Source organism: Lissotriton helveticus, chromosome 11 (genome assembly GCF_964261635.1).
Source record: "Lissotriton helveticus chromosome 11, aLisHel1.1, whole genome shotgun sequence".
Taxonomy (NCBI): domain Eukaryota; kingdom Metazoa; phylum Chordata; class Amphibia; order Caudata; family Salamandridae; genus Lissotriton; species Lissotriton helveticus.
In genome coordinates, this window is record NC_136072.1 from 848,691,114 (window position 1) to 848,763,202 (window position 72,089).

A 72,089-nucleotide genomic window follows, 5' to 3' on the forward strand; every position below is an offset into this window, starting at 1 on the left:
CGCTGCTCTCATGCTGCTAACCAGCATGAGAGAAGCACCAGGATTGGAGGGAAGCGGCCTCTCTTAAGCTCTCAAGAACACTGGAGGCCTGAGCATTCTCTAACCCACCTGTCTGACTGATAGGTTTATAATGCGCACGTCTGGCTGGCCGTCGCAAGACGGCTGGCCAAAGAGACATGCACACTTTAAACCAAAGTGCACATCCAGCCCACTAATCCTCCCTGCTGCATCAATGGCCTCACTCCGTCTTGACCCACAGTGCGAGACGGATTGATGAAAAATCGAATGGTAATAAATAACCTTTATTACCATTTAATTTTCATCTCCGGGGCTTTTCTGAGGGCGATTTGTGTAAGTGGGGTGACGCTCCTCCACTCTAATGGATGAGCCACTCCTTTTTTATCAGATATCCGCCAGGGGAGAAAAGGTGCAATATGCGAAAGAGCACCCTCTACTAGGCTTCCACACTAAGCTCTCTGACTGAGTGTGACTGATTCAGCAAGCTGGCACAATCTTTGGCAATAATTTTAGTGTGAAGATCTCTCTTAATCAGTGGTCAAATACGAGACTTTATGTAGGGTTTGACCAATGATTTTGTTGCATTTAAAATATAAAATGGACCTCGGAGCCATGAGATTCTTGACAGACTAAGCTATCAGGACTCAAAATGGGTCAGCTCTATACACATGTTGATTTTAATCTGCCGTTACTAAAACCTTGACATCTATACAGTAAGCTGTCATATAAGAATTGGGGCACCTGTCTTTGAAGATAACACACAAGAATTGAGGAGCCGAGGACATGAACTTAATCTAAGATGGAGAAATAGGCTAACATATCCTAAAAGGTGTTCACAACACTATATTTTAGCATTAGGGCTGCTAAGTGGACACCTCTCACTGGGCTCCCTATTATGGAATTAACATGTTGCAAACTCTGATACCCAACAAAATAAATACTAATTATTTTGTCAGAATTATGAAATACAGTTAGAATATAGATTTTGAAAAGTGAATACGAGCCATGATCTTGGAATGTACATGATTTGATGTCTTTTTACAAATGTAGTAACTCATTGCAATACCGGAGCATGAGAACTGGTTTCTAGACATTTAATGTCTGGCATTGCAGGATTTCCACATATGGAAAGGTATGCCAACACAATTTTTCAGTAATATAATAAGAGATTACTTAATATTTTGAACACCATGAAGTGTACAGTAACTCTTGTTGATGCTATGTTGCTTATGGTCCTTGCATATTACTTGCTTTCTGTTCATCAGTACAATGGTTATATATGTTTCAAATACAATCCAATGCTATACTTAGTATGGTAATTGTTACATGTTTTTAAATTAGTTGTTTTTTTAAACGATGTGGTAATATTATGGTTAACAACATTAAAGATCTTTCCATAAAGGAGCGAAACACATTGACTGTATTTATGGATATACTTTGTAGAACTCAATAAAGAATTGTTTTAAGAAAAGCTGAAATGTATGGAATGATTTCTGTCATCTAAAACGAGTCATTTTAATTGAAAATATGATTGCCAGGACTTTACTTCAAGAATTGATGTAGGTATATTGTTATGCTTATGTTACTGTGTGGGCTGAAAGAAGTGGCTCTCAGTAAATAAAATAAAATTACATCTTAGCTAATTTTTGCATTATAACTACTTATTCATCAAAGAAATCACATTATGTTAGAAACAGTGGTCTCTAGTTGGTAATGGTTTGCACCTTTGTCCAAGTAGGGACCCTTGCTTCTAGTCAGGGTAAGGGAGTTACGCCAGTGTACGTCATCAGGGAGGTGATGCTTCGCTGGCACCAGGCGGCGTCGGTTCCTAGTGACCACAGGGGAGGCGAGGCGTCGGTTCCCTACTGCAATTCAGGGGAGGTGACACGTCAGTTCCCTACTGATTCTGGGGAGGTGACGTCGCGGTTGCATTGAGGTGCCGGTTGCTTATAACGATGCATGGTCGGTGGATTTGGGAGTTCACCCACTTCAGGTTTTGGCTCTGCTATGATGAAGCACCGGCATTGGTGAAGTCGGGGCTGCTGTGCGAGTCGGGTGGTGCATCGTGAGTGTCATGAGCAGGGCCCTAAGCTCCGATGCAGGCAGGGGCCTCGGTGATGGCTTTGGAGTCCATATGATGCGGCGTTGGCTGGTGTCGGGCTGCGGTGTTCATTGGGGCAGTGTGTCGTTCACTTCACGAGTGGTGCCCATGGCCTCGGTGCAGGTCTTGGCGTTGCTTGCTGGTGTCGGTGTTGCTATTACCCTCTGTGGCAGCTAAAACTCCAGTTCCAGGTGTAGGAACACAGGAGGGATGAAGTCTTCGTGTCCCTGAGAATTCAGAACAAGAGGCAAGCTCTACACCAAGCCCTTGGAGATCTTCTTAAAGCAGGATTCACAGCACACGGCAAAGTCTTGTCCCTCTCCTTTCCAAAAAACCCATTGCAGGATAACTCCACACAGCAAAAGGGAAGTTCTTCTTCAGTTTTCTCAGCTGTTCTCCTTGGCAGAGGCTCCTCCTGAGTCCGGAAGTATTATACAGTTTTTCCTCTCTGGTCCAGCTTCCTGGCAGGAGGTAGATACAGCATTGTGTACGGCAGACCAGGCCTATTCAGGTGAAAGGAAATCTCCTCCCCCTACTCTAAATACAGCCCAGGTCCTATCAGCCCAGCCCTGACTCATCCAGGAAAGGCAAGACACACCTCAACCTCCCCAGTGGCTGTCTGAAGAGAATGTACATCCCCAGCCCCTGCCACTCCAAAGCCAGACAATCAATCCACAAACCAGCAGAGGCAACAGGGGGGATGAGCAAGATAATACCCTCTTTCTAAATATAAAAATCATCTTTACTAAAAGATGCATTGTAATATACCAAGTTCAAGCATACTAAATTCCATCCTTCCACCATGTTCAATGGGAAGTTATACTTATAAGATGTTATAAATTAACTCCCATTCGATCCTATGAGACAGATAGCCTTTCCATAGTGAAAAATGAATTACACTAAAGTTCACTACCAGACCATGTCACACACACCAGGACATGTTCTACCTTTCACATACACTGCACCCTGTCCACAGGGATGCCTTGGGCCTATCTTAAGGGTGACTCTCAAGTAATAAAAGGCGAAGGATAGGGCCTGACATATGGGTTCACTGGCTAGGTCGACATGGCAGTAAAAACTATGAGCAGATACTGCAGTGGCAGGTCTGAGAACCCTTTGAAAGGCTGCTTGTGTGGGTGTCACAATCAGTGGTGCAGCCCACTAGCAGCATTTGACTTACAGAGCCTGGGCACACACAGTGCACTGTACTAGGGACTGAGTAGTAAGTAGAAGAAAGACAATCATGGAAAAACCAATTCATATGCACACATTACATAGGGGAGTATATATGTGGGGGTTTACCCAAACATAGTCACTGGGACCTGGGTTCAATTAGTACTAAGAGGAAGGGGTCCCAGTGTGAACCACAAGGAATAAACACAAATCAAAAAATATAATTCACAAAACAATTAATATCCACACTGTTTTAATTCACAACGGGATAGAGTGTATTCAATACACATGCAAATTATCATGAAATATACGGCGGTTGCAAGGTGCCCAGGAGGGGAAGGGGGAGGAAGTGGAGTGATAGTCAAGTGAGATAGTAAGGATGGAAGGATTGAGTGACAATAAAATCAATCAATTGGCAATATTATATTAACAAATTAAATGCAAGGCAAAAAATGACCAAAAGGTTCAAGCATTTAAATAGACTGGCATACTTCACAAAGTACAGCTACTAATACAATGATGGAGTGAAGTTGACACAAGAAAAAGTGGTTGTCGACGTTTTGACCCTCTGATATATGCAGGGATAAGTTGTGCCCTTGCTGTGGGGTCTTCTTCAGGACCAAAGGGGGAGCGGGGCAGGCAACCTAATAAAGATGTGTAACGGAAAACTATGTTATTCAACAAGGTATGAATCTCAGCAAACTAAAATCAGGGTGAGCACACAATGGACAGTTGGGAAAATGACGTTAACAGCATATTAATTGTTCTACACTAGTGGGCACATGGTGCCAAAGTGGTACCGGCACATCTATCTCCTGTCTGACCATGACCATGCTATTGTAAACAAAATCGTTATAGTCAGGCAGCTGGTGTTGAGATAATGGGGACATCTAATAGCCCTGAGCGTGGGATAATGAATAAAATATATAAATAATAATAATACCTGCGAGTCAAGAATCTCACGGTGGTAAGTGGTGACATCACATAGGGTTCAATTGGTTGATACGTGTCTGCAAAAGGAACACGTGACAATTGAATTGGAACAATAGGTTTGAATACATTGTGCACTGAGACGTATAGAAAGTTTGACCGATATGCGGTTAAACAAGCTTACCGACTGCCTCGATATAGTGGAGGAAGCAAATTGTTGGAAAAACGATCGCACCTGAAATAAAGAAGAATGCGCACTGATCACTAAAGAGCCAGTGGGCCATTGCAGCGTCTGTGCAATAATCACCGAGTGACTAATATGTAAGGGTACAGCGGACTCACCGTCACAGTTGCGGTTTGGGGGCGGAGCCGCCTTAGACCTGCGGGTTGTGAAACTCCGTAGTGTCTGTTAAGAAAGTTAAACTGAGATTAAACGATGTCCAACCATAACATACACTAGTAACAATCTAGGAGGAGTAGATGGCGAAAAGAGCCACGGAGGGGTACTTACAAACGCCGAGTGAATCGGGACTGGAACCGCCACACGAACTAGCCGTGGCGGGGCTGGGTTCCTGTTAGTTAAATCACCATGACAACTGAGCCACGTGATGCTCGTGTGGAGCTAAAGAAAAGACTATCGTCCTTTAAGAGATATCGGGAACTTGAACATGTATTTATTGGAATGATGATTATTTCCAAAATTGCCGCCTAGCGTGGTGTACACTTAAAAGGTTATAGTGATACCGGGGAAGTTTAAAATGAAACCCCTATGTGCTACATTAACATTGCTTCCTCCACTATATCGAGGCAGTCGGTAAGTTTGTTTAACCGCATATCGGTCAAACTTTCTATACGTCTCAGTGCACAATGTATTCAAACCTATTGTTCCAATTCAATTGTCACGTGTTCCTTTTGCAGACACGTATCAACCAATTGAACCCTATGTGATGTCACCACTTACCACCGTGAGATTCTTGACTCGCAGGTATTATTATTATTTATATATTTTATTCATTATCCCACACTCAGGGCTATTAGATGTCCCCATTATCTCAACACCAGCTGCCTGACTACAACGATTTTGTTTACAATAGCATGGTCATGGTCAGACAGGAGATAGATGTGCCGGTACCACTTTGGCACCATGTGCCCACTAGTGTAGAACAATTAATATGCTGTTAACGTCATTTTCCCAACTGTCCATTGTGTGCTCACCCTGATTTTAGTTTGCTGAGATTCATACCTTGTTGAATACATAGTTTTCTGTTACACATCTTTATTAGGTTGCCTGCCCCGCTCCCCCTTTGGTCCTGAAGAAGACCCCACAGCAAGGGCACAACTTATCCCTGCATATATCAGAGGGTCAAAACGTCGACAACCACTTTTTCTTGTGTCAACTTCACGCCATCATTGTATTAGTAGTTGTACTTTGTGAAGTATGCCAGTCTATTTAAATGCTTGAACCTTTTGGTCATTTTTTGCCTTGCATTTAATTCGTTATTATAATATTGCCAATTGATTGATTTTATTGTCACTCAATCCTTCCATCCTCACTATCTCACTTGACTATCACTCCACTTCCTCCCCCTCCCCCTCCTGGGCACCTTGCAACCGCCGTATATTTCATGATAATTTGCATGTGTATTGAATACACTCTATCCCGATTTGTGTTTATTCCTTGTGGTTCACACAGGGACCCCTTCCTCTTAGTACACATTACATAGGGAGCACTTGCACTTTCTCACTGATCAGCAGTGGCAGAGTGCCCAAAGCATCTAGACCAGCAAAAACGACATCCAGCACACAGCTTAAATACAGGAGGGAGAGGCAAAAAGACGGGAGAAACCACACCAAGGATGCCAGGTTGAACACATTACATTTTTTGTATTCGTAGGTGGAAACAATTTAATTACATTCCTTCTTTTGCATACTGCTTTGCCTCTCATGCATGAAACACTGCTTGACATAAAATGTTGCCAACTAGACACATCATCTTTGTTTACCGAATCTGGCTTAATTTCTCTATCCTATGGAGTTTAGTAACTCTTATCTATGTAAAGAGCAATTTGTGAGTTTGATTTTAGTAAACTTCTATAGTGAGGGCCCAGCTGAATGCTGGAGTCTTTGGCTTGATTCAGACCTCAGTTACCTCTGTCATACAATTGCCCTTCTTCCTTAATCCCACAGTCTGCCTTTTAATGTGAACAAACTTCCGCTGCGAGAATACATGTTGACAAACAAGGTGCAACTAGACTCTGATTACAACTCATGCTCTACTACCACATCTTCTCTGTATACAAATGTAATCAGGTAAAATGTGGTAACATTTGTGCACAAACATATAACACATTTCATAAGTTACATGGGAAACAGCATTTGCAATGTGGTCTTTATCATGCATGCCATTACAATGCAGGTGTTACAACTGAAGCATCTTTACCAAGCATGCCTTTACCCAACATATATTTACGATGACTTGCCTTTACAATGCATACCTTTACCATAAAAATATAAGTATTTTACAGGTAAGTGTATAATGTATATGTACATTACCTAGGTAGTTATTTAGAACCATATTTTTGACTTGCCTATATCTTTGGCGCCGCTTGATGAATCTTCACACCATTTTCCCCCAAAAAGTGTCATAGTGAGTCTTGTTGTGCATTGAAAGCTTCAGTGTGATCAGTCAAGCGGGATCCAAGAAAAAGGGGGGTCAAAAAAGTGTTTTCCAATGTTAATTCCCAAAGGGATTTTGAACACGACTACAGCCTAAATCGCTGGACGGAATTGCACCAAACTTGGCAGAAAGATAGCTCTTGGTCCAGAAAGCGTGTAAATCTGTTCAGTAGTTTTGGAGTAATAAAAAGCAAATGTATATATAGGGACACAGATCCTCCAAGGATCTAACTGTCCTACTCTCAAATCTGATTTGCTTCAACCAGAAGTGTTCGGAGCCATCTTGGGACTCAGCTAAGCCTGCAAGGTAAAAAAAAGCATTTTTCTACTTTTTGCGGGAGCCAACTTGAATCTACGGCTCCCACTGAAAAATAAAAATGAAAAGAAAGCAGACTCCCGAGCTTCTGTAATGTTTAGCACCCGGGGGCATGAGTGATTAAAACAAGGCTCCGTGGCTATTTTGAGCCCCGGGGAGCACCACCTCCTTGGGCTTATGTTTTAATAAGGGGGAGCTGCTCGGACCGCCCAGCCTCAGGGACCCTCACCATCTCCTCGGGGGCTACATGTTAAACATTGGGGGGCCACGCAGACCTCCCCAGGACCACCACCACCTCCCTGGGACTGTGCCAAAAATGAGACCGAGGGCAGCCCAGACCCCCCGGGAACCACCACCTCCTTAGAACTTTCAATTATTTAAAAGGAGGAGGGTGGCAGGGCCCCCCTCCTGGGTCTTTCTCAGCCCCGGAGACCACCACACCCTGGGATGGCCAATTCTGAAGAAAGCGGGCACGCAACCCCCGCCCCCCCTTCCAGGAGCCATATATGGCCCTGGGAACTGCCACTTTCTGGGTGCCCACCCGGGACATAGCTGTTTGCTGTGGCTTGGTAGGAGCTTTAATCGCTCCCTCCAAGTCACGGCAAACACGTTTGCTGGAACTGAGCTTTCGTCTGTTTTACTGCCCTCTGTCAAGTGAGCAGGGAAACAGACAAAATTCTTTTGCACGCTGGAGAGCTGCACGTTTAGGAGCTCCCTGTGTGTGAAAGCAATGCAGGCTTCCACAGCAGTCGGAATCCAGCTGTAACTGCGGGGTCTTGAGGCTCCCCCGCAGTCTGGGGAAAGAGAAGAAAGAGGCAAAATAAAGGTCAGAAAGAAGCAGAAAGAGGCACACTAAAAATAAGAAATTAGCAGAAAAAGGAAAAATAGAGGTCAGAAACGAGCAGAAAGAGGCAAAATAAAGGTCAGAAATGAGGAGAAAGACAAACTAAAGGTCTGCAGTGAGCAGTAAAAGGCAAGCTAAAGGTCATAAACTAGCAGAAAGAGGCACCATACAGGTCAGAAATGAGCAGAAAGGTGCTAAATAAAACTCAGAAATGCGAAGAGCGGCAAACTAAAGGCAGCACTGAGCAGAAAGAGGCAAAATAGAGGACAGAAAACAAGAGGAAAGACAAAATAAAGGTCAGCAATAAGCAGAAAGGCAAGATAAAGGTCGGAAATGAGCAGAAAGAGGCAAAATAAAGGTCTGTAGTGAGCAGAGAGGCAAAATAAATGCCAGCAGCTAGCAGAAAGAGGCAAAATAAAGGTCTGAAAGAATCAAAGTAAAGGTCAGCAAATAGCATAAAGAGGCAAAATAAAAGTCAGAAGTGAGCAGAAAGAGGCAGAGAATGAGCAGACCCCATTCAGGTGCTCATGCACCCACTCACTGAACAATTCAGACACTCTCACACCCACTAACAGGCCCAGTCAGAGACCCACTCACCGATCTACTCAGAGACTCATGCCTGACTCACAATCCCACTCTCAGACTCATGCACTCACTCACAGACCCACTCAGACACTTAGTGACACACTCATGAAGGCACTAGCAAACTCAGTCAGACATTCTCACACCCACTCACAGACCCATTCAGATACTCACCCAGACACTAATGCACCCACTCAGACCGCTCATGCTCCCACGCACACACCTAGTGAGACGCTTATGCAGCCATTCCGAGGCCCACTCAGGGACTCACACATCCACTCACACACATTGAGACACTCACAAACCCACTGCGACAATCATGCACTCATTCACCCACACACTCTAAAAGGTTACAGGAAATAGAATTAAAAAGCCTTAGACATTCACTTAAAAAAAACAAAGGTTACAGAGATGTTATGGTTATGCTCAGAATTCAGTTGTACAAAACCAATAAAATTCAGCAGTTATAGTTACCTGAGCTAACTATAATTTATTCCCCCACAATGCACTGCTTATGACCTCGGTCATGACATGGTCAATGACATCACTAATGACATCTCAATTACATCACTGATAACATCTACAACATAACCACTCAGACACCCACTCACACCTCTGCCGAACCTCTCATACACCCACTCCCACTGCCACACAACCCTTCACATACCCATTTACAGACCCATATCAGTAACCACACAACCAATCATTCATCTGTAAAGCTACTCACACATCCACTCACTCATACACCCACTCACACATCTACTAAATCACCCATACAGCCACTCATGCATCCAGGATTACAGACACTTACACACCCAGGCATACACCCTTACAGCCACACACACACACTCAATCGCCCATACAGAAACTCACACAGCCACTAGCTCAACCATACAGGTACTTGCATACCCATACACTTGCCCATACAGTCAATCATACTGCCACTCACTCACAAATACAACTACTCACTCACCCACTGACACAGCCACTCACCCATACTGCCACTGACACACCCATTCACTCACCCATACAATCACTCACAACCCCATAGATCCACTTAGATACCCATTCATACATCCATACAACCACTCACACCTTATCCAGTCATACAGACATTCACTCTCCAATACAGCCACTCACACCTACGCACTTACCTATACACACACTCGAACAGCTACTCACTAACCCATAAGCCACTCACACACCTACTCCCTCACCCATACATCTACTCACACAGCCACTAACTAACCCATACAGCCACTCAAACACTCGCTCTCTCTCCAATACAGTCACTCACAGACCCATACAGCGACTCACATACCCACTAACATGGCCATATAACCACTCACATACCCATTGTTGGACTTGGCCCTTCTGGCAGGTTCACCCCTGAACTTTTTGCCTTGTATTATAATGATTAATAGTCTTGGCGCACTTTAGCACTGTGGCGCAGTGTAAAGTGCGTGCACTCTCTGAGTGTGTGTGTGAGATTGGCCTGCCCTCCCATAGGAATGCATGGCGAATGTGTGTGTCCATGGTAATTCCTGATGCGTGGGGAGTGCAGGTGCGAGTTTGGTGTGTGTTCGGACTCGTGTGATTAAATGCTGCGCGATGATGTGTGCGGCGTTATTGTGTCTAGTGTGGAAGTGCCACTTCTAGAAGTTGGTGTGCCTGTGCAGTGAATGTGCTGGCTTGGGATTTGCTGGTGAGCCTGGCTCCATGAGTCAGGATGGATCTGCCCCGGTGGTGAATGGGAGATCTGCATGAGTGATGTGAGGGAGGGGGCGTGGCTAGGCACGCAATGGCATCGGAAGCAGAGGGGTAGGGCTCCGATCCGAGCTCCCCTACACCGGGCCAGTTCTCCGTCTAACTTATCCTTAACGGGCCAAAACTGCAGGCGGAGCGACAGCACACCCTCCTCTACCGCTAGACCAAATTTGGGGCTGGTCATGACTTCAGGACCGCTCCGGCGGGAATCGGCGAACTGCAGCCGAGTCGCACGCTGCGAACCTGGCAGGAGGACTTACGCGAGGCCGTGGTCCGCACACGCCCGCTAGGCCTCACCACGAGGCCTACACTGCGATCCACGGGCCAGCCTGAAGATCGGCGCCAACAACTGGCTGACGACCACTACACCCTTGCAGCTCTGGGGCACAGCGATCTTGCGACTCGCGACTCCCCCTTACGCCCACCCCAGAGCGGGACCCCACCGGAGGCTGGGGACCAGCGGCACTTCGACCATCTGGCGGCGAGACGAGACGGAGCTGAGGAGCTGCGCCTGGCCGGAGGACGAGGGTAGCCAGGCCGCGCTGACGGCCAGACACGGTGAGCGAAAGCAGGGCCTCCCTGACCACAGCCGGGGGGAGTACACAGCAGGTGAAACCATCAACGGGAGCCCACAGTGAGGAGGGCGCTGACTTGCTTGGGGATCCCAGGGCTGAGACGCGAGAAGGTACCGCACTCGGCAGAGAGGCACCAGACCCGCCATGAGCAAGGTGCACCACTGCCCTCCCGTCCCAGACACCCTTCGCCACTCAGGAGGGAGATCCCTTTGAACGGACGGCCGCGGCGGCCCCGACGTGGCAGATACCGCATTGAGGGCGACGAGGAAATTGGGAGAACGTTGCCCCCCCTCGGAGGGGGTGAGAAGGGACTGGAGAATAGCACCAACCACACCTGCATTGCCCAGTGAGGGCCTTACAACAATGGCCACACGCCCCACCCAGCCATCCCTGGCGGCGAACCTTAGTGATATTGGGGGTGAAGTGAGCGAGTGCCACCCGCGGAGGAGGCACCGGCCATCCTTGCAGTGACTCACGGACCACGGACCCTGCCTACACCCTGAGACGCTCCAGGGCGGTCCACGCCGGCTAGACTACGCCAACCGCAGCTGTCTGCCAACTTGCCCATGTCTGGGGACGTGAAGACACGCACTGGCACTGGGAGTGCGCCAGCCAAAGGGAAATTGGACAAAACAACTGCTAAAATGAACACTGACCAAGTGGTGTCAAAACTGGACAATGTACTAGCTGTTGTGGAATGCCTGGAAGAATCCCTCCAACAGACTCGTACATCGCTAGAGACTAAAATAGACAGTGTGGCGATTGATCTCAACCACCTCAGAGCTGATCACAAAAAACTGGCGGACCGCACCAAATCATTGGAGGGAACGGTGGCTGACATGGGACCCCAAGTACAACAGGCGGACAAGCACATCAAAGACCTCCTGAACAGAGTCGAGTTCCTGGAAGATCGTGCTGAGGACGCAGAGGGACGGGCACGAAGAAACAACGTCAGAATCGTGGGTGTGCCGGAAAAATGGGAAGGGTCAAGCCCCAGGCACCATGTAGAAGAGTTGCTGAAGACTATTCTCCCGAAAATACGCTGTCGCCGCATTTTGTGGTGGAACGAGCACATCGAGTACCTACGAGACCACTCCCGACAGGATCCAATCCCAGGCCACTGCTCCTCCGCGTCCTTAATTATAGAGACAGAGACGCAATATTACGGGAAACGAGGAAGCTCGGAGAAATCCAAATTGAAAACGCCAAAATAATGCTTTTCCCCGACTATACAGTTCAGGTGCAGCGTCAAAGACACTCCTTTCTTGAAGTAAAACGACGGCTGTGGCAAGCGGACCTCAAGTACTCCTTACTCTTACCCGCCACACTGAGAGTGGTAGCACACGACAAGACTCACTTCTTCACGTGTCCAGAGTAAGTCGAAGCCTGGCTGGATGGAGGGGTGAGTGAGGCGCCCAGGTGAACACAAGGGACAGTCACTACACCTCGCTCCCGTGGATCAAGGCGACGCCGCAGGCGCAAAGCGCCCACGCCCCGTCACACACAGGAGGTGATGACTCACTCCCCGCCCACAGATATGGTACTACAAGAGCAGCAAGATGCACTTCGCAGAGTCACAGAAATCAGCAGCTCCCCGACTCCATCCTTTGCCCTCCACACCAGCCCACGAGCGTTCCCGAGCGACGATGAGGCTATATATGGAATATCGGACTCCCAACTATCCACGGACCCGCCAGATGTCACACCGCAAACTGCGGATCTACTCAACTGACGACAATGACAAGCTACCCCCCAACAGATGAGGGACCGACTCTGCCTACCCTACAGCTACAAGACCTGCACAAGTATGGGTGAGATGGGTCGATGGAGATCGCAAACCCTCCCTAGTCAGGGGGAGGCGGTGATGACATGACGCAGTGAGTAACAACCTCGAACATTGAACTCTGTCGATACCACACACTCCTGCCACCCTCCCCCCATCCACCCCAACGGACTCTCGATAGGCGAAGGGCTGGCTCAGCTGGAAACATTTGCCCTGGCACAACCCCCTCCTCTTGTGATGCCGTGCTCAATGGACACACTTAAGCGAGCCTATGCGGTGATGCCACAGAGACTGCCTGCACCCTGTGACCTCTCCACTATAGCCCTGGACGGGGAAGACAACGCCCCCTCTGATTGTATGATATCCTTTACTTAAAGACTTACGCTTCATGCCTAACACCCCCTAGACTCATAAGGTTTCTTGTCTCTTTTGAGAATTTGGACGGCAGCATGTTCTGCAACCGACCTTTTGGTATTACTCACTGTCTAGGCCTCTTCTGGTCAGTTGTGTTATTGTATTTATATTCACAATGCGTTCATGAAGATTGCCTGCTAGTGGTAAACTGCTTGGGATTGGGTGCGGGCCGGGGGGGGGACGTGGGGGGCCGAGGAGGAGCGTGGTGGGGGGGTGGAGAGGGGTGGACTCGTTTAGACACCACACATGGCTGGGATAAAAATTTGTACCTGGAACGTTAGGGGCATGCACACACCATCCCGTAGATATCAAATATATTGCATTCTAAAACGTCATCGAATACAGATTGCACTCTTACAAGAGGCACACCTAAATAAAGCTGAAGTGCGTACACTACACCGCAGGTGGCGCGGGCAGCTGTACGCCACAGAATACTCCTCATTTGCCTGCGGTGCACTCCTGTGGGTTCGACCTGGGACCCCTCTGACGGTGACACAATCACAAATTGACCCTGATGGCAGGTTTGTGATGATCCAGGGCAGACTGGATGGTCAACCAGTGGTGCTGGGCTCCTTGTATTCTCCGAATACTGAGCAAGGCGATTTCCTGACGCGGCTCTCACTAACACTAGCACCCTGGCATGGTATCCCATGGATTCTGGGGGGTGATTACAACTGCGTCTTAGATGCACACCTGGACCGATCCTCCCCACCCCCACATGGTACGCCTATGCACGGGGCCACGAAAGCGCTGACTGCCTGGGCTGCGCAATGGGACCTACATGACGCATGGCGCACACACAACCCCACGGCTAAAGTGTACTCGTACTACTCGGGGGCGCATAACCTACACGTGCGACTGGACAGGTACATGGTGTCCACAGAACTGCTGCCCTTAGTTGTCGAAACGGGCTACATGGGACGCACTCACTCTGACCACAACCCACACATATTAGATATAACATGGGAGCGCCCACATCCCCCCATCCCCACATGGAGGCTCCAACCGACCCTACTACATGATGCCGCATTCCGAGACTCTCTCCTTACACAAACAGCGCAATATTTTGAGGACAACGCAGGCACAGCGTCCTTCCCCCAGATAGAGTGGGATGCCTTCAAAGTCGTGATTAGAGGGCATTGTTTGGGCACACAAGGACACATGCAGAAAAAGATAGAAGGTGACTTGGCGCAAGTGGAATCCGAGCAGCTTCAGCGAGAGCAAGATGCAATTGGTGGCGCAGATGACACCTTGCATCAGACGCGCGAGGAGCACGCACGACTCCTGGAGCGGCTTTGCGCCCTTAACCATGCAGCTCACTCAGCACGCACGCACCACCTCGCACGCACCACCTCGGCGATAAACCAGGCAAATTACTCACATGGTTAATCAAGCGGGAGGATAGGGCGCAGCTGGTGTCAGCGATCAACACTAACGAGGGTGGGATGGTATACACGCAACAGAAAATACACGAAGCCTTCACAAGGCACTACGAATTGCTGTACAAGTCCCGACTACGGGTTTCCAGGGAAACTATAGTGAACTACCTCTCAGACGTACAGCTACCACAACTGACCACCACGCAACAGGACGACCTTGGTGCTCCGTTAACGGCTGAAGAGCTTCGCACGGCTATTTTCAATCTGTCTAATGGCAAATCCCCCGGGCCCAGACAGGCTACCCGCTGAGTATTATAAGGCCTGCGCAGAAGTTATTATACCTGCGCTGCTGAAAGTATACGCAGCAGCCGCGGAAGACTCCTCCCTCCCCCGCACACAAAACAAAGCCAACCTTATCTCTCTCCTCAAGTCTGGCAAAGACGCCACACAAATGGGCTCCTATCGCCCGCTGGCGCTCTTAAACACAGACTACAAAATACTCGCCTCCATCTTAGCCCAGAGTCTGGCCCCCTTGGTGCCGACATTAGTGCACCAAGACCAAAACGGCTTTGTCCCCACGCGCAGCACCTCACAAAACATCGCAGACTGTTTTGCGTGCAGAGATACGCTATCAGTCAGTGGCCGCGGTCGGGATGCCTAGTACTAGACCTCAAGAAGGCCTTTGACTAGGTAGAGTGGCCCTACCTAGCAGCAGTCATGGAAAAATATGACCTGGGCGATGAATACACAGATATGGTTAAATTGTTGTACCAAAAACCGACTGTCCGCTTACGCACGGGCAGACTCCTCTCGGATGCCATACGGGTGCGAAGGGGCACCAGGCAGGGTTGCCCCCTGTCCCCACTGTTATTCTCCATGGCTATAGAGCCTCTGGCTGAGATCTTGAGAACGAGTGGGGAAGAGTGGGGGATCCCGATGGCAGGCGGCATACATGCAGTCTCGCTTTATGCAGACGACCTGCTTCTATACATTAAGGATCTGACCGACATCCCGAGATCGCTGGCCACAATCTTCCAAACCTTTGAGGACATGTCGGGCTTACGAGTCAATTGGACTAAGTCAGGCGCATATTCATTCAGCCCGGAGACACCTGAATGCGACATCAGACTAGGGGGCGAGAGACTCAATTGGTATCCCACAACGTTCTGGTATCTAGAAATCCACATATACAGGAGTCTGACGGATATACTGGATGGGAACTTGATTAGGGCGATATCCTCATTACGCGCGCAGGTCACCTTCTGGAAGACCCTTCCCCTGAATGTGCCAAGCAGAGTGGCGCTAACGAAAATGATAGTCCTACCACGACTATTATATTACTACGCTAATATCCCAACCTACGTCCCCACCAAGGTGTTCCGAGACTTAGAAACCCTACTACGCGACCTCATCTGGAATACGGGCAGGCCCCGCGTGCCGTTGGCGAAGCTGTACATGACAACTGAGGCAGGGGGACTGGCGGTCCCCAACTTGGAATTGTACTATCTGGCAGCACAGCTACAATGGGTAACGGGATGGCTCAGTGGCAGGAACCTGGATGATACAACCACGGACTCCACCTGCTGGACCCACTCACAAGTATGTGCGTTGTTCCACCCACTGGTGAAAGTCCCACGCCCCACGCAGCTGCACATTATGGTAGAGCACAAATGCTTCCTACGCTGCTTGAAACTGACCCGAGCAGTGAAACCCTATGCCCCAGCGCGCCCCCTGCTGGGCACCCCCAGAGGAGATGGAGTACTGACGGAGGCTTTGCTGGAGAGATGGACGCAGTCAGATGTAGAGACCTTGGGGGACCTCTATGCCGATGGTACTTTGCTAACCTTTGACACACTCGCAACAGACACGGGCTTACCAGCTGGTCAATTTCTGACTCACGCCTCCATGATACGGACGTTAACGAACGCCTGGGGCGATATTACCGAGGAGCTGCCAGTGCACCAATTCATCCAATACCTGCATGTCATGGGCAATGGCACCCACGTGGTGCACTGGCTGGCGCGTGCCTTGCAGGATGACGCACAACACTCCACCCGACAACTAAGGGACAAATGGGAGACGGACAGGGAACGGGCATGGACGGATAAAGAATGGGCAATGGTGCTGCTAAGCCCTGTCAATGTCCCGCGCAACTCCCGTTTCAAAATTATACAGTTCTATATCTTGCACCGTGCGTACCTGACACCTGACAGGATCAACAGATACTTCTCGGTCACTGACACTGCGTGCCAGCGATGTTCCCTAATTGGAGCAGACCTGTTACATATGCTCTGGCTCTGTCCCAACATCCAGGCGTACTGGGACGCGATCACATCACTGCTGACACAGTGCACAGAGATTGACATACCACACACCTGGGAGGCTTGTATTTTGGGACTTTACAAAAGGACCAAACTGAACAAGGTGTCGGAACGATTCTGGGACCTGGGCATGTCACAGCCAAACGACTACTTACGAAGCGCTGGAAGCACAGCGAACCACCGCATGTCAGACACTGGCACACCTCATTCACTAACTGGGCGGTAGCGGAGGGAACGGTGTTGCACCGAGAGGAAACAATGGGACTGAGAAAATTCCCGATAGCACACCTCTGGGAAGCCGCGCTGAAATCCTTCCAACAGGCTAGTCGAGCACAAGGGATCACTTAAACTAGACATACTGCTGGAATAGTCCGCAGCCATGGGAATAAGCAGACACCTTGCGCGCTCGGCGCCGCCCTCTCACCTTGTGCCTATTGGCGCGGAGAGATGTGCACACCTAACTGACGACAGTGATGGAGGGATATGCAGCGACCCCTGATTAAGGACCCAACGCACATGGACGTGGGTGTTTCCCAGGAGCGCGGGGCTGACTGCGCTGTCTCTCTCTCCCCTCCCTCTCCCCCCCTCTTGCCTCTTGCCCCCTCCTCCCCCCCGGGTGACCGCCCTGTCCCGTGGACTGGAAGGGGCGACGTCACTGCCGCTGACTGCTGACCCCCTCTGCGCCCACATAAGAACACCCCCTACGCACAACTATAACCGGCACTAGCGAACGCATCTCACTTTAACTGTTTTTTGGACCCCTCTTTAGTTCACGTTTCCCTTCTCCCCGCCTCCTCCGCCTATAGAACGATATATCTCAATCTCCCCCCTCCTCCACGGAATCATCTTGCCCTAATGTTTGCGTGATGGTACCGTAGTTGCAACCAGAGCGTTATCACTGTTGATAGAGCTCCTCTTCTTACATACGAAATATTGGTCACTGCACATCCACGGATGCTCAACACCCTCACAACTGCTATAAGACAGATATAACACGCAGTATATGGACAAGTAGTGCATGCCCGGGTGGCACTTCACACTCAAGCATGAAAACAGACCCACTCTTCAGTTCCTTAACTTGCCCTTCGGAATGCTACTATCGACCACGGATATTGCCACATACATACCAGGGCAGGAGACAGGCCATACACGGCCTCATCTGTTAATCTGTGACACCCATGTGCCATGCATTCACTCCCCGGGAAGTTAAGGGCAACTCATTGCTGGATGACATACTTATAAAGCCAGTGCGAAGTGATCGTAACTATGGACTAATACCTACTCAAAGTTTTCCAACTGCTTGATGTCACTCTGTATACTGTATGCAATTGCCATTGTTTCAGAAATGTTAATAAAAAATATTCAAACAAAAAAATGAGTGATGTGAGGGAGGTGTGCACCTGGGACCTGAATAGGGCTGGGCGTTCCCCACACAATGCTGGCTCCGCCCCCTGTGGTGAGTCTGATGTCCCTGACCCATCCTGTGAATAGGTAGAGGGGCTGAGCAAAACAAAGGGCTCAGGAACCAGTTGTATCTGGTTCGCCCCTTGCCTGCACCTTTGTGGACAAAGGATTTCTCTGTATAAAAGAGGGGCTGTGACCCCATGAAAATGTTCTTGTTTCCTGACTTGAATCTACCAGGGGCATGCTGCTGCTGGGGCCCAGGGGAAGGCTTGCCTCCCTGGGCCCTGCCCAGCACCTGGATGCCTTGAAGATCTTGTTGCTCTGGGACCCCTCTGCCTGGCCTGGGGGGACTGGAGGACTTTCCATTACTGAGGAGCTGGTTGCTCCATTTCTGTGCCCCAGGACTTTGCTGCCTCAGAGCGCTGTGCTCATCCTGCTTTTTGGCCCCTTTAAGAGGGAATCCCCTGGTGAGGGATTCCCCCAAAATCGCTCCCTTGCGGGTGCCCACCCCGCTTATTTAATTATTTTCGGGTATTACCCCGTTTTTAGGAGCCTTAGCAGGGGCCCACCCCACTTCTATGTTTTATTTTAGTGCCGAGGGTGCCCACCCCTCCTTTCTGCCCGAGAATCACCGCCGCGGCCCGAGCCGTGTTAATAAAAGTGGCTGGGCGGGCGCCTGGAGCAGGGCGGGACTACCGCTTGCTTCCAGGAAGTCCCGCCCGCTGCCGCGCTGTGATTGGCTGCCCGGCCGGGAGAAGAGACTGGCTGCCTTAGAGCCACGAAGGCTCCACACACGAAGTCCCGGTCCCGAGATGGGGGACAGGGTGAAGAGTGGGCGAAGCGGGGCGCATGTTGAAGGCGGGGCTCCCATTAGGAGAGAAAGCTCCGCCGGCGCAACCGCCCCTCAAGTGAGAGGAATCCTGCCCGCAACCGGGTAAGTGCTGCCGGGTGCCAGTGTTGGGCTTGTGAGCCACCGAGTGGGACACTGACGGCGGGAGCATTTCTTGCGGGCCCCCAAAGTCCTGGGGGCATTCTTGTGATTCCGAGTCCCCCGAGAGGGACTCCAATGACGGAGCACAATTCTCCAGAGTCCACGAGGGACTCCTACACCCCGGCGGCATATCGGGAGGTAGAGCGGCCCCAGCTGATAGCGGGCCGCTCCCCCCAGTTGGCAGCAGTTGTCTTGAGCCCACGAGGCTCAGAGGGGGGCATTGTTGTGTTGTTTCTAGAGCCCACGAGGGACTCCTACACCCCGGCGGCATATCGGGAGGTAGAGCGGCCCCAGCTGATAGCGGGCCGTTCCCCCCAGTTGGCAGCAGTTGTCTTGAGCCCACGAGGCTCAGAGGGGGGCCTTTTTGTGTTGTTTCTAGAGCCCAAGAGGCTCCTACCTACACCAGTTTGTGGGCATTTCTGAGGGTAGAGCTGCCCCGGTTGGCAGCGGGCCGGACCCCCAGTGGGCAGCCTTTTCGTCGAGCCCACGAGGCTCATGAGGGCACAGATGTATTGCTAGAGCCTAAAGGGCTCCAACGTTTTGGTGCAGCCTTCTTCCTAGAGCCTTGGTGGCTCCAACAGTGGCGTGTTGCTCATTCAGAGCCGAGAGGGCTCCCCATTTGGCGCAGTCTTTGTCCTGAGGGGCTAGTGAGAGCCCTGTCGCAGTGATCCTTTCCAGCTGCCCAGCAAGTAGTGGGCAGCTGCTCCGTTTAGGTTTCCCTTCCTAGGGGAATGTGTTCTCTGGACTGAGGAGTGAGGCACACTCCTTCGCCCCTACTTTGGCCTTTCCACAGCTGCGCAGCACTTAGTGCCAGCTGCAGCGTTTAGGCCCTGTTCTTGTCCCTCAGCTGCCCAGCAAGTAGTGGGCAGCTGCTACGTTTAGGTTTTGGCACAGTGGCGCAACCTGGACTTTAAATGTGATTTATGTGCTGCTTTGGGTGCTAGGAAATGTACAGTGTGTAGTATGTTTTGCTCACCCTGTGTTCTGGTACCTCTGAATGTGTTTTTATGCATCATGTACAAAGTTGCTTACCTACACCGCTGAATGTGTTTTTACGCGTCATGTGTCTTTCTGGTACCTCTGAATGTGTTTTTGTGCATCATGTACAAAGTTGCTTACCTACACCGCTGAATGTGTTTTTACGCGTCATGTGTCTGGCCTATACCTCTGAATGTGTTTTCAAGGTTAGGAGGTTGTTCTTCCTAGTATAGTTTTACTAGTGTGTTCATGGTTCCCTGCGTAATATTTTCCTAAGGTGGTTAGGGTTGCGTAGGTGGTACCTTTTGCCAGTGGTTACTGGTTGTGTGCTACATGTGTTATTTGGTGCTACAGTTATGATATGTTCTATGTGCTAATTGTTATTTTTACAAAGTGCTATTTTCTACCAAGTGCTAATTCCTGACAGTGGTCAATGTGGCCCTGTCCTGTGTACATATAATCCCTTGTAAATATTGCCCGTGCCAGTTGGCACAATGTACATACGGTGTTGGACTTGGCCCTTCTGGCAGGTTCACCCCTGAACTTTTTGCTTTTCACGGTGACCTGGTGATAGTGATATTTTGGTTTCTGCGCACTTTACCACTGTGTCCCAGGTTAAAGTGCGTGCGTGTGGTGAGGATAGCCTGCCCTCCAATAAGAATGCATGGGGAATGTATGTGTCCCTGGTAGTTCCTGATGCGAGGGGAGTGCAGGTGCGAGTTTGGTATGTGTGGACTCGTGTGATTAAATGCTGCACGATGATGTATGCGGCATGAATGTGTCTAGTGTGGAAGTGCCACTTCTAGAAGTTGGCATGTTTGTGTAATTTGTGTCTGGCTTGTGATTGGCTGGAGCTGGCTGGTGAGCCTGGCTCCATGAGTCATGATGGGTCTGCCCCGGTGGTGAGTGTTGAGATTAGCATGCTGATGGCTGGGGGGAGTGCACCTGGGACCTGAATAGGGCTGGGCTTTCCCCACACAATGCTGGCTCCGCCCCCTGTGGTGGGTCTAATGACCCTAGCCGGCCTAGTGAATGGAAAGGGTAGCTGAGGAAAACAAAGTACTCCAAAACCAGCTGCGACTGGTTTTTCCCCCACCCTGCACCCTGAGACAAAGGAATTCATTGTATAAAAAGGTTCTGGGTCCCCTTACAAAATGTTCTCTTCCTAGATCCTTTTCCTGAGGGGGGCTGCTGCTGGACGCCAGGAGGACCGCCACTGGGGATAGCCTCCCTGCCTAGGAGGACCCTGTGAGCTGGCTCTGGGCCCAGCCTTGCCCCCACCTCCTAAAGGACTTGTTGCTGGACTTTGCTAGGGTTTGTGGCTGATTTTGCTAAAAGCGCCTGGGAAGCGCTGTTTCTACCTTCCAGGAGCACTAGGCTTTGTATCTGCAGCCCGGAGCTGCAGTCCCCCTTCTGGAGGGATTCCCCAGCGTTGGGATTCCCCTTGTGGCTGGTCTTAAAGGCCGGTGTCCACCCGGCATTTTCCCCGTGTTTTGCGGGCAGCGGCGCGGGTGCCGCCCCGCTCATTTGCCCTTAATTTGACCCCCAAGCCAGTGCCCACCTCGCTTTATTATTGATTTTGAGGGAGCCCACCCCTCGTTGTAGCACCGAGTTCACCGCCGCAGCCCAGGAGTGTTGGAAACAATGCCGGGCCGCTGCCTAGTGCGACCCGGAAGTGCCCACCTCCAAATCCCTGGGCTGCGCTGCGATTAGGTCCGCAGCCGCGAACCGGAAGTACAGTAGGCCAGGCAGGAAGCGGATGGGAGGCCACCCTGCGCTCCTGCCTGGCAAAGAGAAGAAGAAGTCCGGCAGCCCCAGACCAGTGGAGGAGCCGGCAGCCTGTCCCTACGGAGGGAGGGGCGCGAGGCACCTTCCCGTGCCTGCCCCCGGCTCCACACCGAGCAAGAGCCCCCCAGGTAGTAAGAGTCCGGCCGCGAGAGCCGCGAGGCTCCCCGAGTGCAGGGAGAGCCCCGCAGCTAGTGAAGAGAGCCGCCCCAGCAGCAGAATAGCAGGAGGAGTCCCCCCCGCCACAGGACCGGGTCAGTGGGGCCGTTGTATCTGTTTGGGGAAGAGGGGGAGGCGTCGGGGCACATTGCCGGTGCCCGCTCCCCCCCCCCCAGTGTTACTTGCTGCAGTCGGGTGCATTTCTCCAGAGCCTGAGAGGCTCCGACATGGGCATACTTGTTTACGAGCCCTGAGAGGCTCCAGGGCATCATAGTAATTTCGAGTCCCCCGGGAGGGACTCCTACATTTCAGAGGCATTCAGATCTAGAGCCCACGAGGGGCTCAGGGGAAATTTTGTTATTTAGAGCCTGCGAGGCTCGGGCACATTTTTGGTAATTCAAGCCCTGAGAGGCTCTTGGGGGCATTTGTGGGTGGTAGAGCGACCCCAGCTGGCAGCGAGCCTCTCCCCTCAGTGAGGTGACAGTGCTTCGAGCCCACGAGGCTCACACGTTGCTTTTGCGCCCCCTTGTTCCTTAGAGCCCAGAAGAGATCCTACAGCTGCCCAGCACTTAGTGGGCAGATGCTCCGTTTAGGCCCCTGACATTGGGACACAGGGCGTCCTAGCCCCAGAAAGGCCAGGGACAGTCACAGGTTGTGGCTTATGTGATTTCTGCGCTATTGTGTTTTTCCTGCACCTCTGAATGTGTTTCTATGCATCATGTGTTATGCTTTTACTCCTATACCCCTACATGTATTGTGATACTTAGGTGGTTGTTCTTTTTAGTACAGGTGTTATTAGAGAGGTCCTGGTTCCCTGGTTCATGTCATAGGTCTTCCTTTATTTTTATTACTATTCTAATACCTACCCACCTTACATACATAAATACTCAGATAATTGCTTAGTCTGTAATCTGATTATTATATCAGATAGGAACTTGGGAATCTCTAAAGGGAAAACGCGAATGGATGATATATAATGTACTGTTTGACAATAAATGTTTTTTTAATGTCATTGAGTATGGTTAACTATGTTGATTGATATTTTTGTTTGTTTCAGAAACAAATTAAATTTTGTGGCTCCTGAAGAAGGCGTCTTTTGTACGCCGAAACGCGCTTCGACTACATTAATGCCACCAATTGATTAGTTTCCGTTTTATTAAATTTGCTTTGTGGTTGTTCTTTAACAACGGTTTTATATTCATTTTTTTGTTGTATTTTATTGTCTATAATATGTCTTTTTAACGAATGTATCTACTGCATATGATGAATACATTAAAAAATGTGTGTTTTTATTAACCTTTTGATTCTTGAGTGTTTTCCCTGAGTTCCCTGTCATTGTTTGTTTATATCTCCTAAATGCCTAGGATATTACACACATAACCTGGTTCCCTGCGTGACATTCTCCTAAGGTGGTTAGGGTTGCGCAGGTGGTACTTACCTGTTACCAGTAGTTACTGGTTGTGTGCTCTATTTCCTATTGTGTGTTACAGTGATTATCATTCTATGTTCTACCACATGCTATTTCTACAAATATTCTAAAATCTACAAGTGCATATTCCTGACAGTGGTCAAGGTGGCCCTGTCCTGTACATATATCCCCTATAAATTCTGCCCGTGCCTGTTGGCACATTGTAAAGTGTGTGTTTTTATCTAATGTGTTTGCTACAATACAAAGGCTATTTTTATACATAACCTTGTGTGGAGTTTCCTTTGTGGTGGGCCTTGGGTGTTATTGCTGGGTGCACGCGCAAACGCTCAACTCACATTGCCTCCTAGTTTAGCCTTACTGCTCGTGTCACGTTACCAAGGGGGTGAGCAGGGGTTATCTTGGTGTGTAATTCCCTTGCCGTGACTTAGAGTGGTGGTCTCTGACTGGTTTTGGCGCGAGTCTTGGCCGGCCGGGGATTCCATTTCTAACATCCGGTGATTATGATTCGGATGCGTTCTGGTAATACAAAGGCTATTTTTTATATAACCTTATGTGGGGTGCCTTTTGTGGGGGGCCTGGGATGTTGTTGCTGGGGGTGCGTGCGCAAATGCTTTACACATTGCCTCTGAGATAAGCCTGACTGCTCGTGCCAAGCTACCAAGAGGGTGAGCAGGGGTTGTCTTGGCAGGTGACTTCCTTGCCCTGACTTAGAATGGTGGTTTCTGCCTGACTTTGGCACAAGCCTTAGCCAACCAGAAATCCCATTTCTAACACCCATTCAGCCACTCAGACATCCACTCACACACTGTTACAGTCACATTGCCACTCAGATTAGATAGGTTAGAAATAGTATGACTAATTACTAGTCTAAAAAGAATAGTAATTGAACTTATGCAATAGCTTAATATATCTTTAAGTCTCAGAAACGTTTGCGAAACGCATTCACGCGATTATGTCATCAGTGATGTCACTGACCATGATATGAGTGATGTAATGTGTAAGGTCGCAAACAGTGCATTCGGGACTTAAGTAATAGTTAGCTCAGGTAACTATAACTGCTGAATTTCTATTGTTTTGTACGAGTGAAATCTGAGCCTAATAATAACGTCCCTGTAACCTTTGGCTTTTTAAATGAATTTCTAATGTTTATTATATTACCTTTTCCTAACTATAACGGCCCTGTTACCGTCGTTTTTTACAGTGAATTTCAAAGGTTTTTCAAATTCTATTTCTATATTATATCCCTCGTTTGTTTAGTTTATTTAGATAAATTGTGGGGTTGGGTTGGTTTTAATACTAAGTGTATTACAATTAGTTTTAGTATTTTTTGTACTGTAGACATTCTTTGTTTATAAATATACTTATTATACATTTCAAAACATAAAAATCACATATGTAGTTAATGTAAAGTATAAAAAGTTTTTCTAATGCAATTAAACACATGTTATTGTTTTAAAATATTTTTGGGGTACCAGAGTACCTTTGTGGGTACGCAAACATGGACAGCCTACTACTACTATGGTTTTTTATCTCGATCACGTGATTGCAATGAATCTACGAGTCTGAATCTGCGGATTCACCGAAAATATTATGCATTACTGCGAATATGTAAGCCCCTCCATTGTCATTAATCACATCAGTGTGAACATATTTACAAGGATATATAAACCTCCTTCTACCAGTTTCCCAACAAAGTTACCCATCTTTAAACTTTTTGAATTTACATACCAGATTTGTGAATTCATTCGCAAGCACACCCACACCTTAACTTCTGATTGGATAAATTAAGACCACCACACTTCCACATGGAATACCACATCCAAAAGCAGCTACTTATCCAGTGAACTCTCTAGAAGGAGGATTGAGAACCAGTGGTGCTATGCTTTTGCATAATGGCTGAAGCGACATCATCTGTCCAAGATGAGGATCCAAAACCTGTTGAGGATGAGGAGAAAGACACACCACCTTGCAGAAAGGAAAGTGATGTGTGGAAGCACTTTACCTTCTGGGGAAAAGCAGGTAACAGCAAAATATGTGCAGTGTAATATCTGCGCAAGCAGTTATCTAGAGGCACTGCAATGAAGTGGTCATATGGGATAAGTTCTATGTGAAAGCACCTGAAAATTTATGAAAGGGTCTACAATCAGATGATGCACGAGGACGCAGGTACAGCTGGAAAGTCGACCTCAATAGCAGCCTTGGGAGAACCATCATCATCAGCTGCAGTCATTACAATGCTAGCTGTCTGCGAAGCATTGAGTGACATGATTATTCACTGCGCGAAATGCCACGTTCTAGTTGAAGAAAAAATGTCTTCTGACGCTGCATTCTTGGATACAGTGAAGAAGCATCGCAGTTAGCTTTTGATTTTTTTGCTTCCAGTGACTACATAATGTTTTTGAAGGCTGAAGCCAGTTGCTTCTTTGCATTCACCCATCTTCGCCCTTATTTACTACCCTCTTCACTTTTTGTTATAAAAAGGAATACAAAATTTAAAAAAACTGTTTGTAAACCCATCTAGAAAAAAATGGTTTTGTCAGAACCATCATGTACTCCAACATAATGTTTATATTGTGTCAGTGACTGTTTCGGTGTGAGAGTGGGTGAGTCAGTGTGTGCATCAGTATATGCCTGTGTGTTTTATTAGATGCATTAGTCTTTGGCTGGGTGTGTTAGTGTCTGCTTTGGTATGTGCCTGGCTGTGGCAGTGTCTGCATTAATGTTTTCCCAGGTGTGCCAGTGTATGCATTAGTATCACCCTGGGTTTACCACTGTATGCATCAGTGTATGTCTGGGTGTGTTATTGGATGCATTAGAGATAGGTTGAGTCAGTGTCTGTATTGGTGTATGCCTAGGTATATCAAAGTCTGCTTTGGTGTATGCCTGGATGTGTCACTGTAAGCCTGGGTGTCTTATTTGATACACTAGAGTTTGGATGAGAGTGTTTAGGGGTCTGTATTGCTGTATCCCTGAGTGTGTCAGTGTCTGCATTGGTATGTCCCTGGGTGTGTCGTGTGCACCAGTGTGTGCCTGGGCGTGTTATTGGATGCATTAGTGTTTGGCTGGGTGTGTTAGTGTCTGCATTGATATGTCAGTGAATACATCAGTTTGTGTTTGGTGTGTCTGTGTATACATCAGTGTGTGGCTGGGTGTGTTAGTGTATGGATCAGTGTGTACCAGGGTGTTTTAGTGTATGCATGAATGTGCACCTAAGTGTATTAGTGTACCCAGCTACACTGCTAAGAAGTGTTCACATGGGACAAGTTCCAATTGGAAGCACTTAAAAATGATTTATGAAAGGGTGTGAAACTGAATGATGCAAGAGAAACGAGGTGCAGCAGAATATTCTACCTCTATGGCACCCTTGAGAGAACCTTCATCAGCTGCAGTCATCGCAATACTCGCAGCCTGTGAAGATTTGAGGAGATGGTTACTCATTGTGCAAAACACCATATTTGTCACTGAAGAAATGTGTTCTGTGGGTAGATTTTCCCTTCTACTGTTCTCTGTTTGTATATTCATACACCACAAATGATGTACTGTTGAAATAATTGCCATTGAACAGCTGGGAAAAAACCATGAAGATTCTAGTAAAAAAAACCTGCGCACTTTGTGTATGTAAGTAGATGTTTGCATGTGTAAATAGGTCACTGACAGTGTGTATGTGTCTGTGTGTCAGTACCAGTGTGAATGACCACATAGGTTCGTGAGTACATGATTGAGTACCTGTATAGGTGTGTTTGTGACCGTTAAGTTAAAATAATAATAAATATATTTATAACTTTACAAGTACATTTTATTAACATATAAAAATACAATTTGGACCAAACAATTAATCAACAAACATAACTTATTTAACTATTTATAAATATAGAAACAGACTGAACCTTGAACTTTTGAACCGTAGGAACTAACCCATGTTCTTACAATGTTGTTGTCTATTTACTTTACCTCTACAAATTTTGTAACAAAGAAGGAGTCAGTCAGATTAAAAGTAAAAAGTTTTATTACAAAAACACCAAATTTGACAAGAAGGCAGAAACAATTTAATGAAATATGAATAATAAGGATGTTTAGAAGTAAAGTAATAAAGAATTTGGTACGAAAAATAAGGCACACTAAGACGAGAAGAGCAGCACTCAAACTAAAATATTATATTGAGAATGTGGTGAGAAAATGTTTGCTCTGAAGTGCAATCTATTTATTTCGATACTATGCAGAATAAAATCACTGGTTAAAACAGTGTTGTCCATGAAGAAGAAAAAGGCTTACTAATAAAAGTAACTTTTGCTAAATTCTCAAACGAGAATGGAAGCATACATCTACTACTGAGCCTTTCTTTAATAAAGAAAGCTACTTACTAGAGAAGGAATTAGTGCGTTCAGTTGAAACAACTTGGTGATGTTATGAAGTAAAAGAGACTAGTCCCATTGCAAAAAAACAGATGCTTCCTAGAAATGTAGAGGAGGAGTTAGATGAAGAGGTATATGCTCATGTGTTTAAATAGGAGTGCAGTAGTATTTGGCAGGAATAGATTAATACAGGAGGACCCCACCCATGTGCTTGCAATGCTGGTGTCTATTTAATTTACCTCTGCAAATATTGGGACAAATGAGTACTGGCATGATTGTCACATTGAGCTTAAGTGCATGTTGTGAAATTTAGGAACACCAACTTGGTTTCTAGCCCTGGGCTGTGCAGAATATCCATGGGATCACTTATATTACTTTCTAAGAGAAGCAAACTCGAACATTAAAGGTAACATCCACTGAACTTCAGAAAGGGCTAAAAGGTAGAGTTGTGTATTTACCTTTAGATGTTAAACGCAATATTGAAACTGTGGGTGTAGAGAGAGATTTGGAACAGCCGCTTTATATTCTAGTAAATAGTGTGCCCACAAAAAAAACAAATCTGGCAGGAACGAGTGGATGTAAATAAGGTGAAGAAAGCTAAATGATATCTTAGACAATAAAGTGTACTATAAAGATATTGTCTAACATGGAAGTTGCATGGAGGACAAAATGTTGCCTTCAAGTGGAAAGTTTGAAAAAGTGGACAGAAGTAGAACTGAAGAAATATCTGAGCATTACAGTATCCATCCACTACATGTAAAAGAGATTATTGGGGATGCTATTGAACTGTATCAGATGAAACAAGCTAAAAGAACTCCAGTGAGTGTCTGGAGATAAGTTTAGAGGCTCAATATTTTCCTCAACTATTTCAACTGGACGGTATGATGACCTCTCTGTGCAAATACCTGCAGCAGAGCACAGGTCAACAAGATTATATTCTGAAGACCCTAGATTTCATATGGTTGTATGACATTACCATGCATGGTTTAACCACACATGTGTTTACATCGCTTATTTAACCATGCATACTATTACCATGCTTGAACATCCATTAACATTAGAAGTACACTTACCACGCACACAACTAGCATGCACACTTTCACCACACATACCATTTCTCTTTCCTTGCTGTAAATGTACTGAATTTGTTAAAGAATGTAAAGTAAATATACCTGTACACAGGTCTGTCTGTTCAGATCGTCCGTCCTGCTCCAAAGTACTCTATGTTCTGTTAAAAAAAAGACATTCAGCTCCCTAAGTCCTGCAATATTTATTGAAAAAGAAAGAGGACTATTGTTTTTCAGTCACTGTTTTGGAAAATAATGTTAACAGCAATCGCTAATGTATTAAAAATATTTGAATATTGTTTTAATAAAACACCCTTTCCATGGATCAATTTCCCAAAGACAAACTAGGCATTCCCAGCTATGAAGAACAGAAGCAACTTCAACCGGGAACAACTAGAACCATCTAAAAATATCATGACAACATCCAAATCGGGCCCATTAGATAACATTGCAATAGAGCACTTCAAAAACAGGCATTTTTCAACCACTTCAACATGATCGATCCTCTTCAAACTTACAGGGACACCAGTCCCACTTATCCCCAACTACCTCCATCAAGCACATCCCAATCCCATCACTGGAACAGGTATGACTTGCACCCCAAACACACCCCACCCTGGCCTATTCAAAAACAAGTCAAAAAAGCACCAAATCACGCCCAAACAAGTAAACTCCTACATAAATGGAACAAACACATGCTCTGAGCTCTAAAGCCCAGGAACCCTAGCCCACACCAACTCTAAGCCCTAAAGACTAGACACACTAAGAAAAACACTGCCATCTACTGATCAATTGTGTGGTCAAGTCTTGCGATGTAAAGCCTTGCGTGCCAACAGTAATTTCATTGTGAAAATGCATGGTAAATGCTGTACGATGTATAAACTTCAGAGTAAAGGTTGTTTCATATTTCATATTCCATATGTATCCCATCTGTTGTTTGACACAAGTTGCTTCTTCTCAGTTCTCTTTGGGGAGCAAAGAAAAAGTATAAAGCTGTTATTAATACCTTCTTAAAAAACATCAATACTTTAAAAAAACATTTAAAATGTATCCTACAAATTCCTCCCGGCAGTAGTGACACAGTTTCTGACTAACCCTGAATTTCAACCTGCACTCCTCTAGGGTTAACTCATACTTACTGACAATGGTCTCCTTTATAGCGTAGTACCTCAACCTCTTCCCCTTTTCTAGAGCCAGTACTTTGTCCCTCCCACCACTATGAATATGACTCCAAAGTCACCTCTACAATCACCTCAGAGATCCTCTGTTCCTCTACAGCTACTTCTTATGCCCGAAGTAACCGGTCTATATCAACCTCCTCCTTAAAGTCTGGCACCAAGTCTCTTAATATGTGAACTCTTTCTTCTGCACTGGACACAGTAGAGGTGCTCCCACCATTTTTGCTAGACTAACAGTTTTCAGCCTTCAAGTTCACCTCCTTGACACTCTAGCCACCCAGACCCTTTCCTCCTCCAAAGCTCTTTTAGACCAAGATTGTTTCTCATCTTCAGCCAGCTGGGCCATGCGCAGCCTCTGGTCCCACTCAGCCTGTCTGTCCTTGAGATCCTCAGGGGACTGGGTTTTAGAGGAGACAGTACTTCTTGCACCATATCCAATAGAGAATTCTCTCTCTGGGGGAATCTCGCCTCTCCTATGGAGACTTTACTCAATTATTTCTCCATTCCTCTCCTTCTTTCTCAAACCCTCTACCATTCGGGACTGTGAGTCTGAGGTCAACTCCAATCAGCGTTCTCCCTTTTCAAGAGTGCTGAAGTAGTCCGCTTAAAACTCTTCTTGTGGTTCAGGTTGCATTACGCAGATGTCCCTCCAGGCTCTAAGGGTGAACTAGTACTCAAACCTGGACATGCACATGAGTAAATAGGTGTGTGATTAGTCTTATGGGTGTGTGAGTGTGGCAGGACTGTCTGGCTATATAAGTGATTGGTACATAACTGCTTTTGTGAGAGTGTAACTGCGTCTGTAAGTGCTGTCCTGACCCTGACTCTGTGGGCATGTGCAAATTACATACTATATATATACGAGCGGGCCCGGACGTCACTGCTGCTGAGGTAGACATGGAGGAAGGACTCGGGCGGATGCCATCGCCGCCGCCATCTTGCCTCCTTCTCTCCTAGCACCTCGAGGCCAGACTTCTGCAAACATTAAAACCTTGGAAGCCTCCACTGAATCCGGCGTGACCCCACGCATCACTTCAAGGGGTTCATGTTTAGAAAAGCCACAGTAGAGAAGAAACGCGGATGTAGGCTGCCTGCTGTGCTTGCCTGCCCAACTAAACTATGTACAAATGAAGGTATTGGATCCTACCACTGACCAGCCTGGATCTCGACACGTGATAAACAGAACAGGGTAGCTGATCAGGATGATTTACAAAACAATGAGATACACACAGCCAAAGCGTGCTGCGTGGCCCAGGGTTGTATTCCAAACAAATTTAATGTATTTCAATCTCAATTTGCATTAAATAAACAAACACATGGCATCAAGAAAAGACATCCCATCCATACAGTCAGTTCAAAAACACATACAGTTATATATACAATATATACAAATCTACATACATTTAAGGTGAATACTGAGGAAATAACGACACCAACGAAAAACTTGAAGACAAATTACATAACAGTCATTACATCATGAACAGCCTTTACACGAAAGGCACCATTTATAGGTGGAAAAACCAGTCCTAAAAGTAAACAACCAGTGGACAGGCGGATCTGAAGATGGAAAAGGTTAGCCTGCCTGTCACACAACTCCTGTGATACAGTCTTTTTCAGATTTACAGCAAGGGCCCACAGGGGTGGCGTTAGTTAGTCCCTAGCTGCACCCTTCTTTCTTGACACAGGCTGGGGGTCAACGCGTTTCGAACCGTGATGAGTGTAGGTTCTCCTCAGGACATGGACTGGGTAGGAATTTATCTTGTCAGCCAGAACTGGGGCTACACCAAGAAATGTGTAAAGGGCTTCGGGTGCGTTTTCTGTATGCACATGCGGAAGTGTCCGGATGTGGAATGCCCAAGGCGCGGTGCGCGGTAGATGGAAGGACGAGTCACATGGTGGTGTTCTTGTTAGACCAGCTGCACCTGGGTTGCTCTAATCAACAAACGGCCGGTCCGTGGAGGAATCCGGAAAGCGGGGCGGGAATCAAGCTGCCGCGTACCGTTGAAGCGCCTGAGCGTGAGGGTCCTTTCCTTCTTGTGCCTGCAAGCTAGGAGCCTAGCTTGCAGGCACAAGAAGGAAAGGCTCCTAGCTTGCAGGCACAAGAAGGAAAGGACCCTCACGCTCAGGCGCTTCAACGGTACGCGGCAGCTTGATTCCCGCCCCGCTTTCCGGATTCCTCCACGGACCGGCCGTTTGTTGATTAGAGCAACCCAGGTGCAGCTGGTCTAACAAGAACACCACCATGTGACTCGTCCTTCCATCTACCGCGCACCGCGCCTTGGGCATTCCACATCCGGACACTTCCGCGTGTGCATACAGAAAACGCACCCGAAGCCCTTTACACATTTCCTGGTGTAGCCCCAGTTCTGGCTGACAAGATAAATTCCTACCCAGTCCATGTCCTGAGGAGAACCTACACTCATCACGGTTCGAAACGCGTTGACCCCCAGCCTGTGTCAAGAAAGAAGGGTGCAGCTAGGGACTAACTAACGCCACCCCTGTGGGCCCTTGCTGTAAATCTGAAAAAGACTGTATCACAGGAGTTGTGTGACAGGCAGGCTAACCTTTTCCATCTTCAGATCCGCCTGTCCACTGGTTGTTTACTTTTAGGACTGGTTTTTCCACCTATAAATGGTGCCTTTCGTGTAAAGGCTGTTCATGATGTAATGACTGTTATGTAATTTGTCTTCAAGTTTTTCGTTGGTGTCGTTATTTCCTCAGTATTCACCTTAAATGTATGTAGATTTGTATATATTGTATATATAACTGTATGTGTTTTTGAACTGACTGTATGGATGGGATGTCTTTTCTTGATGCCATGTGTTTGTTTATTTAATGCAAATTGAGATTGAAATACATTAAATTTGTTTGGAATACAACCCTGGGCCACGCAGCACGCTTTGGCTGTGTGTATCTCATTGTTTTGTAAATCATCCTGATCAGCTACCCTGTTCTGTTTATCACGTGCCTGCCCAACTAGGCACTATAAAGTGTTTCACCTGTGTGTGGCCAGCAGCGGGGGCAAGTACAAGGACTCCCAGGCCCAGGGACCAGTGGGTCCTCGAGCAGTGGGACCGGCAGCCCCTCCCCCTCATTACCGGGGGATACTTCAACTTCTTGCGCCTCCCGCTTCGTGGGAGACGCAGCGTGTTTCACCTGTGTGTGGCCAGCAGCAGGGGCAAATACAAGGACTCCCAGGGACCAGCGGGGCCTCGAGCAGCGGGACCGGCAGCCCCCCCCCCATTTCCGGGGGTATTTAATCACCTGCAAACTTCCCTGACGCGGCACGCGCGTGGGCAGGCGCTGGGCCAAGCGGCATGTTTCACCTGTGTGTGGCCAGTAGCGGGGGCAAGTACAAGGACTCCCAGGGACCAGCGGGGCCTCGAGCAGCGGGACCGGCAGCCCCTCCCCCTCATTACCGGGGGATACTTCAACTTCTTGCGCCTCCCGCTTCGTGGGAGACGCAGCGTGTTTCACCTATGTGTGGCCAGCAGCAGGGGCAAATACAAGGACTCCCAGGCCCAGGGACCAGCGAGGCCTCGAACAGCGGGACCGGCAGCCCCTCCCCCCCATTTCCAGGGGTATTTAATCGCCTTCAAACTTCCGCGATGCGGCACGCGCGTGGGCAGGCGCCGGGCCAAGCCCGTGCAAAGGGCGGGCCGTCTGTGGCCGTCAGGAGCCAGAAGAGGCCGGGCCGGGCCACCCCCCTGACATTTGCAAAGAGGGTCTTGGACAAAAAGGTACTGTTGCCTGCCATTTTATTATCTAGATCGAAAGCCCCCAGGGCCTGTTTACTTATATATTTGTCACCAGCAAGGGCCTACTAAGGTCACGCTGAATCTTTTGTGTGTGTAGCTCCATTCTGTATATTACATTGGTGTGTTTAGTTAACTGTCTAAATTACTTGGAAGTTTTAAAGATGGGTTAAAGGGCTTGTGTGACCAAGAAACTAATTTCAGTTCCGCCCAAACCTAGTGCCAAACCCAGTGCCAAACCCACATCCATAGATAGGATGTTGGAGAAAGCCCTGGGAGCTGTGGCCTCAGAAATAGAACAGACCGAGAGGCGTTTATCCATTACACCAAACCTAGAATCTGAATTGCTGAACCCCAGCCCTTCATGTGAAATAGAAGCCCTACCAACAGAGTTGTCTAATGACCCACTGATAAATCTAGATATAACGAGCATGGAGTCACCGAATTGTAGTGCTTCAATCCAGGTAGATAGAAACACCAAAGCTAAAGTAAGATCCAAAGCGAAGCCGTCAGCTAAAAGGAAAATTCCACAGGGCCTCATTGCAGATATAGACCAGCCCTTGGTGGGTAGCATAGCAGTGGACTCCACATGTCAGGCCATTAAACAGCCTGTGTGGGTGACAGCGTTGGTACTAAATCTCCAGACCCAAATGAGAGCCATTGTCAAAGAGGAGCTCAGATCCATATTAGAAAGGCTGGAAGGGCTGAATGTAATTTTGAATGAAGGGTTAAAATCAAGGGTGATAATTAAGGCCAATACCACCTCTGATACCATGATAAGTAAGCAGGCCACTAATAGCCGCACAGTAGACAAACATTGTACTATTCCGAATGAAATAGCGCCTTCACTAAAAACAAATGCAAACCCAGGATGCGCACAACAGGTTAGGAAGCATAATGAAAAAAGTGCAATGTAGTCTTCCACAAACCAAACAAATGCAATAAATAATTATCCACTAGCGACCAAAAGAACAGGGGAAACACTCAATAGACAAGGCCAGGTGTTGGAAGTAATGCAACTTATACATGAACACAATGATCAAACATATTGTCCACCAAACATAAATCTTCCCCCTGCGTCAACCCCATTTGTATTAATTCTGGCCGGTGTACCCGAATTAAGAAAGGGACAGATAGAATCCCACCAAGAATTAAAGAACAAATGTGTTCACTGGTTAACAAATCATAGCAATTTTGGATATGAAAATATCGAAGAGATTTTGTCCACAAGAAGGGTGGGCTGGATCGGCCGACAACACAAGGACATTCAAGGAAACTGTATAGTCATTAATTTTAGAAATCCAATGATAACTGAAAGAGTTTTAGCATCAGAGTTTGGGAAGAACATGGGTAATATTCTTTTTTTCCCCCTAGGTTTTTCTTATCCCTTAATACACCTCAGCTGTTTGACCACTGCCAGCAGTGGGTAAGAGACCTGTTCAAAACAATTTTGTATTCACAAATATAGGTCAAAACTGGATAAACCAACCCATTTTTAATATCCCCACTGGGAACAGGTTCAGCCCCCTAGAAGGGGTGGATTGACTAGCGGAAGTCCCCGAAATTGTTCAGGGAGAAACATCCGCCGTGTCTATTGAGCATGAATATAAGGGCTATCCTACAGGGCTACATCCTCAAAGAGAGGAAGGTCTGATCGGAGAGTGCATGTGCGGCTCCCAAAGCAGTAACCCCACTAAGGGTGGTTTAACCCTGAATGAAAGCTTCCATCAGTTCACAGCAGAAGGGATAGTCGAGCAGGTAGACTCAGAAACAGGAAGAGTGAATATGAACCCCCAGTCCCTGGAAATTGCTAATAATAATATACTTAATTGCCAGGTTGCACGGGTTCTATCTTGGAACGTTGCGGGTATCAATAACAAAATAGATGACCCTGATTGGAGATATTTTTTTAGTCAATATGATATATGCATGTTCCAAGAAACCTGGGCAAGAGGAGAAGTAACCAAGTTGGGTTACGCCTCTTTTAGCATCCCGGCAACATTGGGCGGTGTAGGGAGACCATCAGGGGGCTTAACTACATGGGTAGGTGTTCACCTAGGTTGCACTTGCAACTTGATACAGGTTCTAGTGACATATTATGTGTCCGATGGCAGTTCCCTCTTAAATCTCGGATTGTTTTAATTTATGTGTACTCAAGGCCTACCTCTAAGGGTAAGGAGTCCACTACTGTGGAGGAACTAGATATATTTCTATGCAGCATCGCTTTAAAACAAATGGTCATAATAGGAGGGAACTTCAACTGTCAGTTCGAGCCTCTTGAGGGCTTGTTCCTTTACAGTCTTCTTGAAGAGGACCTCCTCTTTGAAATACCGGAATCTAGATGCCCAAAAGTAAATAAATGGCCCCCCTTGGTAATTCAGATGAATTGCCTTGTCCTTAAACACTCTTTAAGAGCTTGTAATGGAAGATCAGTTTCTGAAACATCACATGGTTACACGTTCCATAGTAAGGACCGAGGGTTCTTATTAGACTATATTCTTATTAACACTAACTCTTGGGATAGGATGGCTATTTTTAAAATTCTTCCACGTGTAGATAATGACCATGATGCGCTAGTAGTGGATCTCCAAATATTAAACCCCGAGAGAGCTCATTCTGATGATACTCCAAGCGATTCTAAGTTAATTGTTTCGAACTGCATGAGGAGAGTACAGTGGACTAATTTTAACCAATCACAGGAAAACATTAGCAGTCTCTATGACGCTCTATGACCCATATTTGTAGAAGCCTCTACCCTACACAATCATAATAGGGACCATATGGATAAAGAGACGATTGAGTCAAATCATGATAAATTAAAAGAAATCTTATTAAATTTCTTTTTTCCCAATAAACCTAGTAGACCGGGTAGGCCAGAGCCCCACCCTTGGTACAACGCATCTTGCCGTAAGGCTAAGGGCGCAATAATGGCTTCTATTAAAGCAAAGGATCGCCCTCAAATCAACATTTTGAGAAGGGTCTATAAATTAGCTGTCCATGAGGCGAAACATAGGTGGGAAACGGAAAATTGGGATTTACTAAAAACAGCACTAGGGGATAGAGTTATGAGGACATTCTGGGGAGTTGTAAATTCAGGTTCGACCACACCTAAAAGAGAGTTAGAACCAAATCTGGATGAAGAGGTCTGGCGTGAGTACTTCGAATCTCTTTATAAGGAGGAAAGGAGGTCTGAGGAACTCCCAATAGCTGGATGCCCCCCAGTAGTGGATCATCCCCTAGTTATAAGGGACATAGATAATTATCCTGATGGCAGCTCGGGACTGAGCATAAGTTTTCAGGAAATAAAGGGAGCAGTGGCACAAATAGCCCCATGTAAAGCCCCTGGTTTGGATAAGATCCCTGGGGATCTCTTTAGGAGTGAACCATCTATCTGGGCTCCGTATTTCTGGGTCCTTTTTAACGCAATAATGATGGGTATGAAGATTCCCGCTAGTTGGGCCGGCGCGGAGATAATTCCGATTTTCAAAAAGGCCTCCCCACTATTACCAAGTAATTATAGAACAATTAGTCTAATTGATATCCCTCAAAAAAATTGCTCCTCAGGCTCCAATCCTGGATGATAAGAGTGTACTTTCCCCGCTCCAGGCAGGGTTCAGGGAAAAACTGTCGTCCCTGGACCAAGTACTAAGATTACAACTGTTGTACTGGAAGAAAGGTCTGCCTGGAAGGGGGTAGCCTCTATTTAATATTTGTAGACCTGAGGTCAGCTTTTGACCTGGTGCCAAGGGCAAAACTGTGGTCAGTTCTATCTGAGTTGGAGGCCCCTGTGTATTTAATTCAACTTATTAGGCGCCCACATGAAAATAATTATGCGCAAATAAGATACGGTAGGAATGGAAAACTTACAGCACCCATACCTATTAAACGTGGTGTACGCCAGGGTTGTGTTCTTGCGCCAACTTTGTTTAGCCTCTATATCAATGGCCTGATAGATGCCCTGTCATCAGAAAGAGATTTAGATGCCCCAAAATTAGCTTCACGAAGAATTTCAGCAATGATGTTCGCCGATGACACCCTTTTGATAGCTAAATCACCCATGGGGATTCAAAGGGTCTTCGATAGATTTCAGTTATTCTGTAGAGAAAGAGGCCTAGAGATAAATCTACAGAAAACGAAATTTATGGTGTTTAACAATCCAAAGAGCACCCGTCCAAATCCTTCACTTAACGGTAAACCCCTTGAAGGAGTTTCATCTTTTATTTATTTAGGCATCACCATTACTAAAACTATGGATTGGAGGGCCCACATTGCGAAGTCGACACTAAAATTGGCTCAGTCGACAGGGGGCATCATGAAGGTTTTTAATAAGTCAGGCAAGAGTGCTGTTAGCCCGGCACTAGAAATTTACAGGGCCCAAGCACGAGGGGGCGCACTATATGGTGCAGAGCTCTGGGGTCATCTTAACTCCAAGCCATTATCACAGGTTGAGAACCATTATATTAGGAATCTATTTAGGCTCCCGCGCAGCACTCCTTTAATTCCACTTCGATTAGATGCTGGACTAATGGCAATAGCAGAGGTACTGAGTCTTAAACCCTTATTGTATTGGCGCCGTCTGTGGTCGACTCCTGAACTTCTCCCATACAAGGAAGAACTGTCTGAAGTCCTAAAGACGAGGGGTGCTGTTAGATTCCCCTGGTTTGCCCACATTAAACATTTGCTAATAGACATGGGCCTGGGGGATTGCTGGGCCGAACCAGAGTTAGCTTGTCCATTAATTTCCAGGAAACAAATGAAGGCTCATTATGAGAACTATAGAATGGCTTCACTGCTCATCAGTTCTAAAACAGTCAAACTAACAAAAGCCTTTCTGGAAACAAAAGATAGTCATAACTTTGGGAGGGTATTAGATCTTATCAAACCTGTGACTGCAAGAAAATTGTATTTACAATTCAGATTTGGGGTCCTGCCTCTTCGCTGTTTTACATTGAAGTGGAGAGCCCAGATCGTGGTTCGGTGCCCCGCCTGTGATTACCCTGAGGAAACAGAGTTGCATGTTTTTTTTAGTTGCCCAGGCTATAACAAAGCGAGGAAAAGATGGTTGGTGCAGATCTGTAGGAACTTGGGTTGTAGGCGCTGCATTGAAGTGTTTAGGATACTGAAGTATGACCTCAATATCCCAGTTGTCTACTCAGTTGCAGGATTCCTGTTTTCTATGTGGTGCACCAGAAGGGTTTTCTTGAAAGCATCTAACGATCCATTGGATAAGTTATAGTAAATGATAAGGTTATTATTGCTATCTGGTATAATCCCCCCCTATTTTATACTAAAGGGTTTTCCTGTTGTTTTTTATCAAAGTTTTTTACTTAAATTATTTATTTATTTATTGCACTATGCACTCTTCACAAACTTGTATGTGTAACGATCGCACTTTCCGCTTTTCCCCTTCTTTTTTAATATGGAATTAATGTAATTACTAAGTGACGTCTATAATGTTTTTAACTTTCTTGAAATGTCATGCTTTAAAACTCTTTTGATGTATCTGCACAAATGAATGTTTTTATATGCTGCACTTTTTAGGTCACATTGACCGAAATAAAGTTTCTTTGAATGAATGAACACGATTAAATTACATGCTATAAGCAAACACTAACCTCTAATTTCAAATTCATTCATGCATACTAGCATAATAAAATTAATATACATTCAGAATAGCAATTCCACTTTCCCCTTTATTGCTCACTGTATTTTATATTCTAATCTAAGCAACTTTCTATTTTCCCTTCTAGTATATTGTCTAGAAGCTACACATTTTCTTTCACCTTATATACACTGACTATTTTTTCCTTATTATACTTTTATGTACTTCCACCTAATTAACATACCTGTAAAAAACTTTTTACCATTCTCTCAGTTTTATTTCTATGTCTGGTAACATCTGTTTTCATTCCAAATCTCCAGTCACAACTCCTGAAAACCACCTCCTCTCTCTGTAGAAAACCAGCTAAAATGGCTACCACCTTAACATGTACTCTTACTTAATGCTGCTCTCGTTAACAAATCATAGGCTTCCTTTCATTTTTCTTTGTTGTTATACCACTTCTAAATGGTCAGTATTTCTTTAACCCTTCCATGTTTACTGCAAAGGAGCCCAATTTATTTTGATTTTTTTGATGAATCCACGGATCCGCCGCGAAGCTCGGCGTGGCCTCCGATTTAACGTCGTTGTGAGATTCGTAGTTTTACTCTGCATAGCTTGTGAGTGACCAAAAAGGACACTTTCTGCCATGTTACTGCCCATTAAACATGCTTTAACCTCATTTATAGCTTACACAAGGGGGTCAGGAAAGCTGTCACCTGACCCCTTCAATTATTATGTGTTAGATGTGGGGGTCTCTAGTTGTCAGAGGTAGGTACCTTTGTCCAAATAGGGACCCTTGCTTCTAGTCAGGGTGAGGGGGATACACACTTTAAATAACCCCTGCTCACCCCCTCATTAGGTTGGCACGAGCTGACAGGCTTAACCCAAAGGCAATGTGTAAAGTATTTATACCAACACTCACAGTAACAAAGTAAAGAACCCACAAATGGACACCACCGCACTTTAGAAAAATAAAGTATCTCTATCTAAACTAAATAAGACCAAAACAACAAAAATCCAACATACACAGTAAAATATATGACTTTCAAAAGGTTTCAAGAACTTGTACCATAGAAAACTATGGATGCGTGACTTTTCACCAAAGTACCTGTAGATACGTCAAAGTTCCAAAAGCCAAACAGCCCGCAGAGTCAGAAAACAAATAGATTTAACACTCCTGAGACCTTGGGGAGGCGATGCGACAGTTCTGCAACATGCAGAGGATGAGTTGCATCGAATCCGGTCGGTATGGGAAGTGATTCATTGATTCTTCGTGATGGTTCCGGTTCGCAGGTGATGCGCTGGGAAAGCGTGCTGCACAGGTACGATGTGTGGAAATCCGGGATGCGTTGGTGATTGATGAGGCGGTGTCGAGTGGCGCTGCGTCGGTCTTCTGCAGCCACGATCCCTCAATGCGTCGAAACTTGCTGCGGCGACAGGTGCTGCGACGGTTTTTGCAGCAGCACAGAGCTGAGTGGAAATTCTTTTTGCGCCATGGAGATGCATCGGGAAAACAGCCGCAATAAGAGTGATGTGTCGATTTCTGTAGTTCTTTGAGTTTCTTCCTGCTTTCAGCTCCCAAACAGCAGCAACAACCTCCAGAGACCCAAAACTGGCACAGGCACCTCTCGGCAGGTCAGGACTTTATCAGCAGAGTTCAGGGGAGCTGGGGGTGAAGTCTTTGTGTCCCTGAGACTTTAGAACAGGAGGCCTGCTCACTTCAGGCCCTAAGAGATCTCCTTCAAGCAGGGGACACAGCACACAGAAAGGTCCTTCTCCTTACCTTGGCAGAAACAGCAACTTCAGGCCAACCCCAGACACACAGCAAGAGCCTTGGCTCCATACACACCACGGGTGGCGGCAAATCCAGCATTGTAGAAGGCAGGCACTGCCCTATTCAGGTACAGGTGCTACTCCTCCCACCACTACAAATGCAAATCAGGTCTATTCAGCCTAGTGCTGAATCATCCAGACTCCTGGAGCCACTGCACCTCCCCAGCCCCTGTCACTTCAAAGCCATACAGGCAATCCACAACCAGGCAGAGGCACACAGGATGGTTGAACAAGAAAATAGCCACTTTATAAAAAAATTGTATTTTCAAACACACAATTTAAAAACCATCTCTGCTAAAAAGATTTATTAAATCGTGAGCTCAGGGATTCCAAACTCTATTTTTCAATCTTATCCCTATGGGGAGATATGCTTGTAAATAGCCTTTCACTAGTGAAAAACGAAATTGGCAGTATTTCACTATCAGGACATGTTACACACACCAGTACATGTCCTAAATTTCACATGCACTGCACCCTACCCAGGGGGGTACCTTGGGCCTACCATAGGAGTGCTCTATATGTAAGAAAAGGGAAGGTTAGGGCCTGGCAAGTGGGTGCACTTGCCAAGTCAACATGACAGTTAACAAACTGCGCAGAGGCACAGCGGTGGCAAGCCTGAGACATCTTTTCAGGCCTACTCATGTGGGTGGCACAATCAGTGCTGCGGACCCACTAGTAGCATTTGATTTCCCAGCCCTGGCACACTCAGTGCACTTTACTAGGGACCGCCTGGTAAAACAAATATGCCAATCAGGGAGAACAAATCACAATAACAATTTACACAGAGAGCATATGCACTTTAGCACTGATCAGCAGTGTTAAAGTGCCCAGAGTCCTATAGCCAACAAACACAGTTCAGGAAAAAAATAGGAGGAAGAAGCAAAAAGGTTTGGGGGTAACCCTGCAAAAAGGGCCATTTCAAACAGTATGCAAGCAACTTTTCAGCCTCGTTGACCATATCGCGAGATATAAAATGGCGGCTGCAGCTTTTCTGTGAAGGTGCAGCCAGCCAACCGGAACCTTGCTTGTGATCAAGGCCTTTTGAAGGCCGAAACGCGTTATGGCGGCAGTGCGGGCAGCGAATAAACTCACCTTTTGCACCAGAAACCTTGGGTCCGTGTTCGTCCTTTTCCGGAGTAAACTGGATGTTAGAGAGACGAAGCCAGCAAAAAAAAAAATATATATATATATATATATATATATATATATATATCAGGGCAGTTTTTGCAGAAATGCGTCGCAGCGAGATCATGGAATAAAAGACTCAATTACCAAAATTTCCCATGTCAGGAGTCGGATGTGGTGTTCATATATATATATATATATATATATGTGACCAAGGCCACAGGGACGGTCGAAACGCGTCATGGCAAGCTGTTTACTTGGGAAATAAACTGTATGCTGCAACAAAGTTGGTTCATGCCTCGTATTTCACCTGAGGGTTGGAGCGCTGCTGCGAGGTATTGCAGATATATATATATATATATATATATATATATATATATATATATATATATATATATATATATATATATATATATTATACTTACCTGTAAAACAATTACATTTTCATTGTAAAGTCATGCGTCGCCAGTATGCAATGCAGATATAGGTTGGACCATGTTTCCCGAAGAAAAGCTTTTTTTGACTTGCCTATATCTTTGCCGCTTTTGACAAATCTTGAAAGTTTCCCCCAAAAAGTGTGCAGGTGATTCCAGTTGTGCATGGAAAGTGTCGGTGTGATCCATGAAGTGGGGCTGATGAAAAAAGAGAGCGAGTAAAAAAAAAAGTGTATTTCCTATGTTAATTCCCATTGGGATTTTTAGCATGACTACAGCCGGAACTACTGGAAGCACTTATAGCAAATTTGGCAGAAAGGGAGATTCTGTTCCAGAGATCATTCTTTTTGTTTTTTTTGTGTAAATCCGTTCAATAGTTTTGGAGATATTAAAGGAAATCCAAATTTGAATATCTAGAGGCACAAGACTGAAACTGAGCCCCAAGATGGTTGCCAACACTTCCTGGTTGAAGTGCTGGCAGACAATCTGAGCTCTGCAGATCTCTGCACAAGCTCATCATTATCCATGAAGGATCCGTGCCCCTATATATTCATTTTTGGTTTTCTGTTATTAATTCTAAAACTACTGAACGGATTTACACCAAATAACAAAAAGTGTGCTTTCTGGACCAAAAGCTGCCTTTCTGCTAAATTCGGTACAATTCCATCCAGCAGTTTGGGCTGTAGTCGTATTAAAAATCCTTATGTGTATTAACATAGAAAATACACTATTTTTAACCCACCTTTTCTCGGCCCCCAAAACTGCGCCAAAGATATAGCCAAGTCACAAAATGTTTTTTGCCTGGAAACGTAGTCCTACCTATAACTACCTAATGACAGCTAGTAGTTTATATATATAAAGATGCATGTGCGTAAAAAGTTTGTTGTAAAGGTAAGCTTGGTAATGGCATGCATGGTTCCGTTATACAACCGGTTTGATTCTTAGAACACATGAAAACATGAGGTATAACTGCATCATTCTTCATCTGTGGTGTAGATGATGGATTGAAGTGATAACACCACATCTTGTAAATATTTCATGCAATAGTATCTGTATTTATAGGATGCAGTATTACCTTACACCATAGGAGGCAACTCATAGGGCCTGATTCACAAAGGTAAACTTACAAGTTTAATTTTTATAACTACGAGGACTGTGCAGTTAGGGTGGAGAACTCCACACATAAAATTATAGGTAAGGCCTATCTCAGTATGTGAGGAGACTCTGCCATGAGTGAGTCTTTACAAGCGTAAAATTATAATTAGCAAAATTAAACTTGTATTTTGTGAATACCAGCAAAATAGTAAATTTACACAAAAGTATAAATTTACCTTTGTGAATCAGGTCAATAATGAGGCCTTATGTATGATCATCTCAATGACCAGATAGTGTTTTTCAAAACCTAATTTTACAGGATGCTTACATTTCATGATGCAATATATAAACTGATATTTGCACAAAAGGGATGAGAGACACATTCCTCATAACTTATTTCTATGTCCCTGCTTCCAACTTATGGGTCGATTGTGATGTTGGTCGGAAAGGCTCTGAGTCAGATTCAGGTCTGCCGAATCCAATTCGGAACCTGTTTTTCGGACCGATTCAGAAAGCTTTCCAAATTACTGATTCCGATGTTCGGAAAGCGTTCGGACCTTCTGACTCGATCCAGATGGCATTCGGAGGAACGGAGTCGCTCGCAGCCGACTCATGCAGATCTACAGACTGCGTTTCCGACCGAGCGATTACAATGTCGGATTCGAACAGTCTTTTTGAATCAGTTTGTCCGAAATGGATCGGCTGTAAATATCTGACTTTGGGGGCCCTTCACCCGGAACCTTCCAAATGTGGCCCTTGGGGGTACCCAAGTGAACCCCCCCTTCAGACCATGCACAGTGTGGCAGGCTCCAAGGGGTGCCCGACACAGGGTGCACGATTTTACTCATACACCCCTTTTTTCAATGGGAGCCTGTGTATTCAGTTGGAACACAGGCTCCCATTGAAGTCAATGGGAGTCCGACAGAATGGTATCCATAACCATAGCAATCAGTCGGTCGAACTCCCCGAATCCGACTCAGTCGGAAACCATTCTGAGACCGATTTGGTCGGAATGCTTTCCGACCAACATTGTAATCAAGCCCTTAGTCTGTTATTGTGAGAATTTGGGCTATTGGTTGAGGGGAGTGGGACCCTATTCAAGCAACAACCACAACCCTAGTCCGAGTGAACCACCAGAAGTCATTAAAGTAATTTGTGCTTAACTCTCTGGTAGTTTGGCATAAAAGCAGTCATGCTTAACTAAGAGGCAATGTGTAAAGTATATTTATGCAGCACACAAACAGTAATAAAGTGAGAACATAACACAAGAAAAATCCCACTCCATTTAAGAAACATAGATTAAAATATAATAAATAAAATGAGACCAAAACAACAAAAATCCAATAGGTAGAACTGGGGTTATTCTGTTTCAAAGATTTCAGGGAAATAGTGCCTAAAAGCAAATGGAGCCATCTATGGTTATCTGGTGATGCTGAACAGGAATAAAGTCACAAGTTCAGGCCAACTGCAAAGTAGTTACAGGCCAAGCACAGGACCAATCTTGGCCCACTGATATAGCACCTTATGTCTTTTGGAATCAAGATGCAAAGTCTTCGTCAGCCTGCGCTGTGTCGAGGAGCCATCGAGCAGGAGCTGTAATGTGTGGTCCTGCATCGAGATGCGTTATGCTGGGTTAGTGCTGTTGATGCCGCCGATCAGGAGCTGTGATGATGGCGGTGAGATGTATTGTGGTGCGTAAGGTCAATGATGCCTCATTCTGGGGTTGCAATGTGAAGACTTGCCTCAAGATGCGGAGCGCTGTATCAGTTATGATGGGGCCCCCAATCTAGAGCTGGGGATGTGAGGACTTGCATCAGAATACGTCATGCTGCATTGTTTCTGGTACAGGTTTTGGAGCCTGTTGTGTCTCTGTAGCTCAGTACAGGAGGCAAATCGACTGACCCTTGCAGACACTCGGGTAGTCCTGGGTTCAAGTATCAAGGCAGGCCTCAGGCAGCTGGGCTGTCCTTATGGATTTGCAGACTCTACAAGAAGGAGTGTTCTGAAGAGTGGGTCTCTCAGTCTGACATTTATACTTAGTGCTACTTTTGAAGTAAGAGAAATTTCTAGACTTCCCTGCACATCTGGTTCTGGAATTTTTGTCCTTCCCCTACCCAGACCCCAAGATGTCTGGAGTGATAAAACGCTAGTGTGATGTTCTTTGTGAGTGCTGGAGGCATCCCCTATTGAAGTGCAAGTGTGGTATGTGACAGCTCTGCCACCACCCATCCTGTCAGGATAGCCCATCCTGCCAACACAGAGTTCCCCTTTGTGACATAGTCTGGGAGTAATACACAAAGGCCAACTGCCAACGACACCTAGTGTTGTGACCCAGACACAGTCTCCAGTCACCAAATGGTTAGGACAAGAAAATGCCAACTTTCTAAAAATTAGACATGTAAGGGTGCCTACAAGGGATTTGTTTAACACAAAAAAAGTGTAACACAAAAAGTTATATTTATATCTTATAAATTCACTGAAAAAACCATAGGTTTCACACCAGTTATAGTTAGGTGGAAATTTTACCTGCATAAAACCATTGAAATTCCCACGTTATAGTTAGTTGGACTCACTATAACTTGCGCGTGCAATGCACTGCTGATGACGTCACATATTACATCACTCATGGCATGGTCAGTGACATCACTCATGACATCACTGATGACATCTCAAATGACATCACTGATGACAACATCCTTGTGACAAAGTGGCAGACCTCCTATCAGCATAAAATAACCTTTGACACACACATTCAAAAATAGAAACTAACATTTTCTTAAAAAAGGAGAAACCAATACCAATTACAACAACTTATTAGGTAATTCCAACATCTACATACACATCCACTCATTCACCAACAGTTCTATATAGTCACTCATGCATGTATTTACTCATCATATGTACTCATACACCTATACATCCTGTTACACACTAATACTCATCCATATAGTTACTCACACACAAATTCACACATGCAAATAAACTATCAAAAAACATTTACTTGATTATACTGCTATATACACACCACTACACATACTTCTACAGAAACGGAAACATATTTACTCTCTTAAACAATCAATTATAAAAACACATACTCACTAACTCACCCATACACAAAATCATCCACCCATACAGTCTTGCACACATGCTGTCTTCAAAATACATACAAATAGTGAGTCACTCATTCATGCATCTGTGCTCTAAGTAATATCCCCCACCGAACCATACAGACACGGATACTGATACTCAAAAAAACAACTAATAACCCATATACACACTCAGTTAGCTACTCACCAACCCATGCCGCAACTTACACACAAAGTGAGACACAGATACAGATATTTAAATATTTAAACATTACTCGCTAATATATGTATTCACTAAGATACATTTAATAAGTCAGTTAACCAATCAATTTTACACAAAAAAAATCCATTTAGACATTTGTTTACCCATTTATTCTTCCATCAACCTTTAGATATACATATATAAAAATATTTATTTTTCAGAAAGATACACATTCACTGGATGATGTCATCAGTGATGTCATTTGAGATGTCATCAGTGATGTCATGAGTGATGTCACTGACCATGTCATGAGTGATGCAATATGTGACGTCATCAGCAGTGCATTGCACGCGCAAGTTATAGTGAGTCCAACTAACTATAACGTGGGAATTTCAATGGTTTTATGCGAGTAAAATTTCCACCTAACTATAACTGGTGTGAAACCTATGGTTTTTTCAGTGAAATTAATAGGTTTTTTAATTGCTAATTCCTAACTATAACTGGTGTGAAACCTATGGTTTTTTCAGTGAATATATATATATATATATATATATATATATATATATATATATATATATATATATATATATATATATATATTGAAGCTCCAAAGTTGCACCGGTAGTCCCAGGGCACTCATTCAGCGGGTGCAAGCTCCGCGCCGATACTCGCGGAAATTATTCCAGCTCAGAAAAACGTTTCTTTCAGGAAACGAAGAAAAGCGCACTCCGGGGGTAAAGCAGCAAGGTTTATTTTTCAGCCCACAAACACTTGTGCAACAGACGCGTTTCGGACGCCAAGTCCTTCGTCAGCGTCAGTTCCTGAGGAAGCCGTTTGACGGCGAAACGTGTTTGTCTTTCTATGGGGTAGGTGGTCTGCTATTAAATTTGTCAACATACCACCAGTTTGGAGTGCCGTCTGCTTTCTTCAAAATAAGCGAGCGTGTGTTGATATATATATATATATATATATATATATATATATATACCACACACTCCTGGTACAGCAAGTCCGTATTTACCGAAAAAGACCAGAACCGGGGCCCAAATGTTGTTCAAAGTGCTGTATTTATTGGCACACGGAGTAACAAACCCTACGCGTTTCGAAGCCTTAAGCTTCTTGCTCACGGGAGCTCACATTTGGGCCTCGGTTCTGGTCTTTTTCGGTAAATACGGACTTGCTGTACCAGGAGTGTGTGGCATTTTGAGGGGGCGGCGACCCCGCCGGGAGCCCGCTGTCGTTAGCGGCTTGAGCACGCCAAATCAGTGTGTTATATATATATATATATATATATATATATATATATATATATATATATATATATATATATATATAAAATTTCTATGGCAAAATGAAACCCCTCCTTTTGTTCCTTTTCAAATTAAATGTATTAAGTGTTACCACTTTATTCCAATCAAGATGACTTCAGGTGTGCCATACTTTTGTCATAAGTAAGACTGTTAGCATTCTAGTTGTTCTTTAGAACGCTCTGGGACATTCTGTCATTGGGCTATAGTTGGGCTACATCTGGCTGATATTTGGGCTACATTTGGGCTCTTTTGTCTCTGGTGGCCATCTTGGGAGACTGCATATCAGAATTATTTTAATGAAATATAAGAGGATTTGAGAAGTCACTTAAAATGTGCCCTAATTTTTCTTTCTTCAGCACTAATCATAATTTCTATGGCAAAATGAACCCCCTCATTTTGTTCCGTTGCAAATATAGGGCCAGATGTAGGAGCCCTAATACCGGTCGGAAACGGCCGATTTCGGCCGTTTCCGACCGGTATTGGGGTTTTCAGATGTAGGGGGCTGAAAATTACAGAATCGGTATATTTACTGATTCGGTAAAATTACCGATTCGGTAAATTACCGAATCGGTAAATATACCGATTCTGTAATTCCAAATGTAGGTGGCACAGTTTACAGTGCTACAGGCCCTTAAGGGTCGGTATTTTACCACACAATCCTATTGTGTGGTAAAATACCGAATTCAGGTGTGCATGCACATCTGTGCATGCACACCTGTACAATGTGACACACAGACATGCCCTTAGGGCATGTATATGTGCCACATGTCACACAAGCCTGTACTTGGGGTGCTAGAGGGTGTCAAAGTGACACCCCTTGCACCCTTGTGGGATTCGGTATTTACCGATTCTGTAAATACAGATTCGGTATTTCCCACTGATTCCTATGGCCTTCAAAGCCCATAGGAATCAAAGGGAAATACCGAATGTTACAGATTCGGTAATTCTGAATTTAAAATGACCTACATCTGCCTCCTTCCTATTTACCTACTCTTAAATACCGAATCGGTAAAATTCGGTATTTAAGAGTAGGTAAATCGGAATTACCTACATCTAGCCCTAAATGTTTTAAGTGTTAACACTTTATTCCAATCAAGATGACTTCAGGTGTGCCATACTTTTGTCATAAGTAAGACTGTTAGCGCTCTAGTTGTTCTTTAGAACACTCTGGGACATTCTGTCATTGGGCTATAGTTGGGCTACATCTGGCTGATATTTGGGCTACATTTGTTTTTTTTGTCTCTGGTGGCCATCTTTGGGCTACATTGGGCTACATTGGGCTACATTGGGCTACATTTGGGCTCTAACATATATATAGCCCAATGTAGCCCAATATATATTTTTTCAAAGTTAATTTTCGTAAAAACCACTGGAGCATATATCTTGAGACATAGCAAAGGCACATTGGGGTACCAGTCCCTACAATTTTGCCAAGTTTGGTGGAAATCCATTCAGCCGTTCGGGCTAAAAGTGAGTCCAACCGCCCTATGGAAATTAACATGGGGAAAACATGTTTTGGGACCCCCCTTTTATCTCGGCCCCCGCTTGACGGATCCCCCCGAACGAAACTTTCAGGGAAGGAGCGGAGCGCAGCGAAGCAAAGTTAAGAAAAATTACAGGCAGATCCCTCATTCGGCGCCAAAGTTATTCCCAATAGAATGTTGCGGATTTCCTATGGAAAACAATCCTAACTATAACTACCTACTGGCGACCGCCAGTAGGTAATATATCTTGTATGTATATCTTATATAAGATGTTTCACCATGACATCACAAATTAATTGAAAAAATACATGTATGCTATTTCTCTGGAGAAATAAATTCCATTAGCCGGGTGTATCTCTACTTTTTCAGTTTATATAAAAAAATGTATAGAATTAGGGGTTTATAAGAAAAATTCTCACATACATTGATAACAGGTTTACAGTTGTACTAGATGAAAATTAACTGCTCATCATACAATTGATACCCATCTTCTTAATGTAAAAAAAGAAGTCTGTCCTATGCATAGGATCTAGATATCCCCAAATGAATTTTACAATGATTAAAAGGAAGATTGGTTAGATGTTGATCTTTTGGTCTCCGTTGTAGTTTATCTGTGAGACCATTGTCAGGACACAAAATTCATGTTAAGATCCAAGATCCCTTGGTCAGTGAGTCGAAAACTGAAATATTGTGAAAGTGGTCTCCTCAAATTAATGGGAGACTTCAATTCAAGCTCATGTAGCCTCCCTTTGGGGACTAAGGTAGTAGTCTAAATGAATATTTTGAAGTTAATTGCCACAACTTTTGTCGGCAGTCTCACGTGGCATTTCAGAAGAGTTAGAAGCTTTCTAAAAGTGCCATTTTTATAACTGTGACTTAAAATTTTACTTTACCATAAAAGAGGATTTTAAATTATATTTCTTTAGTGACCATACAGGACAGTTCTACCTGTTTCCAAGCTAACAATATCACTTATTATATGCAATAAGATAGGCCAATATTATCCTATAGGTTAGGTAGCCTTGCAGTAGTGAAATGCAAATTTGAGGTTTGCAATACCAGGGCACGTAAAACCTAAAAGATCATGTTCAACTTTGTAAATGCAATTCACCTTGTCCTAAGGCTATTTAGAGCTTACGCTAAGGGTGACTTATTTGTATTAAAAATGTAAGGTTTAGGCCAGGCAAAAGGTTTATTTTGCTAAGTCGAATTTGCAGTTTAAATCTGCACACATACTACAAAGGCAGGCCGCAGACATATTTTAAAGGGTTACTTAAGTGGGTGGCACAATATGTGCTGTAGGCCCACTAGCAAAAGAAACAATTGATGGACGGAATGCTGGACAATGCAAACATTCACCCCCAGTCACAAGGGTCTGGGTTTAATCCATCATTCTTTTGCTCACCAAACCACCCCTGTTTGGAACCAGCCATATGCATGCCAGTCTTGACCCTGTTCCTTGTGGGAACAGTCCAGCCCGAACTGCCAAGCCAGGTCCTTCCTGGACCGGAAACGTGCATCCTGGTACCGGTTTCAGGGCATCACCCTTCATCAGCCAGGCTAGCTTGAATCCAGTGGTGTAGTGAGCACGGGACCCACGTCTGTGGATACCCCTCCCACTTAGGGGGACATATGCAAAAGAAGCAATTGATGAACGGAATGCTGGACAATGCAAACATTCACCCCCAGTCACAAGGATCTGGGTTTAATCCATCATTCTTTTGCTCACCACACCACCCCAGTTTGGACCCAGCCATATACAAATCAGCCTTGACCCTGTTCCTTGTGGAAACAGTCCAGCCGGACCGCCAAGCCAGGTCCTCCCTGGCCCGGAAACAAGCATCCAGGGACGGGTTTCAGGGCATCACCCTTCATCAGTCATCAGCCAGGCTAGCTTGAATCCACTAGCAGCATTTAAATTACAGGCCCTGTGTACATGTTATCCCTCTCTACTAGGGACTTATAGGTAAATTAAATGTGACAACTGGGTGTAAGCCAATTCCACAGGATTAAAGGAGTGAATACAGGCACTGTAGCTCTGGTTAGCAATGGTAAAAGGCACAGAGTCATAGAAGCCGAAATAAACAAGTTCAGAAAACAGGATGGGTGAGGGCAAAAAAGTTTGGGGGTGACCCTGCAGAGAGAGACAAGTCCATCAGTTATGTTTTTATGAAGCTGATACAAGTTATGCCCCATTACCATCCTAACTCGGATCTACTACCATGCTAAATATAAATAGAAACATAGATGGCTGATTTTACAAAAGGAGCAAGTAGCACTCTATGTGCCCGTCAAGAGTGAAGCTCTCAGAAAATGTATCTCTCCTTTTTAGGTCTCAACTAGACAGCTCATGCGCTGCTTGTTTACAACGTTTTGTTTTCTATCAGTGGGTTTAGAGACCACTCATTGCATACCATTGGTTGGGTTCATTACTGCTCTCATTTGCTTGCTCCATATTGCTCAGCTATATTTCTCAGCTGCTGCAGGCTTGCTTCATGTGTTTGTCCCTCTCCTGGAGCACGTGCACTTTACTTGTGTCCTGCGACTGCTCATTGTTTCAGGTGCTGCTTTGTTTTGGGTTCAATACTCAAATAGAGTGTCTTTTTCAGATGGATACCTTGTGCACTTCTCCTCCCTATGCTCCTCCTCTATTCACCTACTTGACCTCAAACACCCTCCTTACTTCTGTTGTCTGTGTGTCTTGACCAACTCACGCACCCTCTGTTGTCCATGTTTGCTTTACATCAGCCCCCTGCCCCCTCTCCTGTCCGTGTTGACTTTCCTTCCACCTGCTATCCCTCCTTCCATTCACAGTCCATGTTAACTCGCCCCACCCATCCTCACTTGCTCCTACTATTCGTTGCCCGTGTTGGCTTGCCCCCACCTGCCCTCGCTCCCTCTTCCAAGTGTTGTCTGTATTGGCTTGCCCCCATCCTTCCTGCCTTTCCTCTTTCCATTGTTTGTGTTGCTTCTGACCATCCACCCTCACTCCGTTGTCCTTCTTGGACTTTTTCCACCTGTCCTCCCTCCAGTCTGCTGGCCTTCCCTCATCTTCCTTCCCTCCTTCCATTGTCCATTTTGGCTTCCCCCACCACTCCTCTTCCTTCAATTTGTTCTCCATGTTGGCTTGCCTCCACCCACTCAGGCTCCTTCCTTCTCTGTCCATGTTGGCTTACCGCCACGGTGATGCACCGTTACATCGCAACTTTTACAACGGGAGTCTTTTACAACGGAACTTTTACACCGCAGGATCCATTACATCGGATGCCATTACAACGCATGGCATTACATAGCAGATGCTATTACAACGCATGACATTACATCGTAAGTATAGGTAAGTATTTAATTTTTTTAAATTTTATTAATATTAATTATAATTAAATATATTTATTTATGTTTTTTAATATTATTAATTTATTATTTATTATATTAATTAAAGTAATTTTTAAAATAAGTACAGGTGTACAGGGGTGTTTTTAGGTTTCAGGGTAGGGTTTGGGTTTTGGGGTACAGGGGTGTTTTTAGGTTTCAGGGTAGGGTTTGCGTTTTGGGGTACAGGGGTGTTTTTAGGTTTCAGGGTAGGGTTTGGGTTTTGGGGTACAGGGGTGTTTTTAGGTTTCAGGGTAGGGTTTGGGTTTTGGGGTACAGGGGTGTTTTTAGGTTTCAGGGCAGGGTTTGGGTTTTGGGGTACAGGGGTGTTTTTAGGTTTCAGGGCAGGGTTTGGGTTTTGGGGTACAGGGGTGTTTTTTGGGGTACAGGGGTGTTTTTAGGTTTCAGGGTAGGGTTTGGGTTTTGGGGTACAGGGGTGTTTTTAGGTTTCAGGGCAGGGTTTGGGTTTTGGGGTACAGGGGTGTTTTTAGGTTTCAGGGCAGGGTTTGGGTTTTGGGGTACAGGGGTGTTTTTAGGTTTCAGGGCAGGGTTTGGGTTTTGGGGTACAGGGGTGTTTTTAGGTTTCAGGGCAGGGTTTGGGTTTTGGGTGTTTTTAGGTTTCAGGGCAGGGTTTGGGTTTTGGGGTACAGGGGTGTTTTTAGGTTTCAGGGTAGGGTTTGGGTTTTGGGGTACAGGGGTGTTTTTAGGTTTCAGGGCAGGGTTTGGGTTTTGGGGTACAGGGGTGTTTTTAGGTTTCAGGGTAGGGTTTGGGTTTTGGGGTACAGGGGTGTTTTTAGGTTAAATTAAATTAATTATATTATATTAATTACATTTCTTAATTAAAATAATTAAATTAAATAAATTATTTTAATTAATTTAATTTAATTACAATTAAAAAAATATTTAAATTAAATTAATTTCATTATATTAATTAAATAAAATTAATTAAAATTTTTATTAAAATTAATTTAAATAAATAGATTTAAATGTATTAAATAAAATTAATTACTATTTTAAAATGTATTTTAATTCAATTAATTAAATTAAATTAATTAAATTAACTTAATTACATTTTTTATACTTACCTATACTTACGATGTAATGCCATGCGTTGTAATAGCATCTGCTATGTAATGCCATGCGTTGTAATGGCATCCGATGTAATGGATCCTGCGTTGTAAAAATTCCGATGTAACGGAATGCGTTGTAAAAAACCGCGATGTAGTGACACCAATCCACAGCCACCAGCCCTTTCTCCTTCAGTTTTTTTTTCATGTTGGCTTGCCCCCACCGACCATCCCTCTTTTTGTTGTCTGTGTTGCTTGCCCACTCCCACCCTCTCTCCATTGTCCCTGTTTGCTTTCCTCTATCTAACCGCCCTCCATTGTTCATCTTGGCCTCCTGTACACATCATAACAAAAAAAGGCGAATATGATACAGACACCGCTGTCCACATCATAGCTCTTTGCTGTGAGGCTGCCAGTGTCAGCCACGCCATAGCTTTTTACTCTCAGCTATGCCTCACAGCAGTCATGCTGCTGTAAAACACGCCTGAAAAAAACATTGACAAAGCCAACATCTCTCATAGGTGCGACCTTTTCGTTTTTCCAGTGCTTCTTCAATTTGTAACTTTGAAAATACATTGGGCCCAGCTCACAAAACCTTTCCTTTAAGGAGGTGCATGGGCATAGCAAAATCTTTGCGAATTTGGTCCATTGTGCTTTGACCCTTTTGGGTATTCAGTATATACATTGTTTCCTGATTGAATATGTGATAGTTCATAATCCATCCATTTTGCCCTTGAAATACTAATTATTTTGTTTGCATGCTGATTGTATTTAAAATAAAGATATCTAATAAATTATTTTTAAAAAGGTTATCTTAGAGGGAGCTAGATATACCGGTTTATGCTGCAGTTGTGCTGGAGACTGATATCAGATGACCTGTATGAGAGATCTATATAGACTGATGTACACAAAAGGATACTGTTCCAAGTGATATCAGAAGTATTATGATGATTCACGTTGCCTACCTGCCTCCAATCCCTGTCCTTGACTTCTGTTCTGTGCGACTCTGCAGATAGAATGGCTGGAGGGAGAGACAAATCAAGCTCAACCCCCCACTTGTCTCACCTGGCCCATTATGTGCAGTGATGCAAAGAAAGGCAAAGTGAAGTCCTTGGTGCGGCATAATTCAATACGCTTTAATAATCTGTCAGTAGGGACATTTAGAGGCTGGTGACTCATTGCCGCACGCCAGCTGTGTGAGTCACACAACTGTGCTTAAGCTATAGACGGTCTGCAGGGGACAGATGGCAGGGATCATAATGGTATTGACTTACAGATGTCTCTTCATTGATACATACCTTTTACTTGAAAGTGAAGCTGTAGGCATGAAAAGGGCATGGTTGTAAGTACTGCATCCCTAATGCATCAGCTGGAGTGTGACCTGTCCTAGTCTGCAGTGAGTAGTGTGAAAGGGTAAAGTGAAATGTGCTAGAATAGAATGTGCTTGAGCAAGGAGTGCACCATGTCAGAGACCAAAATAGGGTGTTAGAACAATATAAGAGGGAAGACGTAGGGGTTGATTACGATTCTGGTGGTGCGGGAGAGGACGCCACACCAGCGACCTGCTGCAGCTCCACCAAAGTCGGCCACCAGCTGTCCATCAGATTAGGAGCCTTCTCCTGGTCTGGCGGCAGTCCTTTGGTGTTTCCAACGTGGTGTCTTTGAAAAAGGCACAGCAATGGGAATGCCAAAGCAAGTTCTTGCATGGCATGGACTGTAAAGTCCATGGCAGGCATTAACTGAGCATGCATGCATGCAGGGAGGCACACCATGTACCCCACTGCATGCATCCCAGTGTACAAGGGCAACAGAGGGCCCTGTTGGGTCCTGTTTGTTTCCCCACCAGGTAGACTAGCAGTGGGGAAACTCAGAATAAGCTTGGTGGTGCTGCGACATCACTGTCAAAGACTGCCACATGACCACCACCAAGGAATGGGGTTTCCTGGAGGTTATGGTGGTCTGACCACCAAAGTTGTAATACGACAGTCAGACCGCCGGTGCAGCAGTGGCAAGACCACCACCGCCGTGCCACTGTAAATTTGGGGGTCTACGGACTGCCAAACTCATAATCAGCCCCTTAGTGTCTAGAGATGGACTCACAAGAAGTTAGATTGAAACACGTTAGACTCTATATGCATGGCAGTGCATGGGCAGAAGATGCAGGTCATATCAGAGACTAGATTGGAATGTGCTGGAACCTGAAGAAGAACATGTCAATACATGGACATGGATATTTGCAAGCCTGGTGTTGGTCATATTAGATTCTTCAGTTGAAAGTGGCAGAGCAGGAAGTAGAACATGTCAGAACATGGAGAGGTGATATAAGAGGTTGAATTGGAAAATGTGAGAGCAAGGCAGCAGAAATGTGAGAGAATGTTGTAGGTCATATCAGCAACTGAAGTAGAAGGTATTGGAGCATTAAGGGGGACATGTGAGAGCTGGAGTGGACTGGGGCATGTAGAATGGGACCTGTGGCACACTTGAGTGGGGCATATCAGAGACTCAATAGGGGTCTGTTAATTTGAAGTGATGTACGTTATAGTCTGGAAGGGAGCTTATCACAGCCTTGAATTGGGCTTGTCGGCACATGAAGCAAGATAGGTGAGAGTCTTGTGTGGGCCATATCAGAATAGCGTGAGAAGTGTTGGAGCATGACAGGGTCATTTGGCATTTTGGAGTCAGACATATCAGAGACTTGCCCAATACCTGTCAGAACGTGGAGTAGTTTATTGATAAATAGAGCTTCTAATGAGGTGAACTACCGAAGGAGATTCAGCTTGATGTCTCTATTGAATACTTAATGCCTCAGTTGTGTTAATCTAAAGCTTTTAGTGGCAGGTAGAGTAAAGAAATTAAGTAATTTTAGTCGCGACCGGCATGACTCGTGGGTGGGGGCAGGGAGTCGCGCGGGGAGGGAGTCGCACAGGGGGGTTAATCTTAACGAATTGTAAAATTCTTTAGCTGACCTTCGTGGCCCGGTCGGGTTTGGTCCTGCATCATCCTGCGTGTCTCTGCTCCACACAGGAAGCAGGAAGCCTCCCTCTCCTTTCCTAAGCCAATCACAACACTGCAATGACAGCATTGTGATTGGCTGGGACGCCTATCGCACTGGCGTCTATGGGGAGGCCGATTTCTCCATGCAGGCTGCAGCAGCCTACATGGGGAAAAGGGCAGAGTGTGTGTGTGACTGCTTTGGTCGGTTGGCCCTGGGACTGACCAAACAGTCATCCTCCACAACAGTGGGAACGCAACTCCTCCCCTGCCCTGGAGCAGGACCGCTCACCCGCCTGCCCCCAACCAAACCCTTCTGCTTTCTCGCAGTTTGTGAAGCTGAAATATAAAATGGTATTGATAATATCATTTAATGTTTCTGCTTCTCACACTGCGATAAAGCATTGGGGCGAAGCTCCTCCACCCACGTGGAAGAGCCGCCCCTGGGTAATTTCATGTCTGTATAAGGGCCTCCAACAGCTTCACTCCAAATCCAAATTTGTACTGCGATTTCTTGCCACTCTATTGATGCATCAACATGAGACCAACTAGGATAAAACATATAAAATTGTGGCTTGTTGGTACCTCCTTCAATCTGTCTAAAAGCAATTTTTGGGTGGTGGACACTTCGCTTATGGTGGGGGGGTGTTCTTATGAAGACTTTTTGGAGCAAGGTCCTCTCCCACGTTTAATTAATCACAGAGGTAACAGTTCCACTACAGCCTTTAGTAATCCTGTTGGGTGACCCAACAGAGATTAATGTTTTCCCCCACATTACACCTCTGGGCAAACTTATCTTTCACATTTTCCTGGCGGTTTGACTCTCCTTCACTCAAATGTGGAAACAATTTTCAGACTGCCAACCGTCACTCTATCGTGGAGCAAATTCTGGTCCATCTTCTCGATGGAAAAGCTGTCCACCATAATCTATGACAGGGTCTAGAAAATCGAAAGAACGTGGCGCCCATTCATTACCCTTCTGAAGGGCTCTGAAGTTTTTGGTGGCAATCCTGCGGTCATATCTGAAACCCTTGGATGATCCACATAGGTGACTTATCCCCCCCAAGGTTTAGACCACGGCCAATCTTAGTATGGTCTGAGACAGTCAAAACTTTCATTAGTGGAGTCAATGGTCCACTACTGATAACGCAGGATAAATTTTGCGTCACCGTGTAGTGGGTTAGATCTTAGACTCATTTAGGTCAGCCATAAAGTAGCCACTAAATATATGTTGTATTGTTTAATTATTCAAATGTTTTATAAAACAAAGGAAAATTAAGTGGTTAAAAAAAAATTCTATTTTACAAAATAAAATGGAACAGCATTGAAATATATGACAGACACTGTTAATCAATCAATCAAGGGTTTGTAAAGCACAGCTACTTAACCATGAAGATCACAATCATGCTGATCCGTCTGGGGGTGGATGTTCAGTCGAACAGCCAGATCTGCAGATCCTTCCTGAATTGGGTCAATGACGAGGATTGCCTGAGGTGGAGGGGCAGGGTATTCCAGGTCTTGGCAGCGAGGTAGGAGAAAAATCTTTCTCCGGTTCTGGTCTTGGGAATCCATAGGACGGTTGCCAGGGCAAGTTGGGCAGAGCAGAGTTGTGTGGCGGGTACGCGGAATGAGAGGTGGTGGTTCAGATATGCTGGTCCTGTTTTGTGGAGAGCTTTGTAGCCGTGGGTGAGGAGCTCGTAAGTGATTCTCTTGCTGACTGGGAGCCAGTTTCGCTGTTGAAGAGTGTCAGGATCCATCGGACTGCCCACCACCTTCCTCAATCCAGCAGTAGTGGGGGAACTATTCAGGGTGAACCCCAGAGCGCTAGGTGCATTTCACTCACTTACATCCTACCTAGGAAGACTGCCTGTCGGATGGGGGCTCCTAGCAGATTCTCAACACATGCCTCTCGCCCTCGGCTCGTCCCTTCTTTTACTCCCCGTGTTCCCTGAGGAAGAGAAGCAGACTTATATTTCTTTAATTGTCTGCTCTGGTATGTGGTGGTGTTTTCCTTATCTTTGTTTCCCAGGCCATGCCAGAACTCGACTCAACAACATCCATGACTCAACAAGCCTCCGTGACTCAGCAACCCCCATGACTCAGCATCCTCCATGACTCAGTAACCTCCATGACTCAGCAGCCTCCGTGACTCAACAAGCCTCCATGACTCAGCAGCCTCCGTGACTCAGCAACCTCCATGACTCAGCAGCCTCCGTGACTCAAAAAGCCTCCATGATTCATCAGCCTCCATGAATCAGCAGCTTACATCACTCATCAGCCTGGCAAAAGGTATTTAACTCTCACCCTGACTCATCTTCAGTGCTTCGCATTGAGTTTCCTGTTGAAGATGCTGCGGGGTGACATCGCTTCTCTGCAGGTGCTGGTCAGACAAGTCCTGTTCCATCCTTGCTGCTGCTACTCGCAGATAAGTCGAAGTCCTTTTTGGGCTACATTTAACTCTTGTGCTGAGGGGAATTCCATTGTTTTGACTCCCGTCTCATTTCTGGTTATTGGAGAGATCTTGGGTAACTGCACACGAAACTCTTCGCAGTCAGAGACTTCCTGACTTCTTTTCCTATATCCCTGTTCCCGCTTGTTCCCGCTCAGCCTACTATACGCTATTTGCCTGGATTTTGGTCATTTCCTCCTCATATCATTTATGTAATTTGTGCATAATTCTTGTTGATAGAATTGTATATTATTATTGCAGTGTTTATTGTTATCCTGTTACGTCTCTGTTTTTTCTCGGTGAAAGAAGGTCTTGGTAACGCTCCCAAGCCTTGGACATACTTCAGCTGAAGTATACAGATTAAGTCTTATCTCATTGAAATGAGAATGTATGGTGTGCTTATGTGTAATCTTCATTGGCACAATATTATGTGAGTGTGTATTTATCTTTGGCACAATATTGTGTGAGTGTGTATTTATCTTGGGGCTATATGGTGTGAGTGCAGTTCTATATTTTTCTAAATCATTCTAAAAGACCTCTTTTATTCTGACCCAACGCAGAAGTTTATGCATGTTTTATGTCATTGATTAGTTGTGTTCTTATTGATGTCTTTTACTACTGCTGCAGGAGCTGGTCTCCATACTCATTCCCAGCTTTAGGACAGATGTCCCAGATTGTTCTGTGACCCGAAGTATGCTTCTCCACCGGCACGAACGCGCACCAGTTGTTTCTTTCTTTATTTTAACTATTTATTTTAGTTTATTGTTTGTTCCCCAACCCCCTTCCCTTGAGATTATCGAATGAGCACTGGTGTCTCTGGTTCAGTGTTTGTCAGATGATTTCTGGGGATTTTTGCCTTGCTTGTCCAGCAGAGAGAAGAACACGTTCCAACGTTCATCTTACCAGATTGGTTCCTGATAAGGAGTTGAGTTACGTGACTTTGGCGGGGGATGTTGAGGACTAGTCTGGCTGCAGCGTTTTGAACATTCTGTAATTTACTGAGCTGTTTCTGGGTGACGCCGGTGTAGAGTGCATTGCCGTTGTTGAGTCTGCTGGTGATGAGTGTGCGGGAGACCGTCTTTTTGGATTCTGTGGGGATCCATCTGAATGTCTTACAAAGCAGGTGGAGCGTGTAGAAACAGAATGAGGATACACCATTGATCTGGCAGCTCATTGTGAGCGATGAGTCCAGTATGATGCTGAGGTAAATTCGTGGTCTATGGGGGGAGTTCCCAGTGGGGTGGGCCACCAGGAGTCATCCTAGGCAGAGGGGATGGGTCTCAGGATGTGTACTTTGGTTTTTTCTGAGTTGAGCTTGAGCCAGTTGTCTTTCATCCTTTTTAGCCTTCTTGATGACCTTGGAGGGGAAGGGGGGGACGGACAAGGGTCTGAAGTTCTTGAGGTCTGTCGGGTTTGCTGAGGGCTTCTCCAGCAAGGGGTTGATCTCAACGTGTTTCCAGTCACCGGGGAAGGTGGCGGTTTCGATGGAGCACTTGATGGTGCCGGTAAGTTCTGGGGCGATGGAAGTGGCTGCTCTATGGAAGATTTCATAAGGGAAATGGTCAGATGGGGCTCTGGAGTGGATGCCCTTCATGGTCTTGAGTGTGTCATCTCTGGTAAGCGTAGTTCAGTTGAACAGGCTCTGTTGGCGTGCAGTGTGGTTGCGTGCGGTGGTGAGGGGCATTATGGCAGGGTCTTGGGTGTCAAAACTGTTATAGATTTACCTGATCTTGTGGTGAAAGATGGTGCTGAGTTTGTTGAAGAGGGCCTGGGAGGGTCGGACATATGTGGTCTTGCTGTTGGGCCTGGCAAACTCCTTGACAATGGCAAAGATTCTTTGCTGTTGTGTGCATTGGCATTGATTCTGTCTTGGAGGGCTGTTTTCTTTGTGGTTTTATGTTTACATTTCTTTATTGGTTTATCAAAATGGGAGACAAATCAAGACAAGGCAGGGGGCAATCCTGAAGCATAACTCTTATCAAAAACCTTAGAACTCTCCTAACCCACCTCCCTCCCCCACGTCCACCGGGATCCATTCCACCCACCCATCCCTTTCGAGATCAGGATATGCGTCTAAACACCAAAGTCACCTCTAAGGAGCAGAAAGTGGAGGCACCTTGTGTTGCAGGAGCCGCAGGTATTTGGGGCATGATAGTTCACAGATTTCAGTGGTACGAAATGATAGAAATGGGTGCCAGAGATCTGGGCATGAGGCCCCCTGAGATAGAGATATGCTCCATATCCAGGATATACCAAAGGCGATGCAGCTATCCCACCTGAGTCAGGAGACCCCCTGACCCCCCCGTGTGAAAGGATTTTTTAAAGGGCCACTCCCAGTGCCAACCCAATCTGTCGCCCCCTGTGGGACTTAAGTGGAAATGTAGGAGCATTAGGTAAACATAAGATAGTGTAAGTTGGGAAGCTAGGCAGATGTGTGTTGAGATGAGTATCAATATCATCCAGTACTTGTGCCTAGTAGGTAGCAATCTTGGGGGCAACCCCACAACAGATGTGTCAGAGTACCGGGGGAACCATAATTGCATCAACACAGCGGGCTACGAGTGGGGTTCCCCCTGTGCAGTTTGGGGGAGAGTGAGATACCAATTGGTGACTATTTTAGTGGGTGTCTCTATGCTTGCCACATTGCGGGTGGTATGGCGTGCACGATGATAAATATCCTCCCATTACTGCTACGTAAAGTAACGGCCAGTTCGGACTCCCACCTCCTCTGACCCGGGGATATAATAACAGACCAAGGGGGCCAAGGAGACCATATAGTTCAGATATGAGGTGTGCCTCTGAGGTTTTGAAAGGCAGCCACTGCTCGAAGGATATGGCGTTGAGCAAGGGGCATTATTGTGGAGTGCATCACCCAGTGTCTGATCTGATGGTACCGGTAGCGTTCAGATTCAGAAATGTCTTGTTGTAAGCAGAGGTCCTCGAATGGCAGGCGGCTAGCCTCATCGAAGAAGTGCCCAATAGATCTACGGCCCTCATGTCTCCACTGAGCGAAGGCCCGGGGCAGAAGCCCGGAGTGAAATCAGGATTGTCCGCTAGGGGCATCAGGGGCAATGGGACTGAAGTAAGGCATCTACTTCGAACAACTTTGTACCATGAAATAAGAGGAGCCTTAGTTAACGGAGACAAGTATAGGCTTTTGGGGTGTGATGATTTGGGAAGGAAGGACATTTTCCACATGGATTGTCCCACCACAGCCCTATCCATGAAAAGTCAATGCTTTTCAGATTCAGGGCACAACCACTCCACAAAAGTCTTCAGCTGCACAGCCCAGTAATACTCTCACTGATTCGGCACCCTCATACCTTCCCCTCTTGGGGGCCTGTAACAAAGGTCTCTATGCAAGCAAGGCCTCTTGTCCACCCATACAAAGTGGTTGTTCTCCTCTTGCAGAGAGTATAGAAACCATGGGGAGGGTTCCCTTGTGAGAAATTGAAAGAGGTAAAGTATCTTCAGTATTAAAGCCATCTTTACCGCAGCAACTCGGCCTAGGAAGGAGAGGGTATGATGTCTCCAGTTCCACTTGCATATGTGGAAGCAGGGCTGTATAGTTAAGGGACACCATATCTCGAGTATTCGCCAGGAGCTGAAACCCAAGGTGGGGGACCGCAGCTGAGGCCCATTGAATAGGGCAGGAGCATTGTCGCTTGCAGAACGTGGAGGCACTTAGTGATAGATTGAGGGCTATGGATATTCATTTTAAATCCTGCCACCTGGGTGAACAGGTCAAATTCAGCCATGCAAGCCAGGAGGGAACCCAGGGGATCTTCTAACGTTGCCACATCATCTGCTTATAAATTGATCCTATGTTGATCCCTCCCAAATAGGACCCTGTGTCCTTTGAGCCATCAGCTCCATATACAGAGTGAAGAGGAGGGGAGACAACGGACAGCCCTGTCTCATACCTCTATGGATTAGGAAGGGGGCGGAGGTATAACCGTTCACTTGCACCCTTGCTGAGGGCTGCGTGTAACTGCTCAGAACTCCCTGAGTTAACCGATTAGGAAATCCAAAATGCCGAACCGTGTCTCTCAGGTAGGGCCAAAGAAAACCTTCCACGTTGATAGATAACAGCATGCATTCTGTATCAAAGCGCTGTGTTTTAGCAATAATATGGTATAGCCACTTTGTATTGTCACCGCACTGGCAATTGGGACCAAACCCCACTTGACCCTTTTCTATCAAGCCGGGCAGGAGAGGGGTCAGTTGCAGGGCCAAGATCCCAGTGAAAAGTTTAAGGTCAATGTTAAATAAGGAAATCGGCCTATAGGAGGTGCAGTGGTGTTTATCCTTGCCAGGCATGGGCATGACGACAATAAAAGCTCCCAGCATGGTCAGTGGAAGCGTGGAGGAAACCCCAACAGCATTGTGGATTCTGGTGAGTATGGGAGCCAGGATGGGGCAGAACACCTTGTAAAAAACATCGGAGAACCCGTCTGGGCCAGGGGATTTAAGCTGCCTTTGCCAGGAGATAGCAGACACCACTTCCTCATCTCGGATCGGGGTGTCCAGAGTTGCAGCCTGATCGAGCGTTAGTCTTGTGGTCGCGGTCTCCAGGAGCTAACAAGCAGAGGTGGCCGGGGGAGTGCCTGCGCCTCATAGAGGTCTGCATAGTATTGGTGAAACGTTTCGGCTATATGTCCTCAGTCTGCTCCGTCCCATTTGAGTCAACTACCGCCGGACAACTGTCTTTGGTCCCGCAGCCTATTGTCCAGCAGCCGCCCACATCTATTACCCCTGACATAGAAGGTGTGTTGTAACTGGATTGCTGAGTGTTCTGCCCTGGACAATTCTTTGCCGGATAGCTAAGTGCGAGCAGCCTCGAGCTTTTGCCAGAACCAGGGAGCACTAGTCTGTTGATGGATACACTCCAGGTCTTGGACCTGGTGTGAGAGTTGGTCCCGCTTGTCCCTGGGTATCTTATTATCCGCGGCAATCTCAATACACTCCCCCCCAATCACCGCCTTCAGGGTTTCCCAGAGAGTGGTGACCGAGGTCTCCAGATTGTCATTCATGTCAAGGAAGTCCTTTAGTGCTGACGGTGCAGAAGCATGTCCCGGATACGCCAAGTCTTGGGTGGAGGGCGGGTGGAATGAAGAGAGAGAGCCTGAGAGCCAACGCCGCATGGTCTGACAGTGAATTGTGCAGTGTAGGATGCTATACCAGAGGTGCTCAGGAAGCAATCTATCATCACATAAGTCTTATGGAAGCGGGAGTAAACGGTGTAATACCGAGCATTTGGATTTAGAGTCCTCCAGATGTCTATCAGGCCCATTTCTTCCAGCCATTGCGTCCCTTCCCTTGAGAGAGCCCCAGACTATTCCTGACGTTGGGCCGGACGGTCCATTGCGTTGTCGTAGGATATGTTAAGGTTGCCCCTCCATCTGGAGGCGCCAGAGAACGCGCTGTCGAATGGCTGCACGCTAGTGTTGCTCCACCCGAACCTGAAATACTCGCCCTGCTTGGATGCGAGGTGAGAGCTCGCTTGCTGGTGGAAAATGGGAGACATTGCAGAGGGAGGAACGCATTTCATACCTTGCTGCGCCATTGCTCCTGGTGGCACTGCCTTGAGTCGTGGGAGCACCGTGCTCCAGGGGAGAGACGACTTTGATATCTAGGTACAAATAGCGCCTTGGCGCATGACAGTAGATATCCTGCCACATCGTACCGAACAACGCCCTTCAGGTAGCAACTGGGAAATACAATGACACATACTGCATTATGACGCCAGATATAGACCAGAGCCAGCGAATATAACATTACACTGCTTAGTAAGTGCCCATGACGGCTGTCCTTCTTCAGCTTGACTTATAGCACAGCGCTCAACTACTATCCTTCAACCAAGGTACAGACAACATAAACCGGAAAGATCCATACCATTGCTATAAACAACCTGTGAATTAAATGCCATAGAGTTACATACCCCTAGCTTGTACTGCACTTGCAGCACTGAGGGCTCAGCAGCCTCTTCAATGCCCGTAAGAGTCTGACACTGCGCACCTAGTAAGATTGAGCTGTTGGAGCTAAGTAACCTACTCAAGAACTCTTGAATACAGAGAGAATCACAACGAAAGAGTGAGTACCTCTATATTGTCGTCTAAGGCATGCGCTGCGCACAACGCAAGTTTTGATTCATGGTAACACTGGATGGACTGGGGGAAAAACGGTGCACCTATCAACTATTAAGGCCATAGACAACGCAACCAGAACACGGAATTGCGGAAAATACATTATCAGCTGCACCTGTAAATCTTACAGTGCATGTCAAGGCGGTGCGGCGGAAGTCACACCACCTGAGCAACAGCAATAAAACAGATATCACCACTACATACTATTGTAGAGGGGTCTCTACCATGGGCAAATCAGACAAACAGCAGCCAAAAATCTCCTTCGACACCCGCTGTACGCCTAGAAAAGCAACGACGCATTCGGACATGGAAGTGGATACGGAACAAGCAAAACAATCCAATATAGACACCACCTTGCACGCCATACAATAGAGCCTCCAAGCTATAGATGGGAAGATAGACTCCCTCACACAAAGAGTAGATAACATGGCCGCTAAGCTTGATAAGCAAGATGAACTCATAACTGCAGCAGAAGTCCGGATATCAGCAGTCGAAGACGAATCCAACACGATGATGTGGCTGATCCAGCGGCCTATAGGAAATATGTCATAAGCTATTCTACCCAACTTCACAATAATTACTATTAATCATAAATCAAATATAAGGCCCATAAACTAATATGACATATTTTGACCAACTGAATCATGTGACCTAATTAACCTATTCACAAATTATATACATTTTAAATACAACCGCGGTAAATGTATTCATTATATTTACAAATCCCTATGAAATAATTAAGCCACTGTGTCGATAAGATCTTGCTAATGGTAACCTAATCTCATGAAATAACAAGACCAGCTTGTTTTCCAAAGTAAAGATTTATTTATTATTTGTTTAGAAAATGCATTTGTAATCTTTATTAGAACATTTTTATTAGAATATTTGTAAAAGTAACGTTGGTTTAAGTTAAATTCAGTAGCATGAATTAATTAGAAAACAATGACATTTGGTATTATTATAATCCTAAGTCCCTAACTACGCTTACTATAAAAAAATAAAAGTAAAATCTTTTGAAGGTTCTTACGTGCGCCAAGGAATGTTCATCTGCACGACACCCTTCATCAAAGGTCAGCAAGAAGCAGCACTCTCTTCCACGGGGAAGAGTTTTTATACCTTTCTACACTAAACTAATCTAAGTAAAAGTATATTTTCTGCTAAAGTCGGAGTCCCATTGGCTGTCAAGTGACAGACCATCGTGTCACCACTTTTTTTTAAACATCAGTTCCGTCACTTTCTTAGAGTCCATTGTCTCTAGTTTTCGAACAACGAGGCTTCCTCCAGTTTGCAACATTAACCGAAAGAAAAATCATTGCTTCCTCGGATATGAAATTGTCGCACACTCCTCTGCCGGTTCCTGGCCTTGGCCTTGCTTGACTGAGGAACAGTTAGCTCATCACCACAAATTGTTTCAGGCAGCAGGAATTTTTCCATCATGAACTCTCTCTTGCTCCGAGCAGAATTTTAGCAAACACGAATGCACTAGGCCCAAAATCACTTTCCAAAAACTATCATATAAACAAACACAAGAAAATAATTAATGCGAGAAATACAGTTTATTCTGTTGCCACCCACCATAGCTAATGATTAACCCATTAGTCTAAATTACCTAGCTGAAGCATACAAATAAAGCAGCATTTATATCTACCATTCTTCATTTAATCCAACAGGATTCTTTATGCACCTGTAAAGAGTAAAGTGACACCACATAGACAAGAATGCAAAAATAAGCACATGCCATTATTTAAAACAGCTGCTATTAGTTATGACATAACAATAGACAAGATTAATTTATTATTCTCCACATATATGAAAATGCAACATAATGCATGTTTATGAGCACACATGTTAATAACCCTCGTGTCTTTTGTGTATGCAACTTTTAAAACTAGGTTGAATTAATACGTACACAGCACAAATTGTTAGCATAATTAATTAAATTATGGAAGTGTGACTTCACGAGCTGAAATGAAAACATTTCTGAATCTCGCTCCATCAACTCCCTCATCTGGTGATTTCTAAATCACCACACCACACCCAAAATTTGGCAAATTTATCTAAAATGAATTTGGTTCGATTTCACTGTGTTAATATTTCTAAAGATTTGTTTCGGCAAAATCTTTGCAACTATCATATTGAGCTCTGTGTAACTCCTCTAGCTCTATCTCCCTTTCCTGTTCCTTTCTGATTTTGTAAATTCTTTTCTTCTCCTTCATGTCCTTCTTTCTCTTGTGTAACATGCAACTGATTTTCGTCAAAACTATCACAAAAATTATAACAAACAAAGGTGTTAAAATATTGCCAAAAACTGAACCACTTATTTCTTGAAACCAGGTTTTGATAGCTTGAAATCTTTTTGAAAGACGTTCTGTAAAGTCATTTTCTTCTAAGGGAACTATTTCTGAATGCATCTCTGTGATGTTTTTATTGTACATTTCAATATTCTTGCTCTCGTCAGGGATATATGTACAGCAGTGCTGAACATGTAAAATGCCACAGACTCCTCCCTCTTTTGCTAGGAGTATATCTAAGGCAAGGCGATTCTGCATCACCGATGATCTAACCGCAATGACCTCGGTATCCACTAATTGGAAACCACCTGCTGTATCAGTGGACAATCTGTCAACAATTGTGGACAATTTTCTGATTCTTCCTGCATTCAGGGTTATACCTACTAAAGGTATCACTGCCTCAAAAATGTCTCCCAAAATTTCTGAGAAACTTTCTCTTTTGAACCTATTTACATGATTACTGATTTCAAACGAACCTTCTGCATTTCTATCAACATGAAATATTTTTGGAAAAACAAGACCAACATAACATGTCCCGTACCAATGGTCCGGGAGATTATAATAAGCTTTGTCTCCACAGATAAAATAGATCCCAGGAAAAATTGGATCTCTGCCACCTTTGAATCCCCAACCTCCCATGATTTGGTAAGTGTCCTCACAATTGTTAGCACCTACAAAGTAAGTATCAAAAAGAGTATTATCTCTTCTAATGCAAAGCTTGCCACTAATTGGTTTATCTATGTGAATTGCAACATTGTCAAAAGATTTGCCATTAAACTTCTCATCTTCTTTCTGCCAAAACTTAGATTTGGTCTGTTTGACCTCTTCATTCCTTTTATAGATTGCCCTTCCCTCTTCAACTAAATTCAGGAAAGTCTTTTCCACTGTTCTCAATTTGCAAGTTAGATTATTTCTGTAAGCATACTCATAGGTGAGTTCATTAGTAACTAAAAAGAATTCCCTCATCTGTTTGGCTTGCTTGTGTTTATTTAAAGAATTCTCAATTTTCAGGTTAGCAAAAATCTCATCATAATTTGAGTAATAATACTCCAAGCGACCAGTTTGGTAAAATAAGCTAGCTATCACACTGCAGGTTATACCATAAGTAAGAGGAAGCATATTGTATGTCACTCCCTCAGAAACAGAAGCAGGTAACTTTACACAGATGTAACAATCTTTGACACTCATAATCTTTACATATTCTGCCAAAAGCCTCGAAAATGTATTGCTAGAAAAATCACTAACAGACCTATCTTGATGATCTTCTGGTCTGTGATCAATAACTTTGTTAGCTTTGTTTGTTGAACTATGTTTGTCTTGACTAACTGAAGCTTTGCTTGTCATATTGACTTTGTACATCTCCTTATCGATCCCAAAAGGAAAAATGACAGCTAATACTAACCAGAGCAGAATTAATATGAGCATACATATCAGAGACATCTTACAGCAATTTTTAGGAATGGAACATTTTGAGGCACTACGCTTCAAAACAACAGGCATTTTAGTTAGTTTTATCTTAGAAAAAGAAAACAAATTTTTTAAAAATTATGTCTAATAAAAACCAACATTTTTAAAACACCCCCCTTTTTAAAAAAATTTTTTTTTGTACTTTACAACAACTTTTCTTCGACCTTGCGTCACAAGTTATTTTCCAACTAAACACAATTTCTTCGACCTTGTGTCACCTAACACAATTTCTTCAGCCTTATGCCAAAAACAGAAACCTAAATTCTAACAGATCAGTACTTCAATCGTTGTCACTATTGTCTTCAACTTCTTCCTGACTGCTGCTATTTATCTCAATTACAGGTGGAATTATAATATAAGCCCACTCAGGAGATTTATACTTTTGATTTGGTTTCAAAACTCTCTTTGTTTTTCTAGAGATAACCTCTATTCTTTTTCCTTTTTCTGCTTTCTTTTTCAGGATCCTCTTGACTAGTTATCTCATTTACCTGCTCCTTTGATCTCTTTATTAACCTGACTCTCAACCCTCCGTTTTCACTTGGCCAGGTTTCATCTTTTCTCAGAATTTTCCTTTTTGGTTTAGTCACATTAAATTCTGTTTTCCAAGATCTTTTTCTCAAACTTTCTCTTTGACAATCTTCATCACTTTCTCCAGAATCACTGTCAGAAATTTCGATTCTTGACTCAGGATCTTTTCTAATCGGCAGCTTCACTCCGTTAGGAACTGTACTTTTTATTCCATCACTGGTACTTGGCAATTCGTCTTCCTCCACTTCATCAATTACCTTCAACTTCCCAGTTCCAGAATTCTTGTTCCTACATTCAGAGCTTATTCTCTGCTTTTCGATACTCTCCTGGTCTTGCTTCTGAACTTGATCAGATTTTTCTATCTTTTCAGCTTCCTTTTCTTTATCTTGATCACGTTCTTTTTTCTCTCCTACTTCTTTATTAGATTCTTCTGCTGATTCTTTTTCTAGCAGATCTTCATCATTTTCAGAATCTATTTCAATAATTTTTAAATCCTTTCCAATCAGATCTCCATTCACTGAAGGTCTCTCCAGATGTCGACGACTCTGTCGATCTTCAGAATCTGGGTTTTCTTCAGCTTCTTCTTCAGAGTCTGAATCAGCTGTTGTATCACTCTCTTCATCAGAGTTTTCAGGTGTAGGTATCGGAATAGTATGACTTGGATGAATCCACCTTCTTATTCCCCTACACTTTACTGCATTTGTCGTCACAAGTATCACCTGCCTTGGTTTCTGCCACCTCGGGACTAGACAGTTTCTTCTTCGGTGAACTTTTGTTCTGACCCAATCTCCAGGTCTCAGATCATGTGTTTGCACTTTATCTTTTGACTGAACTTCAGTTCCCACCTGATTAGACACAGAAGTCACGACATCAGACAGCTTTTTACAATATTCCAAAATTGCACTGTCATTAATGCTCAACAGTTTTCCTACTGGTATAAATGCTTGTCTCATGACTCTACCCATGAGAATATCATGAGGACTTAGACCTGTCTTTTTATCTGGTGTACTTCTCAGAGTCATCAAAACAAGTGGAAGAGCATCTGTCCACTTTATGCCTGTATCTAAACACATTTTTCCAATTCTATTTTTAATTGTTCCATTAATTTGTTCTACAACTCCAGATGCCTCTGGTCTGTATGCACAGTGCAACTTCTGCTCAATGTGTAAGGCTTCACAGATCAATTTCAACAGTCTGTTATCAAAATGTCCTCCTCTATCACTCTCTATGGTCACAGGGAATCCGTACCTTGGAATAATCTCACGTAGAAGCAACTTCGCTACAGTAATTGAATCACTGTGTCGTGTGGGGAATGCTTCTACCCATCTTGAAAACAAACAAACAATCACCAAAACATATTGCAACCTGTTGTGTTTGGGCATCTCAATGAAATCCATTTGTAACCTGGTGAAAGGACCACCCTCCCAACCTATTATTCCCGTTCCCACAACTGATTTCCTGTTTGGGTTCATTTGTTGACAAATCAAACACCTTTGACATAGAGACTCTGCAATTGTTCTAAACTTGATATTAAACCAAGTCTCCTTGAAAAGCCTAATCATTGAATCTCTTCCAATATGACCTGGTCCATGGTACATCCTGGCCATGTCAGCAATCATGCAATTTGGTAAAA